Source organism: Lineus longissimus, chromosome 6 (genome assembly GCF_910592395.1).
Source record: "Lineus longissimus chromosome 6, tnLinLong1.2, whole genome shotgun sequence".
In the NCBI taxonomy this organism is placed as follows: domain Eukaryota; kingdom Metazoa; phylum Nemertea; class Pilidiophora; order Heteronemertea; family Lineidae; genus Lineus; species Lineus longissimus.
The window spans coordinates 11,905,742-11,970,552 of record NC_088313.1 but is presented as its reverse complement, the minus strand read 5'-3'; the positions used below and the strand labels follow the sequence as shown (position 1 = coordinate 11,970,552).

General features: G+C 43.0%; 4 protein-coding genes across 11 annotated transcripts; 2 read left to right on the top strand and 2 right to left on the bottom strand.

Moving 5' to 3' along the window:
- Positions 1 to 16,283: 16,283 nt before the first annotated feature.
- Positions 16,284 to 18,051, top strand: LOC135489389 (uncharacterized). The gene is made up of 4 exons (XM_064774732.1): positions 16,284 to 16,375; positions 16,578 to 16,806; positions 17,077 to 17,253; positions 17,521 to 18,051. Exons 1-4 carry the CDS (start codon positions 16,284 to 16,286, stop codon positions 18,049 to 18,051), a joined length of 1,029 nt encoding a protein of 342 aa, XP_064630802.1.
- Positions 18,052 to 20,042: 1,991 nt separating this feature from the next.
- LOC135489387 (uncharacterized) lies at positions 20,043 to 25,009 on the bottom strand. The gene is made up of 3 exons (XM_064774726.1): positions 24,968 to 25,009; positions 21,206 to 21,218; positions 20,043 to 20,893 (listed from the first exon to the last, which is right to left on the bottom strand). The coding sequence occupies exons 1-3, from the start codon at positions 25,007 to 25,009 to the stop codon at positions 20,043 to 20,045; spliced, it is 906 nt and encodes a 301-aa protein (XP_064630796.1).
- Positions 25,010 to 50,021: 25,012 nt separating this feature from the next.
- Positions 50,022 to 56,135, top strand: LOC135489364 (uncharacterized). Its single transcript, XM_064774702.1, has 7 exons — positions 50,022 to 50,148; positions 51,414 to 51,635; positions 53,070 to 53,159; positions 53,507 to 53,746; positions 54,184 to 54,342; positions 54,767 to 54,955; positions 55,270 to 56,135. Exons 1-4 carry the CDS (start codon positions 50,136 to 50,138, stop codon positions 53,665 to 53,667), a joined length of 486 nt encoding a protein of 161 aa, XP_064630772.1. The 5' UTR covers positions 50,022 to 50,135; the 3' UTR covers positions 53,668 to 53,746; positions 54,184 to 54,342; positions 54,767 to 54,955; positions 55,270 to 56,135.
- A 1,762-nt stretch (positions 56,136 to 57,897) lies between these two features.
- Positions 57,898 to 63,592, bottom strand: LOC135489636 (uncharacterized). Of its 8 annotated transcripts, XR_010447189.1 has the most exons (6): positions 63,160 to 63,498; positions 61,069 to 61,137; positions 60,176 to 60,280; positions 59,356 to 59,395; positions 58,793 to 58,945; positions 57,902 to 58,272 (listed from the first exon to the last, which is right to left on the bottom strand). XR_010447189.1 is itself a non-coding variant. In XM_064775071.1 (5 exons), exons 1-5 carry the CDS (start codon positions 63,235 to 63,237, stop codon positions 58,250 to 58,252), a joined length of 363 nt encoding a protein of 120 aa, XP_064631141.1. In that variant the 5' UTR covers positions 63,238 to 63,483; the 3' UTR covers positions 57,903 to 58,249. The 8 variants fall into 8 exon arrangements, 1 of the variants encoding a protein (XP_064631141.1); XR_010447186.1 differs by lacking the exon at positions 63,160 to 63,498 and having other exon boundaries at positions 57,898 to 58,272; positions 60,176 to 60,683; positions 61,069 to 62,719; XR_010447187.1 differs by lacking the exon at positions 63,160 to 63,498 and having other exon boundaries at positions 57,898 to 58,272; positions 61,069 to 62,719.
- Positions 63,593 to 64,811: the final 1,219 nt, after the last annotated feature.

Genomic DNA, 64,811 nt, shown 5'->3' with positions numbered 1-64,811 from the left:
AAGCTGCGATACCTGCAAGACTTTGAGATTGCCATTGGAAATGGCACTGTGCGAACGATGACAGAATTTGCCAACCACCACAACACACCTTTTGAGACGTTTCGCAGGTGGAACCGTCATGACCTGGAATTGAAGGAGGAGCAGAACCGGGGCAAAGACCGAAAGGTGAAGCAGAGGTTGATTGGTTACTGGCCTGAGGTCGAAGACCAACTAGAAATTTGGTTCCGGGATGTTCGGCGAAGACGTCTACCTGTTGTGATCCAGGATGTCCAGGAGAAGGCCGTGCAACTATTCCACACCTGGTGGGATGCCCTCCCAGAAGAGCGCCGACAACTCGCCACAGAAGCAAAACCACTAATGCATGATTTCCATGCATCCAACGGCTGGGTGGAACTTTTTATGAAGAGGAAGGACATCAGCCTGCGAAAAGTCACGAAGAACACTACCACCATTCCAGAAAACGCCGTTGTCCTGGTTCGAAACTTTCGCGATGAAATAACCAACACCATCGAAAATTTTGGTATACCAATGCGCCTGTTTTTCAACATGGACCAGACTTTCCTCCTTTTTGACCTCCGCCTAATGTACACCCTCAATGAGAAAGGCGGCAAGGCTGTTGATGTACCGACCTCCAGGAAGAATCCAAAGCTGGGATGTTCTGTTACACTTTGCGTGGCGGCGAATGGTGATAAGATGCGAGCCCACATCACCTTTCCGAGAAGATGATTTGTTCGCGCGCTTCGAGCTCTGGAAGAGGCCGAGTTGCCCGAAAACGTTGTGGTCACATCGTCCGCCACGGGATGGGTCAGACAGGAGACGATTCACCATTGGCTTGACGAAATCTTCATACCATACGTCCATGAGGCCCATGCTGAACAGTTCATACTTTTGGTGGATTAGTTCAGAGTACATCGAACGGAGAACTTCAGGAATCGTCTCACTGCAGAAGGGGGCAGACTCAACTTTTTACCGGCCGGATGCACATCTTTGGCACAACCCCTGGATGTGGCTGTCATGAGATCCTTCAAATGTCACGCCAGACAAGCATGGAAGTCATGGAAGACCGAAAACACCAACGAAGCAGGCCAGTGTGATCCAATTGGACTGAGAGATGTTGTCAACATCGTCAGCCTTGCCTTGGAAGCGATCAGCCCAGAGGTCGTCGAGCATGGATTTGAGAAAGCGTTACGCCCACAGAACATAGACGCAGGTCCACACCCAGTTCCAGATGACGACGATGACGACGAACAGGGGGTAGCATTCCTCAATCTGCCTGATGAGTTTGAGCCTGAGATAGCAGGGCAGTAAGCAATCGGGTCAACAGAGACAATCGGCAACCGGACCAGAATAAAAATCAAAAATAATGAATAAAAAAATTAAGAAAACAGAAATGAGAAATAAAAAATAAAAAATAAAAAAACAATGAATAAAGGCAAAAAAGATGAATAAAGATTGGCTGAAAGCCAATCTGAATAAACCTGAATGCATGAAGCGTCGCTGTCCTGAAGCGATGCTGGTAGAGCCCCCAAAAGGCCTGTGATGCTCACTCCAACGCGTTTTATGTGAGAAAGGGTTAACGTTGATCTATCAAACAGACCCAAACCGCAAAACTGCGCTGAAACCGCAAACTCAGACCGCAAACCACAATAAACGCGAGCGCTTTGCATATCCTATGTGTCTCGTTAGGCCAATCTGTCCTTCTACTTGTAACACACCTACTTCATTCAACTTTCGACCAATGAGTGAAATGGTATTGTGCCCTGTGCTCGCGGTAGGCGTATGCATTAAGCCTAATCAACCGGTCTTACATCGATGAAAAGACGGTATATAGCACAATGACGTTCATTGACAATCTGTTTTAAACTGGATTCAATTTTACGGGAAGTTACGAGACCGGGCATGATTGACATCGGACACTTCTTCCAAGTGTCTTTTTTTGTTCGATAAAACGTGTTTACACTTGATGATGCAGATTAACCATAGTGATGGTTTATCACTCATTTGCGTTTATTTTGGCGTCTCTTTGTGCATATAATCGAGAATGTCTGTCTGAAAAAAATTTGGAAATGCATATCATGATTTCCTTTTACCTAACTTTTAATTGAGCATCCCCTCGTAAAGTTCTAAAATGAATGTGAAATACTAGTAAAAAGGATCAGTTTTGTTGATAAGTAGACAACACGTGAACTAAATGTAGTTTAGAAATGATACCGAGTCGAATATTCTAAAACACCCGAGTGAGAATATTTCATTTTCATAATGGTTAATGTACATAGCCTCGTTCTCACTAAAGAGGTTTGGCGGAAACAACCATAACCGCTTGGGTTGGTTCAAAATGTGGAAGTATTTCAAAAGCATTTCAAACCACATTATTCGATATTTAATTTGAGATGTTTTAGAATAGAAATTGATACCTCATACACTGTCGGTATTGAATGTCTCACCCAAACCGCTCGTTGGAGCTAAAACATTGGACATAACCTCGGCTACGACAAAACCTCGGCTACGCCTCGGTTTTGGTTTACATTTCAGCTCCATCCTTGCGGTTTGGGTGTGACAACCAATACCTCCAGTTCGGTATCAATTCCTTAATTTCAAACGATTTAGTCAGTGAACTAATTCATCCAAGTGGCAGCCAAGTAATTAGTTTTAACAGTTTCATTCCGAGTCTCTATACCGAATCATGATGAAGCCAGCCAAAAATTCCATCCCTAATTTAAAAATTGGTCTGGTCAAGGGGTGAGATGAAAAAAATTGATTTTTCTCGAAAACTGTCCAATCTGCAGGGGTCTAGAACACTTGGATGTGATAGGCAGGTAGTGTAAGCATTAAGTCTTCGACACAACTTTTAGACAGTCCGTCAAACTCATCCCAAATTTGAAAATTAGTCTGGTCAAGGGGATGACATTAAAATATGGATTTTTCTCCAAAACAGTCCAGTCAGCAGGGGTCTAGGACACTTGGAGGTGATAGGCAGGTACGTAGTGTGAGCATACTAATCGATCATAAAATCTTTGACACAACCTTTAGACTGTGCGTCAAACCCATCCAAAATTGGAAAATTGGTCTCGTCGATGGGGAGTGACATTCAATAAAAAACGTGAAATTTTCGCGAGAACTGTCCAATTAGCAGGGGTCTAGGACGATTGGAGGTGACAGGCAGGTAGTGTAAGCATAATAATCCATCATAAAATCTTCGACACAACTTTTAAACTGTGCGTCAAACCCATCCCAAGTTTGAAGATGGGTGTGGCAATCGGGGGTGACATTTGAAGAAAGTGATTTTTTCTCAAAATCTCTCCAGTCAGCAGGGATATAGGACACGTATGTGATAGGTAGATAGTCTGAACATAATAATCGATCATAAAATATTTGACACAACCATTAGACAGTGCGTCAAACCGATCCAAACCCTAGGGCCTCTTGTTTTGTTACCAATATATCCCAACTGAATAGTTGGCCCTGGGACATTTTGTTATGTTAACAAATCAACCCCCGTTGAGTAATAGCCACTGGCACCTCTTGTTATGCCAACCAATGAATCCTTGTAAAGCACTAAGCCCTAGCGTCTCTTGTTACGCTACCAATGAATCCCAGTTGAGGAGTTGGCCCTGGGGTTTCTAGTTATGCCACCAATGAATTTCAGCTCAGTAATAAGCACTGGCACCTCTGGTTAACGCCAACAAATCAATCCCAGTTGAGTACTGAGACAATACCACCAATGAATATTCATAGGTTGGAGGGTCCAGGCCTATCAATTAGACGAGTGCATGTTTTTAACTCTCAAGTACATATTTGGAGAGGTATTGAAAAAATATTTGCTGTGGCAAGTATACAGATATAAAGAAATTATTTGATCAAAAAATTAATTTCGAATTTTGCTAATTTGGTAATAGGGGGCGTGTTTTGAGATTTTTCTGCCAGTTGGCTGAAGAGTGGAAATATCAATGTCTGTCTAATTTGTCGATTATCAAAAAATTTCCGTGGTCAACTACCAGTTTACTTTTCACCATTTACTTGCCCGACTGTCCGGAACATCATATCAAAATTTCAGATTCACAACCCCACGCAGTATTTGATGCGTCGCGGTCAAACATTGACAATTGAACTGCTAAAAGGCTTAAAGAATCCATGGTGGTCTTGCCTCTACTGGGCCCTGGCGCCTCCATTTTACTAATGAATTCCAGCAGTGCAGTGGACTTTTTAAGCCTCTTGTAATGCCATGAATAAATCTCGCGGAGTAACAGCCACTGCTACCTCTTGTTATGTCAACAAATAAATCCCAGCTGAGCACGAGGCTCCTAGTATCTCTTGTTATGCCACCAATGAATCGCAGCTGAGCAGACGTCACATGAACCTCTTGTTATGCCAACAATATATTTTAGTTGAGTAACGTTGGTTTGTCTTTGGCTACTGCGCAGATGAAAACGAATCTCCGCCCTTTATTGAACACAATAACTAGACCAGAGCCGCTGGAATGGGCGAACCCTGATTGGACAAAAGCGGAACAAACAAATAGGCCTAGCTATGGTAGTATGTAAACACTGAAACGTTTCAAAAGAAACAGGTCAAACGAAACAAGTCAAAAATAAAAATATAGCATAAAAATGAATATTACTGAATAATTATACTCATGATCTGTTATAATGATTACAATAATTCTGTTTGCGTACTTTGATAGTCTGGATAGATTTTTAGGTGATGAATTTGGTAAATTGTTTGCAACACGGCGACACGCCTTGGCATTCCACATTTTCAGCGCAATAAGTAAATCAGCCTCGTCCCCGTGCCAATCTCCAAAAGCAGAGTTAATATTCAAAATATTATCCCTGCCCGAATTGGCTTCCATGTTGGCGAAACACTGTACATTATGCATTGCGATCGCGCAGTGTAATTGAACTGAAAATGGCCGCGGCCACAGATTCGTACTCTATTTGGGGACGAAATAACAAAAGGTTATGGCGTTTAAAATTAAACAATCACCCTTATCATGTCTTAACGTTTCGCATCAATATATGCTTTGAACATCTTGTAATAATGAAATGAGTGGATCCAGCACATTCGGCAATAATGGCGGCCAATTAGGGCAGGGAAATGCCAGATGAAATGCGGAATAACATAAATAATGCTATGACCTCTGATCTGCTGATGCTCCGTGTCTCAGTGCTACGTTCGAAAGAGTTCAAGGCAAAATTGGACATGTTCGATTCAACGTGTTCCAATAAATCGTCGTTATTGTCGTTAAACTATACAATAGCGCTAAATATTTGGGCAGGGTACGAGGTTACGTGGGGAAATACCGGTTTATCTAAATTGTGAAAGAGCTGAACGGACTGTGGTAAATCTATTTATAATTACATGTAATCGCTTTCTGTTTGAATTTCTGTGGCTTTTATGCGGTAAAAATACAAAACAGAGCCTTGAAAAACGACACATCCACATAGTGCATTTTCAATTTCACGTTTTGGCCATTTATTTGCCTCGTTTCGTTTGACCTGTTTCATTTGAAACGTTTCAGTGTTTACATGCTACCCCAGCTATAAGTTGTATTACCTGAGCGAATGTGATGACTTCGTGCATGCGGATAAAGCGGTGTGAAAGGAGAATTAGTCTCGGAATCTATGACATTCCCCCCCCCCCCCCCCACACACACATTGGAGGATTGGCAATACTCAAATAAGCCTCCAAGAAAAAAACACAAAAAAATGTTACGGGGTACACCAACACCACACACGACCTAACACAATGAACGAGGTCAACACCAGATCCCAGCCTAGAAAATTGACCCGTCCTTTACCAAATTACAAATCGTTTACGTTCAGAATAAAAGTAAAACGAGTGAAAAAAAGGTTCTATCAAGCCAGAAAAAGGTTATAAATTAAAGTGCAGGATATTAGTGAGAATGCTATGCAGTTGGCATCTAAAAGTCAATGAGTTACGCCTGAGTACACATTTATTATACCATCTGCAAAGGTGCAGCCAGTCTCGCAGCAGATGAAGGTCACTCGTGGCTGGCAATGATCGAGTGGCGATAAAAAATTGACGAATGATCGGAGGGTCGTCATATTGTAGCATATGTTGGCTTTTAAGTTGGAAGGCTGTAGATGTGCAGAGTCTTGAAGTTTATGGACATCAGTCGTGATTGGCCATGGGGCGATGGACTGGCCAATGTGGCGAGATAGTGTATTCATTTGTACAGATAAGAGCTGTATTTCGGTGGAAGGCTTTGTGGAAGCTTGACTTTCACGTAGATTAAGGGCTTGGGATTCTTTCGTTCTCGTCTTTGATTAGCTAAGTTGAATTCAATGAAAATGCCCAAAATGGGAGCTGAATCTAAATGTTCCTTTTCCCAATATTCAAAGAGAATGAGCGAAGAGGGGTGACACTCAGGGTGCTATTAGAGCAACCCAATGCCCTTCCCATGGCAAAATCAAGCAATTGATGCATGAGAGATTCTGAGTGAAAGTCTATTGTTGGCCCTATCGTCAACATGTTCATCCTCAGAGTAACTGATCTGTGGCGGGCTTTTTAACAGGAAATACATGTAAGGTACATGTTTACCACTTGGGAAAAAGTAGTAGGCTGAATCGCTGGTCCTGCGAAAACTTGAATTGACGAAGGCTCTTTGATGAATCGCGCGTCCCCCGCTGCAAGTTTATTTCATTTCGTTATAACGACAAAAAGCACTTCAACAGAATGTTTAACAGCATAAAATCGATGTAGCTTGAAGAATCGAAACGTTAGGAACTGCTTAGATTTTATCAAGACCTGTCTTCATTGTAGTAATACAGCTAATCTGAACATAAGCTGTACAATGTGCGTAAAGTTATCGGAACAGCCACCGTTCCTAAAGTATTGTACTGCTTTTTTCTCATAGTTTTGTACACGACACAGGATTAAAAAGGCCTGATCTCAGGATGTGGACAGGTGATCTAATCTTGTACAACGACACCACAATCTTTTGGTAAACCATTCACCTAAGTTACGAAAAACACGTAGTTTGTATTCATCAGTTGCTCACTTATTTGGTAAAATCTTACTCACCATATTTAATTACAAGATGTTGCAACTGGTAGTACAATTCTAGTGCATTAACAAGTTACTTTCATTGGGAGATCGATAACGGCACATATCCTTTCCTAGACGCTCCGATAAAAGCAATAAGCTGAGGTTCATTACACCTATATCATTGTATGGTAGCTAGTTTCTCAAAACATGATGTCTTTTCTGTGGTTGACTGTGTTGATTTTAGGGTTATGGGGCTAATTTTGGACAATTTTAGACCCGTGGCTTAACTTGCTGTCCGTGACAGTGTTTCTAAAATTCAAAGTAATTTTTTTCAAACTTAGTCTAATTGCGCACTGAATAACGGGTGTGTATCTAACAGTCACTGTTTCAACAGTCTCTGTTTCACAGTGTGAGTCATCCTGGAGAATCAATTGCCAGCTTGCCGAGAATCATCTAAATCTTGTGTTGTCAACGCAGGCCCTCCGACTTACTGAGCAGTGGTGCCTGTAGAGTGGAAGAGGCTTAGGACATTTTCTACATCACAAAAAGGGGACATAACGTCACTTCCTCCCGGTTGTGTTCATCTGGTAATAATATTATAATATTATGATAAGGTTCTTTAAGTATGAATATCATCAAGTATCGGGGGGGGGGGGGGGGGGTAAGGCGCCCTAACACCCTCACATTGAAATTGAAAATTGAAAATGTTATCTCGTGCGTCGTATAACGCAAAATCCGAAATAATCTCGAATTATTGTAATTATTTGCATTAAGATGGCCTTTCTTTAAATACGAATACAAGACATTGTCGTTATCTTTCTAGGCATGTATCGAGGGGGGGGGGGTCGAAATCTATCCGAGTACCGGTTCTCACTCAAACGAACAATTACAAATGCTAATATTGGTAACTGACTGACTTGTATACACATCTCCCACTATAATCGAAAGTGGGACGCATAAAACGAAACACTGCAATAAAGACAGATGACACATGAATTATGAAACATTTGTGTAACATGTGATAACACCTGGCCACACGAGGCTAGTCAATGGACAATGTTAGCAAAGGAAGCATTTCATTCATAATGGTGCAAACATGACGCATATATGACGCATAACTTACGTGAAATTTACTGTAGAAAAATATATCTTAAACAGCTTCAAGGACTTGGTCCCCGGAAAAATAATCCTAGAAAAAGTTAGAATTCTTCCCCCAAGAAACAACCATTGAAGCTGATTTACCCAAATGAAATAGAATTTTATTTAGAGGACCAATGTTCCAGCATAGACACTCAATATTTTCATAAGACGCAATTTGAACTAATTTTATGTTGGCTCACTGTTCGAAGGCACAGAACAAACACAGCAAACCAGTCAACTAGTAGGCAACCGGAACTGGTGCAGTCCTTGTAGAAATTATGGCTCTACAAATATCGTTTCTGGAACTCCGAATGATGAAATGTAATTACATATGCACATGATACGATATAGAAAAGGGGCTCATAGCATAATCAAATAATTGAATCAGTATGCCGGATCCAGAAGTATTAAAAACACGAACTGCCAACCCAAGTCCGTCGGCGAATATTTTTTTCCCAAATGACATATCCAATTTAATTGTTATTCGTAGTTCATGTAGCCTTGTATTGTAGAGAGGGCGAGCGCGCGCACGTACATGTATAATCGAAAGTCAGGTTTTAGACGAGTTGTGAAGACAACTCCTTCCAGGCAACAATGTTACTCACCATAATGTAATGCAATTTCAGTCACTGATGAACTGTAATCCTAAATCTGCGAATTTTCAGAACTTGGCTAATCACATTTCAAAAGGTCTAAAGCTTTATAGAAAAAGTGTCCATCTGCGCTAGGTGTCTTACCGAAAGTACTGGTTTTCATGCTGCAAGGTGGGGGCTCGTGACCTAGCCACAGGGTGGATTGATGCACTTAATGTTTAAGCGTAGTGTGAAGCTTCATAACTCTCCTCGCTATCAGCTATTGCCGCTGGCTAGCCTTTTGGCGAAAAGGGGAGCAAAAGCTCGCCAGCCTGCCCCTGCCAGTACACAGCCTCTCCTTCATCAAGACTCAATCATTTCCTCTTCGTGGTGGATCCCAGTAACTGGATACCTTGCGGCTCCAGTCTGAATGACGGGGTCTTGGAGTAGATTGGAACTCCAGAGGTACAGTGTGCAGGCCCACCGGCGTGTGGAAATGCCCTGGCACTCACCAATCCAATCCCCAGCAATGGGTCAAATAGCACGCTGAAGACAGATGCACTTGGCCAGCATTCCTGGCTCCTAACCACGGCAATGCAACCAAACGCAAATATGACAGACACAAACGCTATGATGATACGAGATGGTGCTCGACCCGTGAAGCCCCGCCAGGCTGGAAGAGCATCGGGTCCCAAGCCTCGAAGGGGTCTAAACCATCCTACTGGTGGTCCCTTGACCTCGCCTCGAGGAGCCAGGAGACGTGTGTGGCAAGGAATACTACTGACCAACCCAAGGAAAAAAAAAAGATTCCTTAACATGCTTCAATGGAATGCAGAAGGCGTATACCACAAGAAAGTCGCTCTCACAGAACGCCTGCATACAGAACGAATCGATATCGCATGCATCCATGTGACTCACATTACTGAGAATCGCCGATTCACGGTGAGGGGGGGGGGGGTACCAAACCATTTGTATGGACCGCATTGAAAGTTCGAAGTCTGGTGTACTAGTCTTGGTACACAACTCCATCCCAGTACGAGACTTCGAAGTAAACACCAACAGGGGAGCAGAGATAAACGGAATCAGGACAAATATCCAAGATGAATACACCAAGATCTGTAACATCCAACTGTCCCACTGACGAAGAACTATCCCTAGAGAAGCTTGAAATGCCAGAATCCAACTGCCTGGTACTCGGAGACTTCAACAGTCAATCTGAAAGCTGGGGATATCCGGAATCAGACAAGAGAGGAGATGAAGTGGAAAACTGGCAGATCGATAACAACCTGCTGCTTCTGAACGATGCCGAGGATCCCCCAACCTTCTACTCGAGAAGGTGGCACACGACTTCAAACCCGGACCACGCATTTGCCACTAATGACCTGTATGGGTGAACCACAAGATCTGTTCTGAAACAACTAGGAAGAAGTGACCGCAGACCAATCAAACTCACTATCAACTTAGGCCACAGGCCGCAAGAAGCTAGCACTCTCCCTAGATGGAACTACAAGAAAGCCAACTGAGATCTCTTCACCTCTAAAACAGTTGAGAACACCAAACATCTGCAGAAAAGCCCTAAAATCAACAAAATGATGAAAGAGTTTAACCAGCCACTGTACACTGCTGCCAATGAAAGCATTCCAAAGAGGGGCAAGAAAAAACTACAAACCCTACTGAACAGAGGAGCTGCAAGGGTTAGATGATGCCGTGCAGAAAGCGAAGGAGAAAGTTGAAGTAACACTATCCACAGAAAACAACATCACCCTGAAAGAAGCAACTGCAAGGTACAAGAAGGCATGCATCCAAAGTTCAAGGAGGACGTGGATTGAGAAAACCGAGAGCCACAACCTGGACCGAGATGGCAACAAGTCATGGAAGCTCGCCCAGGCCCCAAATGATGAATGACCAATGGGACAGGCCCCGATTCTCGAGAACAAGCAGCAGCTCTTGACGGAAAAGAAAGCTACGAACCACTTCATCGACGAATACCAACAAATCAGTGACATAAAAATCCCACCAGAGAAGTCCTGCAGAGTGGGGATGAGATGATGACCAATAACTTCACCAAAAAGGAACCGAAAGAAGCCCTGTCCACGTTGAAATTGAAGAAAATCACCATCGAGATGGGTCTAGATCTGCATCTAGGACCGGTAGTCGAAGATAGGCTGCTAAACATCTATAATACTAGCTTTAAATCAGGAAATGTTCCACAAATTTGGAAGGAAGCAGTCATGATCCCAATACACAAGCCAGGCAAGGACAAAGCAAAAGCACAAAGCTACATACCAATTAGTCTCACAAGCAATGACAGAAAGGTTATAGAGCGGCTAATTAGCAACCGGCTGACATGGCACCTAGATGATAAACACGTCCTCCGACCAGAGCAAGCAGGCTTCGGAAGAAATCGATCTACAGAGTAACCTACATAGCCCAGGAGATCGAAGACACATTCCAGGACACTAGGGGTCACACTACCCGTCTTTGTCGACATGGGGAAGGCATTTGACAACGTCTGGAAGGCAGGACTTAAACTCAAACTACACCAGTGTAGGATCATATGGAACATGTACGCATGGATCTCGATCACAGCATCTAAAAAACAGAACGGCTAGAGTAAAGGTGCAAGGGCCATACAGAAGGAGGAAGCTGCTGACAAGGTGTACCGCAGGGAAGAGTATGACCTACACTCTTCTTGGTATTCATCAACGACATACTAGCCGGAATGCCCAAGAAAGTCAAGGGAGCTATATACGCTGATGACTTGGTTTTGTGGTGCTCATAGAAGAGTAACTTAATATGACAAGATCGCGCATCCAGGGAACTCTGAATACACTGCAGAGTGGGCCGAAACCTGACTTGTTACTGTGAACTCCACCAAGACAGCCTACACAGTCGTCTCTCTCTCTCAACCAAGCAGCAGCAAACACGCCTCACACTAAACGGGAAGCCTCTTCAACAAAAACCGTCCCCCAGGTACCTCGGGAGACCATTGACCGCCGAATGACATGGAGGAACCACAAAGAGCAATCCACTACAAGAGCAAAGCGACGACTCTCACCCATGAAGAAGCTTACATGTAGCCAGTGGGGAGCAGACGCGAAAGTCTTGAAGAAACTCTATGTCGGCAGAATAAGGCAAGGGATGGAGTACGGAACATCTGCAATGGCCAATGCAGCCAAGTCCAAGCTCACTGCGATATCAAGGGGATGAGAAGGCCGACCACCTAGCCAAGCTTAGGAACGAAGCAAGAAACGGCAAAGCGACATGTCCCTAACCTATAAGAAGGCAAAAACAAACATCAAAGCTGCATATTGGAACAAGTGTAAGGACGAGCACCATGCAGGGATATGATGCAAACGCCAGCTACAACAAACTGACAAGAAGGGAGCATGTGACCATTATTCAGATTACGTACCGGCCACAACAGGTTTATACGACATCACCTGTTTTAGGTTCCGAATTGGAGAGAGCGACGTATGCCCATGCGATATGGAGCCCAAGACCGTGGAGCACATCATGGGGAGATGTACCAGATTGGCAACCCTTAGGAATGACATCTGGCCTGAAGGAACTTGCCTACAAAACCAGCTTTACGGGGACAAAGAACAGCTCCAGAGCGAACCGCTGAGTTTATCATCGGACCGAAGTGGACTGTCTGGCGAACGAGAAGAAGAACAAGATGCTTTAAGGCGCTCTCCACCATTAAAGTCCACCTGTATAAAAACAAATTCATTATCATTTTTATTCTACTACATGTATCAGAGTAGCTGGGTAAAGTTTAAGTTTGTATTTAATAATTTTAAGTTAATTGTACATGTGTTACTGTTGAGTGTTTTATCATTTATGTTTGGTCGCCAAATCTATTAATATTAACCCGCATGTACCAATTTTGGTTGGAGGGTAATAATAGCCAAACGTCATTAGTCATCAATCATTCAGTCATCGATCCGTATAATGGACTAAATGCGCGCGCAGTGAGTTTGATTCATCCCCGAATTTCACCCTGGTCGACACTCTTTTCATGGTGGTCTCCCTACTTTGTAATCTTTTTAGTAGAAATTATTATAAGTTCAAATGTGGATATGTCGTCAGCAAGTGAGAATATGAATGCACTCAGAAAGTTATTTTCTATAGTTTTGGAAAGAAACAAAACGAAGTCGAAAGGAGTGAAAAGAGGATAGGAGCAATCTTCGAAGAAAGTAGGAGAAGGAACGGGAGCAAACGCCCTCCCGTCCTTCCAATCCACAGTTGTGTACACGAAAGGGACCAGTAAAGCGTAAACCAGTAAAGAGACAAACCTATGCACATACATAAGAAAAGACCCAAACCCAGTACAAAGGCCTTGTTGTCAACAAGTCTCAGACATGTCAGAGGTGTCCGCGAAAGGTCAGCAGTATTACAAAAACTAACACAACCATTGGATTCGAATTACACAAAATGGAACACATGTAGCATTAGCCGAGCTGACAAAGTTCAACTTCCAGGAGGAAAGAACTAGATCAGTGGAGAAGAATTAATCTTGATACATAATATTATAATGAAATGGCCAGGGCCATTGTGCTAACCTCTTGTGAAGGATTGATGGATGACATGGAAAGTGAATTGAATTGAGGTAACTACAGATATGACAAAGCAGAATAGGCTATTTTATTATCTGACCAGTAATTGTCTATTATATCAACCAAGTCGATTGTGGCAGATGGAGTAGGATTGGTGAATACGAGGTCCAATTTAGACTGATAGTTGGTGGTGTTTTTGGACATGTTTTGTCTGAAGTTATATGCTTGAAACATAAAGGTTTCCAACTTTGCATTGTAGTGTGACGTCTACCTCGGCCAATAATTACGCAATATACAACTGAATGATACTTTATTACGCACCTCCTATCTCCTGGTTACAACTTTAATAATAACATATAACGTAAGACGCTGTCAGTACGGAGAGCAGGTCTTGACTGCCACCAGGCCCACACCCGCTCACATTTATAAGGTCACCCGTGAGCAATCTCGTACCCAGGCGCCACATTACCCCCACCTCTATTAAGAGGTTGTACTCCTGTACAATGTACCCCAACACATAAACAACATAACAGTCCAAACACTAACTCGCAACACTAGAAAAACAAACTATTGGCGCAAATCCAGAATCCACTGCTCCAGTCCAAAGAATTCCTAAATATGTTCAATGCCAGTCCAAAAACGCATTATACATGGTATAGGAACATTAAAGTCCAACACAATCAAGAATGTCCACATATATACAAAAATTATATCCTGAGGGGTCTATTCCAGGTCGTAAGTGATTTCTTCGCGGGTCCCGTCCACATGACAAACTCTCTCGGTAACGGCCTACACCCGGTACCGTGCGGTGTCGAACAGCCGCCTTCCGACGAGACGTAGGGGCCTCTTCCCTTCTGTTTCCGGACGTGGTCCTTTTTCTCCAACGAGAACACGGAAGCTGGGCAAGGTAGGCCCTGAATTTAGAACATTTCTGCGTTTGGGTGCACTGCCACTGACCGTTTCCACGGCCTCCACATCGCCATCTTCCTGCCGGCTTTCGCGAACACAAGAGTCGGGTAAGGGGGGTCCTGTATTTACCACCTTTCTACGTTTCGGTGTACTAACATGACTAACAGTCTCCAAGGCCTCATCACCATCGCCCTCTACCTCCCCTAAACTTACATTGGGTGAGGTAAGGTCGGCCATCGGGCTACCCGTCACCTTTGAGTAGGAAGACCGATTTACAACCACCTCTGACGAGGCCACTTCCTTCCTTTTCGGGGGATGGCATCTGTCTGCATGACGCTCCAGGTTGGCCTTACGGTCGGTCGCATATTCGCACTGGTTGCACACGTATCTTTTGAAGGGCTGTTCTGCCATCATGAACGAGAAACGGATACCCCGTGTTACTAGAAGGATCTATAGGTTAGGTCTGACCACAGCCTTTCTTTTTCTGGTGCTACGCCGAGCTGGCTGCTGGTCAGGATTTGTAACATCCTTATTTGTATCAGTTGGGGTTGTTGGTTTGACAATTTCCCAATCTAACCCCTCTGGTGTCGGGCCTATGAATGGTTTCAAGCGATTAATATGGACGACCTTGGCCTTCGATTTTGGACCTTGCTGAATACGGTACAGCAAGTCGGATATTTTGCGTACCACCCGATAAGGCCCACGCCAAGGTTTTCCCAATTTCTTGCTTTTCCCTCTTCGGATTGGTTGATCGTGAAACCATACAATATCTCCCTCAGCAAAAGGTTCTAAGCTGGCCTTGCGGTCGTAGTACTCCTTTTGTCTGTTGCTTGACATCTGTAAGTGGTCTCTCGCAAGATTATGAACTTTGTCCATCTTGTCTAACAGGGTCTCTAGGTATTCAGAGGGATTGCACTCAGGTTGGCCAGGGTATTCAGTACCAAATAGCAAATCAGCAGGTAGCGCAAGCTCCCTGCCAAACATAAGCTGGGATGGACTAAACCCTGTGGTCTCATGTTTTGACGAATTGTACGCCATAATCAGGAGCGGCAGATGGATGTCCCAATCGAATCGATTTTCGTCACAGAACATTGATATGAGGTTTCCTAAAGTCTTCATAAAACGCTCTGCCATTCCATCAGACTCAGGATGCTGCGGGCTGGTCCTGGTTTTCATGCACCCTAGTCGCTTGCACACCCCTGTCCAAACCTTCGACTCAAAGTTGGTGCCTTGGTCAGAGTGCGCCAAATCTGGTACCCCAAATATCGCCATAAAACGATCGACAAGGCAGTCAGCTACAGTCGTTGCTTCTTGATCGTGTATTGGGAAAGCCTGCACCCATTTAGTGAAGTAGTCTTCAACTACAAGAACATAGGAGTTATGATGGTCCGACTCGGGGAATGGCCCACACACATCGTATGCTATGCGCTCCATTGGGATACCCACGTTGAACTGTTTCATGGGAGCTCGGCGTCTCCTGGGACCCTTCCTCTGCTGACATGGCAGGCATTGGCTGCACCAGATCTCCACATCTCGTCTCATTCCAGCCCAGTAAAACCTTTGTCGTACTCTCGCCAATGTTCGTTTGAAACCAAAGTGGCCTGCAGCCGGTGCCTCATGCAATTCTCGTCGTACCCTGGCACGAAACCTGGAAGGAACCACTAACAGCAACATACTTTCTCCACTGTCGGACTCCCAGCGTCGACATAGTATGCCATCTTTCAACACCAGGCACTGCCACTGATTCCAGTAGGATTTGAGTCTTATGCCCTGATGTGAAATGTCCTTCCAATCTGGTCTCTGTGTGCCAGACTCCAACCATTTCACTACCTCTGCTAATTCGGGGTCCTCCAACTGAGCCTTCCTCATTGATTGGCTATCCCAGGCCCAGTCAGTGTCTGTATCTACTGGCTCATCTGCCTGTACGGCTCTGATAATCTGAAATACCCGCTCTCTCATTGGTGTTGTCTTTGGTTCATTCGTCACTCTCATTTCGTTCTGTGTACATTTCCTCGGGTTGTCCTCCCTGGCCCACTTCGATTGCTTACTCTAGGGTAGAGTGCGAGTGCCCGAGCGTGACGTCACCGATGAGGTAATGCGTGCTCTGCGCATGTCGAGTGAGGGGAACAATCGAACGGCCCGCGAGAATGGAGTAGCGAATAATCGTGGCGGCGCCGAACTTAAATCGTGAGTTTGTGATAAGTTTTTTCCAATTTGACGAGTTACTCCACCCCCCAGACGGTCAATTCCTTGGCAAAACATCGTTCATGATCGCTGCTACTCCGACATTATGCATGCGAAGGTCTAAAGTCCCAAAGATCCAAGGATTATGCGAAGATGTTGTGCCCATGTTCAGCCTGCGTGACTTTTCAATGCATTTTCGATTCAGCAAGGGCATATTTGTCTCTGTTCTGAATGAAATTCAGGAAGACTTGGTTAGCAACCACTTTGGAGGCAGGGATCCCGTCAGCACCGAGAAGCAGTTACTTGTATTCATGTGGTACATAGTCAACCAAGAATCTATGAGGCAAAAAGCTCTCCAGTTTGACTTGTCCATATCGACCGTGTGCTTGAAATTCAAGAAAGTAGCCCGAGCCATCACCCGCAGATTTATTCAGGTGTGTGTACAGTGTAGTATTTGCCCTGTGTAGGTCCAGGTTTTTTCTCCCTTTACAACAACGACAAATTCATTGCTGAATAAAATTCGTTCGTTGGTTGCCGAGTGTTGCTCATGCTGCTGGCTGGCTGGCTGTGAAACGAATGAACACTGGCCAAAATCGTATGGAAAATCTTAAGAAAAATCAGCCTAGCCTAGCAACGACTAGCCAGGCCCAACAGAGACAGCTTTGAGCTTGGCTTATTCAAAACCTTGTCCTTTTTAATTTCAGGTAATCAATTGGCCGACCGTACAAGAACAGGCCCAGATATCAGCAGCGTTTGAGGCAACCAACCAGCTACAGGGTGTCATTGGGTTACTCGATGGGACGCACATTGAGCTGACTGGCTGTATTGGAAGGGATCAGGACTACATCAACAGATCCAGATATCCATCAATGCAGTTGCAGGTATAATGTCATAATCACTGATTTTATGTGTCAATCTTAAAGATGAAGATCCATGCAGTCACCCTTGCAGGTTAATTGTCTTCAGTTGGATAGAATGGCCCTGAAATCTACAATGATTTTTGAAGGTTGTGAGACATCAATTCAATTAATAGAGTAAAATGAATAAAAACTCACATCAAGTTAAGGCCACATTGAACTAGAATGTTGAATCCTACGTTTTATCTTTCCCACCATTTGTCTTCTCATGTTTTGATGGTTTGCTTTCAGCTTGTGGTAGACCACAAATTAATGATTAGAAATGCAACTACAGGTTGGCCTGGATGTGCCTATGACGCCAGGGTGCTTCGCAATAGTGCTCTGTTCGATCGTGCTGAGGCTGGTCAGGCAGTGGCAGATGGCAACATAATCTTGGCAGATTCTGCCTATCCGCTGAAGCGTTGGCTGATTACACCATTCCAGAACAATGGAAATTTGACAAGAGAGCAGCGAAATTTCAACCGAAGGATATCAGGGTGCCGACAAAGTGTTGAAAGGGCCATTGGTCATCTGAAGGGAGGGATGAGGAGGTTGAAAGAGGTCATGGGGCATGATGCTGATGAGGTCGAGGAACTCATCATGGCAGCATGCATTCTGCACAATCTTTGCATCATTGAGGATGATGACATTGATCATTATATTGATATGGACCTGCCACCTCATCCAAATCGTTTACCAAATATGATCCGAAATGCTCGTGACGGAGTGGTGCGTCGACAACAAGTGATGCACGAAATCAATCAGCTGAGAGATGCGGTCTAAACCATTTATTTTGCAAGGACTATGTAAAATGATCCAGACATTTGTGACTGCATATGTAATTCAAAATCTTTGCATTTCTTATACATTTGGTTTGTCTTTGACCCATTCTTTCTCCAAAGGGTGAACTTTAGGATGGTAATTCTTGCACCCACAAGTGACAATTGTACCCACATCCTGACATGAGTATATCTCATAGATATGGACAGTACTAGTATGTATTTTGTCCCAGTGTAATACCGGTAACCATTGTACTCAAATCTTACTAAGGTATGATTCTGTTCATTCAGTGAGTCTGTCCACATGGTAAAATGTGCTATGTTTGTAAAACGTACTTTGATAAATATGTTGAGCAAATTAGTTTCCTGTACATTCATTTCAGTCATTCTGGTCCATCAGAGGTTTTTAAATGAAGGCAACACCCCTTTTCTTTTCAAAACTCTGATACTGGATTGCAATTAGTCTGGCAAAAATTGAAGGATGTGATGCATGACCATGTACATGTATGTGCAAACAGGTAGCCTGTCTTCCTGGCTGCCACTTGGGATCCACCACTGGAGCACAAGATTTGTCCCTGCTCCCATGGTCCCTGGAGCAACTTCCCAGTGAATGTTTGAGTAAACCACAGATTCCCAAATCACTCTGCCCTCAATGATGTCCCTATCCATTGACTCCTTAGACAACAATGAGGTCTTGTTATCATGTCCTAGGAAGAAAGTGAGGACAATGTTCATTTCCCAGGATGGATGTTACCCAGTCCTCCAATATGTCCAAAGACGACCTGGTCCTACAAGAGATGTCTTTCCTAAAGTAGGAATTCCCACCATTGATACTCTCTACTCCCTACACGCAGAAGACAAAGACACAACAGCTGCAAGGGGTTTTACAGGGTAATTCGTCCCTGGAAAATTTGTCCCCAACTGTGGAAATATCCCATCTCATACAACTGTTAAAATCCTCTGTAATTGAAGGGGGGGGGGGGTCGGGCAAATCTCTTTGCACAATTTGTCCTGGGAGGATCTTGTGGGACAACCTGAGGACGGATTATTCAAGGGGATAACATATCCTGATGGGACTACTTTTCAGGGGACAAATTGTCCAACATCTAGGGGGATGATGTTTTTCAATCCGAAGAGGGGTGTCCAGCTCAGTGCACCTTTATTTTGCCGACCCCGCTTTCCAGGCAAAGGATGTAAGTTGGGTGTCCACTGGAGATTCCCTATCAGCCATACGACACACTTAATGGTCCTTGGATGCCTTTTCTTCAGGATGGAGTCATTCACTTTGAAAGGACCAGATGATGGGCACATCCTTGCATGCTTTGCTCACTAGTTCCTCTTCACAGACAGGAATTCAGGAGCTGAGCCAGAATGTCCAAGTCAGAGGATGTAATCAAGGTGAAGGGTGAGAAAAAGACAATGACAACAACACCAATTTTTATAAACATAAAAATCCAACAGCAAAAGTTTAATCAACAAATTACATCAACAAATCGTCAACAAATTACATTTCATTTTCAATCAAAATTCCCATAGGGACAAAAATATCCAAAATATGACTAAAAATATCCGTAACATGATCATTGGTACTCAGTACAGCATCTTGTTCCACTTGAACATATGACTGCACAAAATGATAGACAGCACAAAAATACAGTCTGACTCTGATCAAAAATAACATCTTCTATCAAAATTCCCATAGGAACAAAAATATCTAAAATACTGGTACTCGGTACAGCACTAGATGTATGATCCACAAGAACATATGATTGCACAAAATAATACACGATTATCAAATACTAACAAATATTTGTCAATCAAAAGGAAATCTTCCTTCAAAATTACGCACAATAACCATAACAATTGGAAGATTGAAGGCAATGGCTTTACAAATTACTGGCACACTGTAAACTTGTGATCATACATGTATTACCCATGCAGGCCTTTTCTTTGCCTGGCTCTACAATGTACATGGACTATGAGGCCTATAGTCTATTAAGTGTGATGGTTGACTGACTTTTCGAACAAATCCGAAAAGCGGTTCATACATGTCAACCTCTCACCATGATGCCTTTCCATCATATTTTCAACACGGATCTGACCTTCCTGCATCTCTTGGATTTGAATCACAACCTTGTCTTGCGGAGAGACCCGGTCTGAAAGTTTCTGCTTTTTCGGACGCGGTTCACCAACTTTAGCTACCCCAGGCCCAGCCCCATTATCAACATTACCCCCAACAACCTCAACTGCATCTACCATGTCTACAGCCTCTTTGGGCCGCATAGAGTCCATGAGATTTTTTGGACGGTTCACTGCCCGGGTTCCGTAAACCCTGTCCAATTGTTCAAAAAACATTGGAGCAGGTAACCGGGCATTCCCAGTGGAATTCTGGCCATCCAAATGCTTCGTATACTTAGACTTGATGTACTTCCATTTGTTCAGACACTGTGTTCCGCTAATTTCTGGGTTAATTTCCTTGGCGATACTCGTCCACAGCAGGTCATGCCTGTTGGCAGCACGAAACTTGTCTTCCTGTTCCAACCGTAATTCTACCAGCTTGGCCTGTTCATTTGGTAACCAAATAATATGGGCAACGGGCATGGGTGCCACAGGCTCAGCTTCAAGTGGTGGAGCATCATCAGCAGGATCATAATATGCTGGTGGGTCTTGTGGAGTATCTGCTGCTTGGTCTATTTGGTGGTGTGGAGCATCAGCTGCATGAGCGGGTGGAGCTCCAGCAGCTGCTGGGGCTGGTCTTGGTCTTGGAGGAGCTGCCTGTGATTGAGCACTTAGTCTTGCTTTCTGACTCAGTATCTGTTGTATGATGTCGCTTTTTAATGCTGGAGCTGAAATTGAAATGGATCCCATTAGACTTGTTGGTGAAACAGAGGGGTGGCACTGTAGGGCCTGACGAAGGATTCCCAAAAAACATCTTACTCCAAAAAAACATCTGGTCACCAACTCAGTCACAGTGACTGGTTTGATCATGAGTGATGGGTTGGAAAGATGGAATGTGGTGGCACGTGCTGTCGACAACTGAACAAACAAGGCATAGCCATCATATCACCTATTTGCCGAAATAGGTCTCGATTATTAGCTAGGCATGCTAGGTACTAGCCATCTGGCCTGGGCCAAGACAACTTTTAGTAAGAACATACCTGAATCCGGACTCTGCAGAAGAGACAAGACCACTAATGAATATTCATAGGTTGGAGGGTCCAGGCCTATCTATTAGACGAGTGCATGTTTTTTACTCTCAAGTACATATTTGGAGAGGTATTGAAAAAATATTTGCTGTGGCAAGTCCACAGATATAAATAAATTGTTTGGTAAAAAAAATAATTTTGAATTTTGACAACCTGGCCGTAGGGGGGGGGGGTGGTTCAAATTTGGAGTGAAAATGGCCGAAATGGGTAAAAATGTCCACTTGTGTCAAACTTGTCAATTTAAAAAAAAATTTCCGTGGTCAATCACCAATTTCCATCGCACCAGTTACTCGCAAGACTAACCCGTATATCATATCCGAATTTCAGTTTCACTACTTGACGCATTCTTTGATGGCGGGCATTTGAAATAACTGGAAATGGCTTGGAAAATCAATTGTGGTCTTGTCTCTATTTGGAGGGTTTTGGGTTACAGGTCAAAAATAGTAAATGAGCTCTGAAATCCACAAAAACCGTTTGAATTGGCTGAAATGTGTTGAGAATGTGTGGACATATCATGGAAATTGGAAAATGTGGAAAAAAAGAAAATTCTCAAATTTAACCCCCCCCCCCCCCCTGTCCTACAGGGCTTTTAAGTGAAAATGCCAAAAATTGAAATTTTCAAAAAATTTCAAATAATTTCAAATTTTTCTACTTTTTTGGGCTAGATATGTTTCATAACAATCATCAATTGTGAATAGTAATGATAGTGTTGATTGTTTTGCATGTTATTTTCATTTTGGGAGGTGTCGGGCACAGAGCACGCTAGGTGGCAGGGTACCAAGCTTTCACTAATTTTTTTATTTCAGCAGGTGAATTCAAGAGAAAAGTATCTGAATTACGAGCGAGAATATTAGCAAAGACTAAAAGTAATGGTTTTTGTTTGAATTGGGAGGGGGCTAAACAAAAAAAGAGGGGGGTAACATACGGGTTTGTTAAAGTAAGTTTTTTGGATAAGCCGGTCACAATGACGGCACATCGTGCGATGTTTTTGTGTGACCATGATGAATTGAAATTCAAAACTGGCGCAGGTTATCATATAAGTCATCTTTGTCATAATCCTCTGTGCGTGAAAGTCGAGCACTTGACAATAGAAAGAGGAAGGGTCAATCAAAGTAGAAAAAGGTGCAATGCCAAGAAAGTCTGTGCAGGCCATGGCAACCGCCCTAAATGCATTTTTCCTGGTAAGCTATATGTTGAAGTTGAAAGAAAATATCATTATATTGAATTGACATTTGAAAGTTTTCTTACCGCGATGGCAACCTCTTGGATGTCTTGGTGGCTGGTTGGATCTTGAAGGATCGCCGAAAGTAGGAGTGGTCGTAGTTTCTGCTGTTTGGGTCGAGACATTTCCACTCTGGTACGGGCGGTCTGTCTCGTCGTGCAACAGCCTTCTTGACAGCCTTCCTTCGCAAGTCCGGCATTGTTATCATCACATGTTTCTTGTAGTCACCACCCCTGGTTTTGTTTTTCTTTTTCGTGAAGTAATCTGTTGCCCTGATGTTTTTCAATACACCAGCTAACTTCTGGTGTCTAGCACTCCGTTGGTACCTGACTGTGTACTGCCTGTTCATTGCAATTCTGTCCAGCGCTTTCATTGGGGGCAGCATGGCCGAGTGGTTAGGGCTTCGGACTCACAATCCGAAGATCATGGGTTCGATTCCCGCACCGGTCTGTCTGCTTTCAACCCTGAGCAAGTTGATTTACCTCGATTGCTCCGTCCTTCGCATGAGACGTAAAACCGAGGTTCCTTGTATCTGGTGTCTATTCCAGAGCAAGTAAAAGACCCCATCCAAGTGGACTGTAGCTTGTGGTGGACTACCCCTCCTCAACTTGTGGTGTCTATGCCACGAAGCCGAAGTCGGAGTCACTAGGCCAATAAACCCAATTGGCGCTAAACCGTAGTGGCACGCATTACCGCTCATCCCGCCTTGGAGGGGAAATACTCCCAGGAGAATGACCCCTCCAGAGGCAGAGCGAACGCGAAGAAGAAGAAGAAGAATTGGGCGGCAACAAGTATCGACTTCGATGTTGAACCACTTTAGTTTCCGTCGCCCGCTCTCGGCTATGTTATGGTGAATGGATACGAGGGTTTTAGTTCCTGCTCCTGGTCACAATCTTAGGATCGCTGGCCGACAGACCTCGATTCTTGGACTCAACCCCCTGGGTTGTCACGCCAAGACTCAGCTGTCGCAACGCTCCTTTACTAAGGCATACCTCCAAAACGAGATGTACCAAGTTCTTGTCAATCACTGTCATTTTAAACTTGGGAATCTCACCGTAAGATGACCATCGTGTTGATTTGTGCCATCAAGAACCAGTTGTGCCTGAGCACAGTGAGAATTCGTTCTGTGGACAACCAGTGCAGTCACCACCATAACAGTTCACAACACAGGCAACAGTGTCATACAGGTATCCCATGATCCTGTCGAGGTCACCGTTGCAGCGCTTGAATAGAGATTGCAAAATCTTGGATGACCTTACCCTAAGATCATTCAGAAACGTTGTTTTTAACAGTGTTCTCTCCTCGGCAGTACGTCCCGGGAACATACCTTTACTGAATTCAGCTCTATGTCCTGCACGCGTCTGGGCTTGATGCAAATGTATAGAGTCAAGTTGATGCTTCACCGTGAATAAGCCGCCGAAGAGCTTTTTTGTTGCATCAGTTAACCCTTTGAATGAACTGGAATCACCATCTGTAGTCAAATGTTCTACATGTAGGCCCTGTTTCTCAAAAGTCTCGGCAAATGCAACCCCAAGATCATATTCTCTGAATGCATCTGCTTCAGGAAAGTTAGCCGTGCACTTCGAGTGTCGTTCGTCAACGTTTGTGCCAGTGGCACCACATTTAACTTCAAAACCTTTCGCCCGCATTGCAGCCCCTATCCAGCAGAGTTTTGTTTTAACCTCAATGTCAATGATTTTGTGTTCATCTGTCACATTTTCAACACATAATCCAGTCATTGTGCTCGCACAACGGCCCATCTTGTTCCTCGAAGTGAGGTGTAAACTGTTATAGCGTCCATCAGCTTGGACATTGATTCCTGTGTCGTCCTGATTTCTTAGGCGCAGTATCCTTTTCAAGTTCTCGCGTATGTCTGCCATATCGGCCACATTCATTTTAACTGTTTCATCACCAACCTTATTTGCCTGCTTTTGCATGATACTCCTACAGGGGGGCGGGATTCCCATCATGCTCAGTATGTAACTCATACTCTCGTTGCCAATCATTGTGTCCTGCAACGCAATCTGTAATGCAACATTTGGAAGAGCGGCTTTTCGTCCGCGCTTGCCAGTGTCTATGTCCTCAAAAAGTTTATACAATTTCGAATCAAAACCACAGTTTTTACACACCACAGTGACTGAACAACACACCCCCTGCTTACGTACCTCTCCATATTTGAATATTGGCTGACAGTTCACGTGATATTCGCTATGGGCCCTGTTAACGTCGTTGAGCACATCCATCAGTTTGGTTGTCTGAACAACGAAACTCTCGTGATCATGCTCCATGGTCTCATCTGGTATCTCCATCTCATCATCAGTGTCTTCTTTCATGTTCAGCCGTAGTAAGTTGACATTCTTGGCAGTACGGTTATTAATATCCGGTATGTGTCTTTTGCCGTCGTGTCCCATCGTTGTGACCTGTCCGTACTCCTGGGGCGTGAGTCGTCTCCATGCGGGTTGTAGGCCTACTTCTCGTTCGTCGTCGCTCACCACCTCGACACCTCCACTCCGCACGTGTCCGCTCTTGAACATTGTTCTCATTGCTGCATTCGATGCCCTAGGGCACCTCGGACCCCGTTTTCCTATCAATCTCCTCGCCTTTGTCCTCATCTTGTCTTGTCTTTTCGTAACTTGTCTCTCTTTGCTTAAAATCGTACTCCTAGGAGATGTCTATTTCGGGATGCTTCCTTCAACAGACTGAAAATACACAAGAAAGGACAAGAGATTACAAAAGGGTGGATGTTGATAGGACAATAGCGATGACAATGGTTGCTGTTGTGGAAGTGTCAGACTTGGATGTGACAGACAAGGTGATAACATATGGGTTAATCTTTTTCTCATTTCACACCTTACTAACAAGCTTTCCATGCTTATAATGCATCATATATTTGTTGTTTTTTAAATTTCAGACAAAGTCAATATTGTTCGATTTTAAATTTTGACATTTTCAGCATGATACCACTGTCACAACCTTGGAACATCCTTTAAAAAGACAACTTTTTTCCAAAAAATTGAAATTTTTGAATATTTGTCATGAATTAAAATTGTTTCAAATTCCTATTTCAGATTGACTGTAGACCACTGGTGATTTGTCGAAGATTTGGTACCAATCGATTAAGAATTCTACGAGTTAATGAGCTTAAATTGAAGACAGTCTGTAAACAATTAGAAGACGAAATATAAGGTAGGTTGTCCGTATCGGACAACATTTTAAAACGTTAATAGCTCGCTCAAATCAAGTTCATTTTTGATGAAACTTGGTTATGTTAGTCAAGACATCTCAAATGCTTGGGAAAAGGCATATTTCATTGATATCTCAAGATTATCCCTCTTCATTGAGACAAGACCACTAATGAATATTCATAGGTTGGAGGGTCCAGGCCTATCTATTAGACGAGTGCATGTGTTTTACTCTCAAGTACATATTTGGAGAGGTATTGAAAAAATATTTGCTGTGGCAAGTCTACAGATATAAATAAATTATTTGGTAAAAAAAATAATTTTGAATTTTGACAACCTGGCCATAGGGGAGGTGGTTCAAATTTGGAGTGAAAATGGCCGAAATGGGTAAAAATGTCCACTTGTGTCAAACTTGTCAATTTAAAAAAAAATTTCCGTGGTCAATCACCAATTTCCATCGCACCAGTTACTCGCAAGACTAACCCGTATATCATATCCGAATTTCAGTTTCACTACTTGACGCATTCTTTGATGGCGGGCATTTGAAATAACTGGAAATGGCTTGGAAAATCAATTGTGGTCTTGTCTCAGAATCTGCAAAATATCGGGCGATACCATAGCATCAACATCGCCCACTTTTATCTTCACCCTGAAAAGGTAAAGACAGAAAATGACTTAAAGAATACAGCATATTATCGATCCACGACGACACACTCAATGCCTCAAATCAGGCATATGGGGGGGGGGGGGGGGCGATGGACAGGCCACTTAAATAAAAGAAAGGCCTACAATTCAAAGAGGCCTGCTGCTGAACTGAACCCTGAACACAAACGCAACTGGCCCTAGCTAGCTAGCTACAGAATTGAATCAATGGATATCTGAATGACGTACTTTGTACTTTAGGCCCAGCTAGTCTACTGAGTCAATTACATGTATGAAGGCCCAGGCCAACATGATCATGATGCTGATGCAGTGCATGATGATGATGATGTACATAGGCTACATGTACTTCAGTGTTCAGTGTAGTAGGCTGATCATGTACATGGACGGTGCAGGCCTACTTTGTACAAACTGTGTTGTTTAGGCCCTTTCAGTGTCTGAGAACGCATTACAACCGATGTCAGCTAGCAATCCGATAACTATTGTTCTAGTTCTACTTCATTTAGGGATATTTGGTAACGAACAGAAGAAATACGGCCAAAAACAGGGGTTTTTTTTCATCAGAAAACGTGCTTACAAGTTGCTGGCAGCCATGATTAATCACGTGTTCTGCGGGTAATTCAAAACCCACTCCTGTGCGGTCCAGGGTAGTCCTCGAGGAACTAAGTAGGTCAAATATGACGTCACTCGGGTAGTCACCCGAGCAAAATTCTATGTTCGATTGCTCCCCGAGTCACTCGGGGAGAACTCGAGTAAGCAATCGAAGTCGGCCATGGCAGACACCGAACTCGTCGCATCGGTATGTCTGACTCCCAATAGGGAGTTTCCGCATCGCTTTCAAAGTCGTAATCGTAATACTCTCAAAACCGGCATGAACCAGAAATTTGGTTTCCGCATTCACACCAACGACTTGGTGTACTGTAGTATAGGCCCTATACTCTGCTCTCATGCTCTGGGTGCACTTTTCTCGGCGCTAAAACATGATCAAAATCGCCGTTGATCGCATTAAATGCAGTTCCTATGTTTGACAGATATGTTCTAAAGTATTCTTCAATGAACATTAATTCACTTTGAATTTGATATGTAGCGTGGAAAATAGGCTTTTCGCTAATCCATGTAATCGTTTTTCGACTTACGAAGATAAGCCGGAATCCTCGTAAGAACGAGACGAAAGTACCATATACGATTTCGCCGGGGATGACGTATCACCAAAAATCGATCACGTCAAACACAAATCGTAATCGTAATCGTAAGCGATGCGGAAACTCGCTACTAGTGAGGTTTCGCACCCTTACGAAATACGAAAACGAAGCACGAAATGCGTACCACGTCACCAATTTTTGCTGACTTCAATTCGTAAATAGTATTACGCAGTTCGCTACCGCAGTTATTTAAGGGTAATTTCCAGTGGCAAAATGGATCGGAGATTACGGGTCGGCTGAACAGCGCAGTGCGAATTACCAAATGTGTTTGACATAATCAATTCATGTGTGAATAGAAGTCGCGGTCCGTCTTTGGTATAAAAGAGGCACGAGGATTTTTTAAAATTTGTCGTGAATTTTCTGCAATTTCCGGGTTTCAGGGAGCCTTCTTGCCAAAACAAAACATGGCGCTAATCGAAACGCAATTCAACATACCGTTAGATGAAGTGATGCTCCGCGAAGTCGTCGCCAGGAAAGTCAACATAGCAAAAGGGATGTCAACAACGGCTGAGTGGCAAGGGGTGACAGACGCTGTAAACCTCCACCTTCGAAAGGATCGAAAGAAGGTGACCCTCAGACAAACAAAAGACCGGGCCAAACATCTCTTAAAGCAACACCGGCAGGCTGAGAACAAGTCCGAGAAAGCGTGAGTTCACTTAGTTTTCAATTAGTTTGAACTTAAAACATATGTGCATGCAAGGGCGTAGGCGGGGGGGGGGCTGCACTGGATGCACGTGCACCACCACCTCGCTGAGTCATGAGAGTAGTTCCGCCCCTGGCAAGCAAATAAATTGCACCCCTTTTTCTTCTTTCGAACTACAGCTTCGGGACATAGGACCTGGGAACGCATAAGGCTGAAGTTACATAGACCTCACGTTTCATCGACTCACGACTCATTTGTCACTTGTCATTCGTGACCTGATGAATGGACATTGGAAAACCTATTGACCTGTTCTCATTGAAGTGAATTTTGTAAGTTTTGCCCGTCGCCTCACGTCATTTTATGTCATTTCACGCGTGAGGCGATGAATGGACATGTTCATTCTTTGTGAAATGAGCTGGCAAAGAAAGTGGACGTCCATGTGCATTTGTAGTGATATCGCCTTCGAAACTGTGAGTATAGCTACTTTTCGGCATTTTCATTAGTTTACACATTAATACAATAGCTAATTTCGATTGGAAATGAGAAAATGCAAAATTGCAGCACTTTTATGTACCACATTGTTCTCGTCCGTCGCCTCCGCTTTTGTTTTCTATTCTCCATCAGGAGCAGCATGGCTGCCATCTCTTCTTCTTCTGAGTCCATGTGCGTCGCCGAGAAAATCCAAGTGACAAATGAACGAGCGAAAAATGATCTGTATGTAAACCGCCGCGGTCACTCGTGACAAATGAGGAGTGACACGTGAAAATGAGCCGTGAGTCGATGAAAAATGTGGCGTGAGTAGCTCATTCCTATGTAACATCAGCCTTAGGTCTTAACTAGACCAGCTGAAGACTGCTTCTGGTGTGGAATCTATGCTGATTTTCTAAATTTTAGTTCCACCACCCCAAGATGTGCACCTTCCCATGCCCAAACCAGCCTGCGCACTTGGCATGTACATGTACCTCTTTTCAAACACTATGAAATTGACTGGTCTAAATAAATAATTCAAATCTATGGTTTTTATAAGGATCGATGAACTATTTCTGATGAACGATATGTTACGTCTATCGACATCCTCTTGACTTTGTGGTTTGCATTCTATGGGACCACCGATGACGTTGTTATTTTTTTCAAATGCAGGAGTGGTGTCGAAGAGGAAGAAGAGGACGAAGTTAAAAAGCTACTGACCGATTGGATGTTTCTAATCGAACAAGGGGTTGACGAGAAACCCAGGACCAAGAAAAAGGATGCTGATGGCAAAAAACTGGAGGCCAAGGGGCTTCTCATTAGGGAAGCTGCTATGCGGGCTTTGAAAAAAGGTCAATACAGGTTGCGCCCTTTTTTCTGGAATTAAATATAGAACGCTGCAGGAAAAGCTTTGATTGGATATTTTTCTAATTTTCTTTCATAACATTTTAGAGAACACCGACCACAACCCTTTTGAAGGAGATGCCCCCGAAGAAGACGAGATCGCGACTGATCCAGAAGATAGTGCAGGACCACAGCAAACACCTACCATACGCAAGAGAAAAATGCGGTCAGACGTAATCGAGTACTTATCCGAAAAGAACGAAAAGGATGACCGTTTGCGCTTAGAGGAAATTCGATTCAAGGAAAGGAAGTTCGATAAGGAGGCAGAATTGCGTGAGAAAGAACTCAAACTCCAAAGAGAACGACTTGAAAAGGACAGTAAGTTGCATGAAGAGGAGCTAAGTTTTAAAAAAGCTCAGTTGGGCTTGCAGCGTGAGCAGCAGATGGAAATAACCAAGCTTATGATGGTCATACTTAAGAACCCTGCCAAAAACTAATGCTTTCTTCTATATCATCATGTACCGCAATTGAAGTGCTGGTAATCCTGTTAAGCATATGTTTGGGCAGTTACAGGGTTACCCAGGTAAGGTTTCATTGGCTAATTTTTCAACTATGCTTCTACTGGTTCTTTTTATAGGCAATTTTTAAAATAAACTTTCAAATGTTTCGAATGTCCACGATGCACATGCAACATCATTCAGTATTTAACATAAGTTGCAGTACCAATCTCGCTCGTTTGAAAAATTGGCAAGTGAAACATTTCCTTGGACACCCATGGAATGAATACTAACTGCTTCTTTAAAACAAGTGAATGTTGCATAAATTTCACTCTTAGAACTTCTTAAGGTTTCACCGAAGGGGGCGGCCATTTTGCTAGCATTTCAAATTTTAAACTAAGTGCAACTCCTTTAAATAGAAGTGAAGGCACATTTAAAGAATGGGAGTCTGTTTTCTGACATATAAACAACATCCTTGAAATGTGCATTCACTTCATTTTGAAGGAGTTCCACTTGTTTTACATTAGAAGTTAAAACAAATTAGCCCTGATCAACCCTTAAAATACACGAATATTTCTGATAGAAACAATTTTCCAATACAGGAAATACATGTATAACGTTCCTGATTGTGGCTGCTTTGTACTGTTGCTGCACTTACAAAATGTAATGAAATTACAGAGCGACCATGAAGTCCCATGTTGATGATGATATTTATCTTTGTTAATTATCAATAAATGTCATTACATGCACTTCACACAACAGTCCATTTTGTTTCTGTTCTGGTACGAGTGACCGAGAAAACGTTTTCCTAAAAAAACTGATTGCTCAAATACTAAGCAATAATTGGGCGGGAAAGGTTTGCTAGGTCACCCTGTATCCTTAGCTTGAACAATTCACCCAAGATAAACTTCGAGTTAGGGTGGTTGAACGTTGAAGAGGCTGGAGGTGACTGAGCCATACAGACATGTATGGCAGTTAACGAGTAAACCGCCGACAAGGTAAAGTTTAGCGACTGGCTGTAAGAAAACTTTGAGGTTTTTTTTAAAGTCCAGGAAGGCAAATGGCTGAATCAGTTTACCAAATTGCCATTAAACTGCCTCGCGCACTGATGACATGGCTTTGTTGAACTCCAGCTGGTTCCGATCATGCGCGTTCCTGTATGGGGGTATGAGAAAGTCCCTAGTAGGATAGGCTGGGTCCCCATATAATCAGAATGGGTCGTGGTTTCTGTCCTCCCATTGCCCTTGTTCAAGCTGTTGCAGAACACCACTCTGTGTCAGCAAGGAGCAGTCGTGTCTTCGACCTTCAATTGGGCCGAAGAGGTTGGCGATGATCCCATCTGGTGTCACTATGGACTGAAATTTTATCGCATGAACCCTCTTGTGGCCGTTGTAGCATATGCGCTGGAGGTGCGTCGGCCGGCAGATCGGTCTGACTCTCCCATCTATGAAGCCAATGCAGTTGCGTAGAGGGGCTCCTTTATAGTGTATCGCATCGGCGAATTCCTGAAATCTGTTGACAAGCCAGGGTTGATTAAGATTGGTGAGTTTACCAGAGAAACTGTCGTATATGAAGTTGAGTACAGGCGAAACGGTCATAGAGAGGGTAGATTTAGGGCAGTTGAAAAAGTTCTCAAGAGTCACGAATCGATTGGGATAGGCAAGTCTTGCCAGAAAGATGCATAGTGCAGATATCCTATCCATTACTGATCTATTACGTAGGACGAATCTCTCAGTCGAAGGGCATCAGCGACCCGGAATAGGTCCTGCTTCTCAAATCTGAAGAATGCCCAGCATTGTGCATTTGAAACGTCTGCTATGTTGAATTTGGTTTCGCTGGGTCATACGTACTCTTCTTCAGACCTGGCAAAAGGAAGAGAAGCACGTCATCGTCATCCTCGCCGGCTAACAAAACATTTTCAACCTCTTCTGCGACCGCCATCTTTATAAAAAGCGCCACCTACAACGGCTACTGCGCATGCCGGATAGATTCGTCCTTCATATTTCGTGTTTTATGCGAAACTCAAAATTGCATGAAGTACGAAGTACAAATACGAACTCTATTCTCCTGCTTCGTTTTCGTATTTCGTAACGGTGCGAAACCTCACTAATAGGGAGTTTCCGCATCGCTTACGATTACGATTACGATTACGATTTCAAAGTCGTAATCGTAATACTCTCAAAACCGGCATGAACCAGAAATTTTGTTTCCGCATTCACACCAACGACTTGGTGTACTGTAGTATAGGCCCTATACTCTGCTCCCATGCTCTGGGTGCACTTTTCTCGGCGCTAAAACATGATCAAAATCGCCGTTGATCAAATTAAATGCAGTTCCTATGTTTGACAGATATGTTCTAAAGTAGTCTTCAATGAATATTTCACCTTGAATTTGATATGTAGCGTGGAAAATAGGCTTTTCGCTAATCCATGTAATTTCGCTGGGGATGACGTGGCACCAAAAATCGATGACGTCAAACACAAATCGTAATCGTAATCGTAAGCGATGCGGAAACTCCCTATTATCATCATTCGGCGAAGACGAACCAGACGAATGCGGTTTTCTTGATTGCGTCATCTGCTGTTAGCTTAAACAACGGCGGGTATTAAAACAGTACAAGCACTTAAGTATAATCAACATGAATGAGATTTACATTTTGACTCAGAATCTTTGGACTATAGGACTGTAGCCTGTGTACCACGCAAAGGGAAGTGGCTCCGCGTGCGATTTGCTCTGTCCTCATTCTAATATAAACGACCAACATGGATTCATAAGTAGCCTAGTGCATGAATTGCAATCCAAATCACAGGGTTTACATCCAATTTTCTTGTATTGTCTTCCAAGCAAATAATATTAAACTGGATATTAATATTTTGTTCATTTATTTCTTGGGTAAACGTGTATTGAAATTGGTCGGGGCATATTTACCAACATTACCAATGTGAACCTTACCGGTGACGTCCAATTCAATAGCGATTTCGGCTATCTTTTTCCACTTTTCGTTCCTATCGTGGTACAGAGGGGACTTGACGTTGAAAAGACATTCTTGCACCCCCCCAAAGATCACAAAGTCTTGATGTTTTTCTAAATACCACGCAGCCATGTTCCTGTCCCTTGGGCAACAGGTCTCCAAAAATTGAACATATTCAATTCAGCTGTCCACATCTTTCCACAGGCTTTCCACAGGGGTAAACATGCCCACAAAAGTCACTGAGTGAGTACACACTGAATGACTTTTGTAAAAGATGACTCAAAAGTTTGAAGTGGGAGCGGCCACCTGCAACACGGTCACAATAGTCGTAATCATCTACACACGTATTGACTTTGTGGTTGACGTTATACAACTTTCAACAAGGCGGGACATATGGATACTTCGTAACAAAAGTTCCAATCGTATACACATTGCAACATTTTTTTGGAAACAAGCCACAAAATGACTTTTGTCATACAGTGTATGGAGGTCATATGGCCAGCAGTCAAGACTACATGATACAACTATTGAAATTCATGGCGTTCCTGAACATAATCTACGCAATGGACATGCCATATAGAAGCAGCCACACCACCTTTCAATAGAAAATTATTGCAAACGATCTAATGAGCATAATGAATGCTCAATGAAATGGTTATGGTTATCTCACTTACTTAGCAAGTTTTGTCACATTCGGGATATGCCGGTAACACCTCATTCACAAGAACATGGCTATTACGTCCTGCTCAATTCATCAGCATTCAAATGACGACACATACCCCCTACAGAATTCGGGAAAATTCGGACTCAGAAAATTTGGTTATGCGCATGAAACGATGTGGTAAGTGGGAGTTTCCCGTATTTGCGTAAGTCATAAAAAAGACAACTGCAGTGTCATACACAATATGGTAACGACTGGTAAGCATGTTGCTGCACATAGATATACGGCTGTACCAAGGATGATTGGATACGAACATTTGCGGTATAAGCATACTTTTGCGATCGGTGCATTTTGGCTTTGAAGGGCTCCAAGGCCCGCTGTACATCAACACTACTGCAGTGCACGCGAATATAGGAGTGTAAATCAAAGCATTCGAGCAGTGCAGACGTACATAACGCCAGTCATATGCAAATGAACGGGAAGATGAAGTGTGGAGGCACGACAAACGGACCATGTCCGCATTCTAAATCCGACTCGGACATTCGTTTGAGACAAGGGGACTTCGAAGTGCCATGCAGTGCGATTCCCGGAAAATGGCAACATGCTCAGAACTCTTCCCGTTGTACAAAGACGGAAAAGTTTTGAACAGGCGAGATAAGCAGAAGATTATTGCTGACATTGTACAGCTGGGCATAAGTGCTGTAAACGGTGAAGCGACGAGGAATCTTGATAAGTTCTTTAAAGACCCTCTTGATGATCAAGGGGATAAGGGAATGTCCCCACATGCTGATAATGCAGCTCCAGAATAGGACTTCAGGAGATCGTTCGCAGGGTTTTAGATCTCCAAAAGCGAGTTGGTGAGCTCGAAAAAGTTTCGAGTGAGCTAAGATTGGAAAATGTACGGCTCGAAACGGACATGTGTGCGCTGAAACTTGAAAACGAAAGTCTCAAAGAAAACCTGCTCATAGTGGATGGGGTAGGCGTTGCCTTCCCACCGACAGCTGAGTCGCAGCTGTGTGAAAAGTCTGCTCAAGGAACTTACTTCCAGTGTGAACAATGAATGCGCCTCCAAATCGGAGAGTGTTAGTGCTAGCGGCATTTCTTGGTCTTCCACCGTGGACACCGTGAGTGGACCCAGCCATAACTTTTCCTTTACCATCGTGGCAGAAACGAAGGTTGAACAAACGCACTTACCGTAAGAATGCTGCCTTAAATGATCATGAATATCCCACGCCCGATAATAGGAACTCTGTTAGTTTTGGTGAGAAGATGGATAAACGGCGGAGGCATGCTAATTTGCGGGCCGCATCTCCACAGAAGACACGCCCGGTGTATCTTAGTAGGGTCGATCCTTGAGTGACATCAGGCAACACCTCGATTCTCTAGGTGGTTGGACTAAAGACGTCCATGTGGTGGTGCTAGCATCTAAGCCGGAATACAAATCATTCCGCCTAAACACGCCTGCTGCTGTTTTCGAACGGGTGTTGGTGCAGAGCAATTGGCCTACGGGTGTTGTCGTTTGGCCAACCGGCCTGGTCCAGAGGCACGCCAGGGTAGGTCACACAAGACCAGACCCCAACTCAGGCAGCCAAACGTTGTCAGAGGTCGTACCCTGTCGAGGGGCAGCGTTAAGGTGAGGGATGGCGATCGTACGTCGACGACGTCTGGTATGGTAATACGAGCCACCAAGACTGGACAGCCGGCAAGGGCTTCAGTGACGAATGAGACGCGTGGGAAAGTTATAGGAAAGACAAGCTAGTCACGATGGAATCGTACAGGGACGTCTGGTAAATCCAGCCAGCCAACGCCTGGTGTCGGGGACAGCAACAGGCGAAGGAAAGCATCGTATAATAATTCTCATTTAGCTCTCTGCTATGGCATGCCAAAGCGGACAAGTTTTATACATCAGGACTGACTTTTTACGCCAGAATCACGCTACAAATTGCGAAATTGTACAATAATTTATCTCCGGACAAAGATTTTACAACACCAGGTAAAATGTTCCTATCCATGTTTTTTTTCCCTTCAGAATAATTTATTTTCACGTTTTAAAAAAAAATTGTCAGGACGAAAAATACGGCAGGACTTTTTTTCCTTCAGAATTTTTTCGACGTCAGGACTCACGTGACTCCTGGCAGAACGCACGTGACCACTTAAACCGATGACGACATATATCATATTTTTCGCAACTCACGAACTTTTCTGAATTTTGGCGATTTTGCTCTATGCAGCTATGGCGTCCAACTCCATGAATGCGGACGAATTGACTTATTACAGAGACAGGTACTTCACGTCATTTCACTCGTCATGAACTAGATTTAGCGCATACTCCAAGCATCGTGTAAATGTCCGGTCACGTGGTTTTTTAACTGATTTCGACAAAAGAGTTATCGTCATATTTCTCTTAACCGTAATGTGTAATCAAATCGGCATTAAACCCTAGTACTTACTTACTTTTAATGATAAAACACCACCAAACTCAGCCAAGCCACTGCAAATTGGATAGTACATATTGCATTGGAATTGGGGTTCCCCCGGTAACCTGGAGCCCAATGAAAAATCATTGATACCAGGGCGCCGAGTATCAGGTCTCACTAGCCGGTGCGGAGGCCAGGCCTACCTGCCTCCAAAAATGACGCGACGTCATTTCATGCATACCCCAGTTCCAGCGGCTGTAGACGTGGCAGTACCTTACTCTCACACAAACCTATACGTTTCTGAACAGTTTGTCACTTCTAGAATACATCTAGCCTGGTTTCAACGTCGTCTAGACATACAGTCGTGCATAGACTGATGCAACACAATGCATGAGATACCCTGTATGTTAACGCTAATTTGAAAAATTTCACCTTTGTGCCTTATGACTTCAAGATTATCAAGGATGGTAAAAAAAAATTTCATACATATCTACTCATCACCTTTAGAAAGCCAACTGTCAACTATTTCAATCTTTTCTGAAGGAAAAAAAATCCTGCCGTATTATTCGTCCTGACAATTTTTTTTTAAAACGTGAAAATAAATTATTCTGAAGGGAAAAAAATACATGGATAGGAATATTTTACCAGGTGTTGTAAAATCTTTGTCCTGAGATAAATTCTTGTAAAATTTCGCAATTTGTAGCCTGATTCTGGGGTAAAAATTCAGTCCTGATGTAAAAAATTTATCCTGTATAAATTCCGCTTTGGCATGCCATACTCTGCGTACTAAATACTCGTAGCTTAAAAACGGTCACCAGCACTAAAAACAAGTTGGCTGACTTTCAAACTTTGTCATTAGTGAGGAGCTTGACTTAGTCAGTGTCTCAGACTCCTGGTTGAATGATACTATAAACGATTGTGAAATTTTACCTCCAAACCTATTTATTTTGTACCGAAATGATAGGGGTAGAAGAGGTGGTGGCGTTATGTTCGCTGCAAAACGGTGCTATACTTCTCACAGGCGAGCAGACCCGGAAGTAAACAACGCTGAAATTGTAGTTTGCGAGTTGAACCTTGCTTCGTCACGTGCTATCAGCCTCCGGAGGAGGCGGACTTTGTCGATAAGATGCGTTCTGTGCTAAATCTTTGTGATGGCAACTTCACTCGTATATTCTCTTCCGGTGATTTCAATTTTCCAGAAATAGACTGGACACTATCTCAGCACCCGGGGCTGGGAGGCCCAAAATTTCTGTAACTTGATCAACGACTTGCTTTTGGTTCAAATGGAACATGGTGCAACCCATAAGAAAGGAAATACATTCGATCTGGTATTAACTAACTCTCCGGAATCTGGTGTTCTCACGGAGATTTGGATCGAATGTTCGACTCGGACTATTTCCCAATTGTGTTTGACATATCACTTAATCCTGTATGGAACCGCGGAGAGTCGCGTGTGGTATACGACTTTGTTTCAGCCGATGAATGGGTTACGTGCTTTTCTTGGCCAAAAGTCAGGCCGCGCTTTTTGTGAAAGGCAATCTGTGTCGGATATTGACAAAGTCTGGAACGAGTGGTGTATGTCTCTGAACGAGGGCATTGACCTTTTTATTCCGAAGCGTATGGTAAAGGACATTCACCATCCCCCCCCCCCCCCCCCATTAGATAGATGCTGAAGTTAAGCATCTATCCAATCAAGTAAGAACTGCACGCCAAACGCTACAATAGGCAATCGTCCTGGATAAAGTTCAAGGAACTTTGAACTAAATTAAGGAAATTGACTCGCGACATCGTCCTCACCAGACGCAGCCCAAGCAAAGATGTCAAGCGTTTCAACAAAGCGATACTAGAGGCAGCAAAGGTAGCAATACCAAGAGGAAGAAGGAAGGATTACCAGCCCTTCTGGACCCCGCATCTGGATGAGCTGCACACGAGACTCTCTGAAGCCAGAGAGAAAATGGAGCAGGAGCCAACAGATGGACATGTCATTGAACACAACAAGGCAAGGGCCGAGTACATCAGGGAAAAACCACGCATATCCGCAAATCATGGCAGGAAACGACATCATCTCTCAATATGGAAAAAGACACCACAAGACTCTGGAAACTGACAAAGGCCCTCAACGAAGAAAAGCAGGACAAAAGGCGAACTGTGCTCGATGTAGAGGGAGAACTTCAGTCAGGTTTACAAGCGGCAAACACTCTGGCGAAAACCTACCAGAAAAGAAGTACTGTCAGCATGTCCAAAGAGCGAGTTGATGAGGTGAGAAAGCAAACCAATATCGAGACCGAAAGAAACACTACAGCAGAAGACTACATTGAAGTTCCTTTCAAGATGACAGAACTCAACAGCGCCCTCAAGACACTGAAGAAAAAGAAGGCACCCGGGCCCGATGGAATCAGCAACGAGATGCTCCTTAACCTAGGACCAACAGCTGAGGACACTCTCCTACATATCTACAACAAATGCTGGAAGAAAGGGACTGTACCATCAGTATGGAAAGAGGCTCACATAACTCCAATCCACAAAAAGGGAAAAAACAGAGCACACCCAGAAAATTACAGACCCATAAGCCTTGTAAGTACCGAAGATCAGCTTTCACTCCTTGCCCAAGAAGTAGAAAATGGTTTCCAGGAGAAGAAGAGCACACTAGCTGTGTTCTTTGACCTCACACAAGACTTTGACCGTGTCTGGAAGAACGGCCTTCTCCTGAAACTACAAAAGAAAGGTGTAACCGGACGCCTCTACAGGTGGACGAAAAGTTTTCTACACCAAAGAACAACAAGAGTCAAACTAGACGACATCCTCAGCCACATGATTAAACTCATAGAAGGTGTACCACAGGGAAGCGTGATATCCCCCACCCTCTTCCTTGTCTATCATCATCATCATCATCTTCTTCGCATTTTAACCATGTTTGGTCTTTACGACTATGGAATACGCGTGCGGGCGCCTTAACTGGTAACAAACTTAAGTCATTTTGTGCTGAGCAAGTGTCTATGAAGAACCAAACGAAAACGAAAATTTCCTAACTGCCGGCGTGCGTGCAAATGAGATACATGTATGTACAATCCTTCGTCAGCTTATTCATATCTGGTGTCGTCTCCTTCCCAGTGCCTATCGAGATTACATTTGATGTTACCGGAAGTGACAACCGAATTTGGTAGCGCGTTCCAATCATCCACAGTCCTTAAGAAGAAAGAATATTTACGAATATTAGTCCTTGCTCTGGCTTTCTTTAATTTCCTTGTATGACCCCTGGTTCCCGCTAGTTGATTTTGTAAGTAACGTATGAGCAATTGGTGATCTTGTTCAAATAGTTTGTACAGGTTTATCATATCACCTCTCCGTCTCCTGTGGCGAAGCGAGAATAAATTTATTTCCTTTAACCTCTGCTTGTATGGCATGTCCCTGAGAGCTGGTATCATCTTGGTGAATCGTCTTTGAACTTTCTCCACACTCTCAATATCTTTCACTTTCCATGGGTTCCAACTAATAGCACCATACTCTATGATTAGTCTGACTAGACTGGAAAACAGAAGCTTACCCGTCTCTGGCGTCAAGTGAGCCATTGTCCTCTCAATGGTGAAGCAGACACGTGTAGCACTCCCAACAACTTCGGCTATGTGAGCAGATGGATCTAAGGACTTCGAAATAGTCACCCCCAAGTCTACATAGACGATCTCACTGAATGCGTACCCCCAAGCGTCTCCAACACCTTACATGCGGATGACTTCTCTGTCAGGAGTACAACTCTATACACAAGCACTGCCACAAAACGCATTCAAGAAACTGTGAATAACGTCGACACCTGGGCAGATGATTGGGGACAAGAAACAAGCAAGACGAAAACCTGTGCCACCCTTTTCAGCCTATCTACAAAAAATAAAAACATCACACTCAAGATAGGAGACCAGGTCATTCCCAAAGAAGACAACCCCACCTTCATTGGCATCAAACATGACTCCAGGATGACATGGAAGACACAAGTCGAGTCAGTCAGAGACAGAGCAATCAAACGATTAGCCCTGATGAAGAAGCTTGCGGGAACCGGCTGGGGCGCTAACGCCAGGATACTCAAGCAGGTCTACACAGGATCTGTTAGACCAGTTATGGAGTATGCTTCTCAAAGCTGGGCAACAACCGCCAAAACAAACAAAGCAAAACTCGACAAAGTACAGAACTTCGGCCTGAGGATAAACCTAGGAGCTATGAAGTCGACCTGGATTGCTGACATGGAAAGGACGGCTGGCATCGAACCCCTGGAACACAGGAGGAACCAGAAAATCCTCATCCATGGGGAGAAAATCAGACGCCTTCCAAGTCACCCTCTTCACCCCAAGCCTGAGGAAGCGCCCAAGAACCGTCTAAAACGCAAAAGTCAAAACCATCTGACTAAGAGTCTACAAGATTCGGCTTCTGAATTGCTTCAGCCAGGAAATCAAGTTGAAAACCTGCAGCCAACAGCGTGGTCCCAGCAAGAGCTCCGAGTGGAAATCCAACCTTCAGTACCAGACCTGAGAAGCAAGGGGATCCAACTACCGGATATCCAAAAAGCTCTCACCATGGAACATATTGACCGGCAATACCCACATGACAGATGGACACAGCCTACACGGACGGATCAGCTGAAAGCGCAGTGAAAAACGGAGGACGTGGAATCTACATAAGATACCCTTGTGGAGAAAGCTCAACCCTCTCCGTCCCTTGAGAAAAATACTGCAGCAACTTCAAAGCAGAGGTGCTAGTTATAACAACTGCCGCGAAACATCTAGCACAGTCTCAAATGACATCACCACTGATAGCCATTCTAACAGACTCACTGTCCACACTCCAAGCCCTAACATAAAAAAACATCGAGTCAGACATCAAATATCTGAAAGAACACCTCCAAGATCTCACCAGTAACCACCACGTGGTCTTGCAATGGATTCTCGTCCACTGTGGAATACCTGGAAATGAAAGGGCTGACCAACTAGCAAAAGAAGGAAGCCTACAGATCCAGCCAAATGGGAAGCAGTCATACAGAGAAATAACAACACTCCTGAAGCAGAAATGCAGAAATGACTGGAAGAAAATCCAGGGAAACCACCACCCCCAATCAGATCAGCTGTGGCTACTTGACCGAAAAGACGCTACTACTTTCTACCGTCTAAGAACAGGCCACTGTGGCCTACGTGGGCATCTTAAACGTATAGGAGTAAGAGACACAGCAGAATGGTAATGCCAGACAGCAGTGCAAACACCAACGCACATCCTACAGGACTGTCCCCTGTACCAGGATTTACGAGATAGATTCTGGTCTAAAGACACGAAGGTCGAAGAAAAGCTGTGGGGAACACAGCCGGACCTTCGGGTGACAAGCCGCTTCATCTCCGCCACATGACTGAGGTTATAGTTTTACTTAGGCAGGTTGAACGCTGAAGAAGAAGAAGAACTCGCGACAAATAAAAATTACATGTTTCTTCATTGGGTGAAGAAATTAGTTTCATACCTAAAAAGTTTTGGTCATTTTATCATGCAAAGGCTAAGTCTAACTCGGTTCCTCCTACTGTGAAGTTGGATGTGCAGTGCGCAACAGTGTGCAACTCTAAAGGCGACATTCCACGTGAGAGTTTTCTCTCAGAAGTTCACTCTCAGACACTCTCAGACACCAAGTCGCATGTGGACAAGACGCTGCGAGCAGCTGTCCGAGAGCGATCAATAAATGTCAGAAGTGTATAGCTGGGCGATCTTATGTCATGTGGACGGACCAAAGGTAGGTCATTTCGGACACTTTTTGTTAAGTCAGATAGTGCTCTCAGTGAATAGGACTGGTTCTATTTTGCAATAAACTTCCAGCAAGTATTCAATGCATTGGTCATTTGGCGCATATGCATAGCTACCAGCAACATGGAAGCAAGCAAAGAGGAACGACTCCAACTGATAGCTGTGTATGAGGGCAACCCGTGCCTATGGGATGTGCAATCTAATCTCTACAGAGACAGGGGAAAGAAGGCGTTGGCGTGGAAAGAAATTGGGGCAGTTCTGGATAGAGATGTTATAGAATACCAACGGAAGATACACAACCTCCGAAATCAGTACTCAGCTGAGATAAAGAAGATGGGGAAAAAAAGTCAGGGCAAGGCACTGATGAAAACTACGTGTCAAAATGGCCGTTCTTTCAAGTGCTCGTGTTCATTTAGGGAGGAATGCAAGGAAGAAATTCAACAACAAATTTGGTAAGCGCTGCATTTTTATTTCATATTTTTTCATACATTATGTTTGCATTTGCTTATGAAACTGTCATCTTTTAGCATCATTACATCAATCCATACTGCCAAGGAACTTCTCCTTGTGGAGATAGGAAGTAATCCCGTAATTCATCTCCGATTGCTGTAGCAGTGAGCGCATGGTGATTTCCAGCAGGTTATTTTTGGGCATACCCTCTTTTCGCCAAGAACCAGGTATGCGACGCGGAGCATACCTATGACGGGAGGCTTTCTTTGATATCATAAAGTTGTGTAATCCGCACGACGCCAACACTATTGTTTCCGTTTTTTCCGGCCCTACTGGTATTGGCTTTCGAAAGACTCGAAAAACACTGGACAGCAGTCCGAAAGCATTTTCGACAATTCGTCTTGCTCTTGACAACCTGTAGTTGAAAATAAGCATCGCTCTCGGGATATTACGTAACGGGTACGGTTTCATTATGTTCTCACGAAGTGGAAATGCATCATCGGCTACTATAACGTACGGTACCTTGCGGTTTCGTCGTGGGAGAACTTCCGGGGGCGGTAAATGAAGCGTTTTGTTCTCGAGACCCACAGCCAATGAGCATTTCGCGAAAACTCCTCCGTCTGCAACCCTGCCATTACATCCAACATCAATGAACGAAAATTCGGATCTTCAAGGAGTAATTCCTGCTGAAGAGCATGATAAGCCCCATAGGTTTCTCTTCTCATCAGTCACTTGTGAGCCCAGATCTTGTGCTTCCTCTTTTTTTGTAGAATAATGTACACCGCAGCCGCGGCTGCTCCCTCCGCTCTCTTCGAAGGCATCATACTAAATACCTTTCCCAATAGGCCTAACTCGCACGTGGAGGGATCAATGACCGTCCGATGGCTGTTTTCTGACAGTTTTACTCTCACGTGGAAGAAGCTACGGAAACATTCTCCCGAGAGAAACTCGCGATAGCTAGAAATCATCTCTCCGATAGTAACTGTCAGTACGATTTTCTCGCACGTGAATGGATTAAATATATTTATGTCGACAGTCACTGAGAGAAAATGTCGACACTTTCTCTCACGTGGAATGTCACCTTTAGGCTAAGTTATTTTACCAATACTTCTACTCCTCGTTCGCGCACTCCGTGCCGGTTGTGTATCCTGATATAAAACAGTTCGAGAGTCAACATCTGGGTTGTATGCAATTTTCATGCAGGATGTTGAAACGGTAGGTAAACTAGATGCCACAAAAGCTTGTGGCCCTGATAACATTTCACCTCGCGTCTTGAAGTCTTGCTCTGATGTTTTGAGCGAATCACTTTGTTTTGTTTTGAATATGTCTTTACAACTTGGTGTCGTACCATCCGAGTGGAAAACTGCTAATGTTATTCCGGTTTTTAAGAAAAAGGACAGAGAGTCGGTTACGAACTGTCGTGGAATCACTCTCCTCTCTGCTGTGTCTAAGGTGATGGAGAGGTGTCTCTAATAGTATATACCCTTTTAATAAGCCTTTGTTGAATCCAGCCCAGCATGGTTTTTGTAAGGGCTGTTCAAATGGTATACAGCTGACTGAAGTACTTCACAAAATAGGTAGTGTTCTGAACGGTGGTGGACAGGTTGACGTCCTGTTCCTAGACTTCTCCAAGGCGTTTGATTCCGTGCTGCACAACCTTTTATGTAATAAGTTACGTTCATTCGGTTTTCACGGTCAACTTTTAGAGTGGTTCAGGTCCTATTTGGAGGGCCGACAGCAAAGAGTGATCATCGATGGAGCAGAATCTTCTCTTTTGCCTGTTATTTCTGGGGTGCCCATGTGTTCCATTTTGGGCCCACTGTTAGTTATCTTGTTTATAAATGACTTGCCGTCTGTTGTAAACAGTCGGACTGAGTCTGCTCTGTTCGCCAATGATGCGAAATGTTATAGAACAATTACCAGTTTGACCGATTGTATGGACTTGCAAGGTGATCTCGACAGTCTAATGAGCTGGAGCTGAATTTCAACATCGCCACATGTCATGTGATTTCTTTAATACGTAAGGTTAACCCTATCATTTTTCAATAAAACTTTCGTGGCTCTCTCCTTAAGAGGGTTATTCATGTAAAAGACCTTGGCCGCAAGTAGTACGTTTAGGGCATGGTATGCGGTAAGAAGAATCACAGGCAATTGCTCAAATATTGTTTATGTATAATAGTGTAGTACGCAGTAAACTTGAATTCTGCTCGGTTGAATGGGACAACTCCTCAAGGCGGAACCTGTGTCGTCTCGAAGTGGTCCAACCTCGTGCCAGTTGGCATATGTTAGGTAACGAAAAGGATTACCTCGCCAGGCTTCTAGAATTAAAATTTCACCTTTCGTTCAGACGCGAGATTTTAGACCAGTATTTTGTACACAACTGCCTAACCGGTAAATTTAGTGTTAAATTTAGTTGAGTCTTGTGTTACTTTTTATACTAGAAGAGGTGATCACATACTTCAAAAAAGTCCGTTGTGTCGCACCGAAACGTTTTATGCTTTTTTTTTAATCGTACTGTAAAGCCCTGGAACTAGTTGCCATTTAAAGCTAAAAGTAGTTCAAACATGAATGTTTCAAACGCATGGTCGTGGATGGACCTTTACAAATCTAAGCAAGTTTCTTCTTTTAATGTACAGAACACATGCACTTGGACAAGCTTTTGTCGCTGTGCTCTGTGTCCTCCAACTTAACTTATTGTGCTTTATCAACGCTATTGTTGTCTTTTAAGGGCAGTAAATTAAAGGCTTTAGCCTATTTACTGTCCTACTGTGCCATGCTGTATTTTTGTAAATATATGTTTTATGTTCATGAACATTTTTGTATGGCAAAGTGAATTTGCATAAATAACAAAATTTTTATCTTTAATTAACAACAATATCGCATAATCTTTCAATTCTGCGCCGAATGATTCGCTCGAGGTAGCGAAATCATCACTCGTTTTTACGTGTAATCTTTTTCATCTTTTAAAGTTGCATAACTGAGACATGGACGCACAGAAAGTATCTAATATGAATAATATATTGTGCGTAAATTTCAGCACGTTGGCTAATGTACGTTTTGCACGACCATGAATCTTGTAAGACGTGTCAAAAATGTCTGTACCAAAATTCTCATTTTCAACCAGAATTGAAGTCACGAGCAGGCATGCGCAATATCAATAATTGATCATGAGACATGACACAATATTATGCTACCAAATGTTCTTGGCCAATAGCGTAACTCGATTCACATCATGTGATTTCAAGTCATCCCATCGTATCGGATCCAAAAAAGCAATAACGGATCCAAAAAAATGTCGTAACGGATTCTAAAAGGTTTTAATCCAATTTCATTAAAAACAAATTGTTTCATTATTTTCCTTTGGATTGATTTCTTTGCCAAGACATTTGGTTGCATAATATAGCAAATAGTGGATGTTTAAGGTCGTCCAATATGGAATTTTGCTGGACTCAGAAATGTCATGGCGGACTCGCAAAGCCTCGTCCGCCATGACATTTCTTCGTCCATCAAAATTCCATATCGGACTCCCAAACATCCACTATTTGTATAATGTTCATTCCGAAACATTTTTCAATGTTAATAACTCAACGAGACGTTATTGATGAATTACTAGGGGCTTATGACCCATATTATTGCTAACGTCTGATTGGTTATTACTGTAATGACGGAATAGTAGAAGTAAAACTGGATACCGTCACTGTAGTTCACAACAATGTCCATCGGTCCCTATTGTTGGGCTGTTGTGTTGCTCCACCGACGCGCGTTTCTGCCCCTCTAGGCTTCATCAGGGTGGCTGGGGTTGACTTGCATCTGTCTTGTTCGAAGTTCACAGTGACATCATGACTCAGGGGTGGTTTCTCAATGACGTTGTGACGTTATAGACTTTGTTGCGACTCTGTTGTTGAAACATTCTGTTGTAGTCAAGCAGGTGGGCTGTCCAAATGGCACATGTTGAGGAGTACAGGATCAACCGATGATACACACGGACCAGACAATAAAATCGGAATAGTAGAAGTAAAACTGGATACCGTCACTGTAGTTTACAACAATGTCCATCGGTCCCTATTGTTGGGCTGTTGTGTTGCTCCACCGACGCGCGTTTCTGCCCCTCTAGGCTTCATCAGGGTGGCTGGGGTTAACTTGCATCTGTCTTGTTCGAAGTTCACAGTTTGAATGACATCAGGGGCAGAAACGCGCGTCGGTGGAGCAACACAACAGCCCAACAATAGGGACCGATGGACATTGTTGTAAACTACAGTGACGGTATCCAGTTTTACTTCTATTATTACTGTAATGACGTCATCATACCCAAATATCGACTAATGGCGGTTGTAACGGTCTCCATCCACGTTCTTGATCAATGAACCAATAACCAGTGTGGTTCCGAATATGCTGAACGCTTTATTGACCTCAAAATTGAACGTAAACTGAAATGAAATGACACGAACATTGTCAGACAAAGTTAAACTGGTACTAGTCTCCAAAGTGGAGAAGACAGGTTGTGACTGTCTTCCAAGACGTCTTCAGCAGGTGCTGCCACCTGGCGTTACATGATTAAACTACCAAACCGACCCAAATCACCTTACAAATCATCACGACTGGTCCATAAAAATCTGATAGATTGAGACAGATAGTCTTACATAATGTTGGTGACCTGACAACGTTGAAATCATGCCTTAGATAGCAAGAATGGTGGGCGCAACCACACCCCCAAATAGCAACGCACATGGTCTGCATTTACACTACACAATGGCCGCAGCAAATATTGAATTACTTCTACAAACATTAACTTTACATTACACAAACGCACTGTGATTCTGCCACAGGCGACTCCTTTGACACTCATCTCAAGAAGAGGGACCTTAACTTATACAAATAACTGTTATAATATGTGAACAAAAGCAAGAAATCTCTGCAAGTTGTCCCATTCCAAATCTAACGAAAATAACTAAAAATCGATTCCTCGCGGGCCGCGGTAAGCGCCGAAGACATGAGCCACACCCAACACAGCGGTGTTTGCTACACAACAGTGGTCCCAGTCAGTGCGAAGTATATATTACGAAATGTTTGGATATTATTCTAGGCTAGATAGTTTAATATAACATTCATCAAAAGTGTAATAATAATGAATACAGAACAGATGGCTTATTTTCTATGTTAAAATATTTACACGTAACTCATTTGTGAAACCTACGCACTCAAACATAGTGATGACGTCACATCAACGGGAGCTAATTAAGTATCTGACCACACTACTAGCCAAATCTGCTAACAAAACAATCATGCAGATGTGGGATGATATTCCTGAATCGAACTGTCGATGTTGTTTTGTTCTTGGTCCCGGGCTTTTAATCCAAAATTCATAAGTGGCAAATTTAAAACAAAATTACGGTAAAACAATGATGCTGTTATTTTTGAGGCGTCCTACAATTAAATACTTTAATTATTCTGAGGTATTCAAAACACAATAATCTGTGATTGAAGGTAAAAATTTTAGTTATTAGATTAAGTGTTTACAAAAGTATTGATATAACAATAAGATGTATCAATAAAGGATAATATACTTCTGGGATTCATTGATTATGTCCATCTCACAGACTTTTCTACTAAACCAGAACCGTAGTATGCTTCGTAAAATCGCATATACGTCTTTGTACCTTGTGAATAGGCATTGAACAGGTTGCAACACCTGTGAAGTATTACAATACATGGACAACATACTGGAAGCAGGTGGTGTTATTACTGTAACTGGTATTAGGAAAATTTCGAAATGCAATGCAGCAATTAAAGGATGGTATCGATTAAACCGGTGTGCTGTGTGAGAGCTCCCTGGATAAATGCATATATAGGACTAGAAATTGAATCATTTGGGTAAGTTCTCGCTAAAGAACTAAATAGTGATAGGGTATTCCTTACACAAACCACACGAGTGGGATTTCTGAGGTGTTAGACGGAACCTAAGTGATGAAAATCAACGATCCGTGCCAAAAACTATCTCAACGAAATTGTCCTATTTCATTGCCAACAATGTCTCAACAATGCAATTCTGGTTTCGCATATCTAAAATCATCACGGCGGAATGGCCGTGTTTTGAGGCGAATTTTCCCCGTTAAGTTATTATCTTTGCACATGTAATCAATAGCGCTATTACTATCAATAATCATATATGTTTATGAAATCATTTGTGGGCTGCATCCACGCCAAACTTTATACAATTTTTGATGAGAAATTTGATTTTGAGTCGGCGGAAACATTTCACAATTTATAGGGAGATCTTGAGCGAGCTTAATGGTTAGAGAGTGCGTGTATACCGTCAACGAAAAAAACTTGACCCGGAACCAGAAAACCTCCACGCCCAGGTGAAATATTTGCACGCGAATCTTATACGCCAATGCACAGCAATTTACCTGGGGAGAGATTTTCTTTTTCCAAAACAATTCAGCGGGACGCGATGATGTTTACGCAGACTAGCCGCTGTTCCGTTGGAGATTTCGTCAAAACAGGGCCGAATCAAAGTGCGACGATACCCTGAGGCGAATCGAAATGCATTAAACAACAATCTGCATCGCTGCCAGAGATTATTTTTCTCTTTCCGCGAAGAAATCGTGCTTTGAACTCCGCAAAAGATTTTCCGTCTGCTAACTTTTCCGTAGTACGCATGCGCACCAACATGATCGGTCCGGGGCTGCCCGTTTCGACGACGATTTCGTCAATATCATGGGGTGTAGGAAGCTGTCGACGGTCTGGTCCCATTTATAATGCAATAATCTTGAAAGTACATTGGTCTCAATGTCTAATTTCCCGTTTCCATGACAAAATCCTACCGTGAAACCTGAAACCACTCGTCCACAACACAGGCCATTTCTATTTTCCGTAGAAAGCGCATGCGCACTAACTCAAACGCACGCGCTACAGGTCTCACTAGCCGGTGCGGAGGCCAGGCCTACCTGCCTCCAAAAATGACGCGACGTCATTTCATGCATACCCCTGTTCCAGCGGCTGTAGACTTGGCAGAACCTTACTCTCACACAAACCTTTACATTTCTGAATAGCTTGTCCCTTGTCAGTGCATTCTCCGCAAACAATAGTGGTATATCTACGATTGGTATTAGTGGCTTATAACGTACATATCCCACGATCCAAATCAGGCTGCCCCACCTTTCAGCTAGGGGTGGAACTAAACAGACATTGCGCTACAGTGGGATAATGATGAACTATAGCAACGAAGTATCTTTTAAGTTATGCGTGACGTCAGAGTGACATCATTTTGTAAACAAAGGTATCCATCTATTCGCAAAACCAGCCCGTATGAATGTTTTAGATTTGCATTAGGTTTGTAGTAATCATATAGTTTCATGACTCTTCAATTATTCTGATAAATCTTCACGCAAGTTTTCGACAGTTTTAAAGTTGTCAATATTTGCGGCAACCCATTTTACTGGAGAACTATATCAGCTCATCCTCGTTTCTCGTGCTACTTTTTTAGCCACTGCCTCTGCCGCTACTAAAACAGCAGCACAGGCACGTGAAACTCCCCCCCCCCCCCCCCGTTCGGTTGCCCCCTTGACTGACAAACAAACCCCGACTACACCGACAGCAAATCTAAAAACGATATCATTTTACATTTGGGGGGGGGGTGGAGGTAGTTAGTCGAGGGGGCCTGAGCTGAATTGAAGGGGTAGGGGGCAATTGAGCTATTATATAATTTCTCGCGCCTGTGCGCAGTAGTTTCGAGATCTCGCGGGATACAGAACGTGCGACATTCGATTTATCGGATGGTGTTCATGGTGTTGTAGTGTTTCAGTTTTGCTCAATTCCATTGCTATTTACGGTTTGAAGTACCGGTAGGCTATGAAACGTAGACCATGTCATAGTTAGGACCGCATCAAATATCCTGACCATGGAATTTGGTGGTAAGTATAGCCAGATGGTCGCCAAGGTGTTGTTTTTTTGTCACCTAGGCTAATTGTCCTAAATCGATCTGAGAAAAAAGCATGGCCGTCGCCCAGCCCCGGCCCAGGCCCAGCAGGGCACGTGCTTAGCTAGGCCTACCACCTGATAAATGAGATGCATCCCCATGCTGCTGCCGTAAATGTATGTAAATGCTCGATGCGTGGACATCTTCATCATTATTTGTCATCATTGACATACACATTGATGATGATTCATGATTGATGTAATGGTAGGGATAGTCCCCCCCCCCCACCATGCCCACCCCCTAGGCCTAGCCTACCCTGTGTGGCCACGCTTGCCGGGCGGGCAGGCCGCCCCCCTGGCCCTAACCATAAATTCAAAATTTCACATTCATTGACTTAGACCGGCGTGCCTGCCATTCTGCCAAAAGAGGTAATTCATGAATTGTGGCCTCAAATATTGTGGCGTTTCAATATTTCCCAGGCCGATTACCCTGTCATCGCATTAATTATTTCCATGTGATGTCTTGTCACAAGTCACCTCATGCACAGTGATTGACCAATTCGAAAATAACATAGAACATGTATCACATGAACGTTCAGGGGCGTAGCCTGATATCGCAGGGGGGGGGGGGGGGGTTCTTTGCCTATTTCTTGAGCAACGAAGGCGCTAAGCCCGTGAACATGAGACCGAAATCTGGCAGGTCAGCACTCCCAGTTACGAAGGACTGTATAAGGTCACTCAGGCCTCTCAATTACATGATTCCTACACCGTACAGGATGTCCCCAAATTAGGTCTTTTTTTTTCTTTTTTTTTTAAATATGACCCCCTGAAGCGTTTTTTGACCCCTAACATAACCAAATCTCATCCAAATGGCCTCATTTTAAAGTTTTCCCCTAAAATTATGATTTTTCAGGTGTATGTGGTGATATCAGTCACTAACTTTGATTTATGACATCGCTGTTCAGGCAAATTGGCGTGATGAAATGTCCCCAAATTAAGCCAAAAAGCAAAAAAACATGTCCCCCAAAATAGGCTAAAAAAATACAGGGTGTAGAGGTCTCCACGTAATTAAAAGGCCTGTCACTCTAGCGCACAATGGCCCATTTGGATAGAATCATGGTGTTACAAAACTCAGTAGAAAAGTATTTCGTGTTTGTTAAAATCATAAATCGAGTGTTGCCTGCATGGAGGCTGTATTTTGTCTAGGCTAAGTCATAGTTTTGACTATTAGTATTTGTCACTTTATGTGTTTGTTTTTCAGCATCATCCAATGGTAATGGTGATAATCCTTCTTGCGAGAATGCAGGGCATTATGCACGAATCAAAGAGTTGGCTGCCTCCTATCGCAGGGAAAAGAGGAAAACCTATCCTAAAAAGAACTTAAAGCCATATGTGAAGGCTCCATCCAGGGACATCAATGGTGCTATAGATGGTCCATCAGTTCCCAGAAGAGAAAGAAAAGGGAAGAAAACCTCAACGACAGGTAGATTGTTTTTGGTTGACAAATGCCTTCACCTCGTCTGAGCCATCAATATTCAATTAGGCTTTATACATGGAAAAATATTGCTGCTAGACTAGTCTTACATTTGTGCAATTAACTGATAATTATATGTTCTGGACAAATGATTTATGCCTACAAATCCAACCCTATCACTGCTATACCTCGTTAAAATTTCTCACCAATCTTTAAAATAAAACCAGAAAAATTAGTCTTTTCCACCCTTTTTAGCTCACCTCTTAGCAGAGGTGAGCTTATCCCATACCGTGGCGTCCGTCGTCCGTCGTCGTCGTCCGTCGTCCGTTAGCAGGGCACGTTTCGTAACTGTTAGAGCTATTGAGTTGAAACTTGGTACACATGTACCCTTATGTAATGACACCTTGGAGACCAAGTTTCGGTCCGATTCGTTTCATGGTTTGGCCACCAGGGGGCCAAACGTTAAAAGTGAAAATATGCAATATCTCCCTTAATAGTAGTCGGGAAATTTTGAAAAAAATATGGTAGGTACTTCTAGCAAAGGTGCATCATATATCCTCCGGGTTTTTGATTTGACCTCCTTTTCAAGGTCACAGAGGTCAAATGGTGTAAATTGGCCATTAGGATGTAACGATGGCACGTTTCTAAACTGCAATGACTATTGATACCAAATTTGGTACACATTTACCCCTTTGTCAGGTGATCTCAGGGACCGAAGTTTGGTCCAATATGATTCACCACTTGACCACCAGGTGGCAAAATCCAAAAACCTTAAAAATGTGATTATTCCTTAACTTCTTGCCCGATTGCCACCAATTTGATATCATGGGTACATCTAACCACCATACAGTATATGTCACACAGGTTTTTAATTTGACCTTCTTGTCAAGGTCACAGAGGTCAAATGGCGTAAATTCGCCGTCAGGCCGTAACTATGGCACGTTTCTTAACTGCAATGACTATTGATCACAAATTAAGTACACATGTACCCCTTGGCCAGGTGATCGCAGGTACTGAAGTTTGGTGCGATCTGATTTGCCGTTTGGCCTCCAGGGAGGAGGCCAAATCCTAAATTCTTCAAAATGCCATTATTTCTAGTAATGACTTGCCCGATTGGCACCAATTTTATATCATAGGTACATCTAATTCTAACAACCATTCAATGTGTCACCCGGGTCTTCTTTGATTTGACCTACTTTTCAAGGTCACATAGGTCGAATGTACTGTAAATTGGCCATTTTGGGGAAATTGTAATTGCTTGGACCTACATCAAACCTAACACTACATGACACAATACCATGCTCTTTATCCATCTTTCCTCCACATGAGGTGAGCACAATGGCCCTGGCCATTTCATTATGTAAGAAATTCCATGGAAGAAATTGCATCTTTTCTGGTGTAATCTGCATTTGGCCTTAATTTCAAAATTGCTTGTTTTTCCAGAGAAACTAAAGGACTTTCCTGAGGAATTGCTACCAAGTAATCATGAAGTAGAAATCGATGCACCTTTCGATTTTCAAGTGTTCCAGCAAGGTTTGTGATTTGTCTTTTAACTTTAAGGTCTTTTTATTCATCAGCTAGTTGGCTCTATTCCAAGACACAAATCAAGTTGTGTATTTTATAAGGAGTAAGTTTCCGATTTGACCTACCATACTTTTTACGGCTGCAGAGGTCAAACGACGTTAACTGATTCATCTAAATTTTGAATTTTGTGTTGATCACAAGTCAGGTTATAGTTTGCAAATGATTTATTCTTTTTTAAAGGTTAATTGGGCAACACTGGCTGCTGATTAAGGCAAATAATGGTATTTTCGAATCAACACTTAAGAACTTTTTTTTTCTTTCTCGGTAGTATTTATCAATGCACTTTTAATTTACAGTGAGAGCTGAACTTATGGAGCTTCTGAATGGGATTCGGGCTTCCAATAGTACTGAAGTGCCAGGCACTGAATCTGAATGGAAGAAAGGCATTTTGTTGCGCATGCTGACCGGAAGCAAAGACAAGAGGAGAGTTGGGAGGAGGTGCGGGAGCCAGTATTGAGGTCAATACTTAGGAAAATGGGAAAACATAGTTCATCATGTGCAATTTGTGTCTCATGTGCGTCGTCAGCTGTTATCAGGTATGATATATTTATAGGAGATAAATTTGTTTTCAAAGTGTACATGTAACAGGCACTAAAAATAACTGAAGGAACACAGCTCTTTAATCAAAACACAACTTGTTCTCTAGAATGTGATTCAGAGTCTGGAGCTGAAGATAGAAGCTGCAAGAACACCACGGTTTTCCTTGTGCCATGGTCAACCCAGTTTGTTGACCAGGTTTTCCAGCCTCTGCCCTATCTTCGGGAGTTTTTCAATTTGATTATATACACACTTTCATTCTTTTCAGATTCTTATAAAGTTCATTGGTTTAAATAACATGACATGATTTGAAAGATAGCAATTAACACGACAGTATTAAAGGGGCTTTCTTCATATTAGCAGTTTGTGCAGTTACGATGCATGTCGAGTTCACTGCTATATAGATCAGTTTAAAAGTTTATCATTTTCATTTCAGATGCTTCAAAGAGTTGGGCTTCTCTACGAAAGCGTCTTGAAAAGGAGAGAAAGCAACTTCAGCATTGTGTTACACTGTACAATTCAAAAGCAGACTGTCATGTTTCTGTGGACGAAGTCACGCAAGAGGACTATTTGTTGCCTTGGCATAATCCTGCAGGTTGGCATTCACTTCATATTCATTTACCCACAAACTTCACTTAGGACATGTAACACAAAGTCCAGGACACAAATAACTCCAAGTGGTAATGTCCTGCAGTCATTTTCGATTGTTCAGAGAAATTGATCCAGCTGTTGTTTATCAAGCAATTTGAGGTTTAAAGCCTGGGTCGGCATTTTGCTCTAGGCTTACTGGTACATTGGTCTTCAAGTGATGTAAAGTACATTCTACCTTGTACATTTAACACAGTTTGGTTGCAATGTAGCATTGGTTGCAAGTGAAATGTTAAGTTGCGCCTCAATCTTATAGTCACATTTCTGACATATCCAGCATGTATTTTTACCAGCGTTTCGTATGTACATGTAGGAGGGATGGAGCAAGAAACTTTTAGCCTGTAGTCCTAATATTTGTTTCTTCAATTCAGGGAACAAGGGAGAAACATTTGCTTTGAAGAAGAAAATAGTTGATATACATGAACACATGACCAGGTACATCGAGGAATTGCCTGTGCTCATTCAAGAGATGGTATCAACTGCTCTTTTCTTCAAGAAAAAAATCAACACCTTGGAAGACGGAATCAACACCGTGAACAATGAGGCCATCAAAAACCAAGGTAGTGGCCATGCAATTATTTTTACCCAACATTTGTGGAGGTTGATGCATACATGTACTTGTCTTGCTGTGGCACTACCTCTGAATTAATCTGGGCTGTGGATGCTGATCTGGATCTGATTGCAACTTCGTTCTTTCCCAGCTCAGGTTCAGTTTACTAATACAAATGTACTACGCCCTACTTTGAATTAATTCAAACTGAATGCCTTTCATTAATCTAACTGGACAGACATAAACTATTGGTTTGCAGATGTATGTGCATTGCCTTTGTTGATGACTTCAGAATTTTAATGTCCAGCTCTCCTTCTATTTAAGAAAACCATGGATTGGTGAAGTTGCTGCTGGAATCAAAGGAATTCTACACAGACCTTCTCCTAGAAGCAACAGATGTATTTGAATGTATAGACACTGACATAGAGATCGTGGTGGATTTTGAGGAAGGGGAGGTGCAACCTGGTGGTGAAGAATCAAATTCGGAGGAGGATGCGTCTAGCTCTGAGGAGGAGGATTGTGATGACATTGGCATTGAGTACGTGTAATTAACCCTTTGAAGCCGGATTTATTTCAGAAATCCCGATCTTTTTCGACTTGATTTGATCTAAGTTTGCCTAAAAGGGTATAGTGTCCCCAAATGTCACTCGAAGCTAACAAAGTATGCCACGAGATGCTAACGTTTTCGGAACTCTGTGGCATCTCTTAAGGCCCTTGCAGAGGTTCTCAAGAAGCATGTTTGTGAATAAGGTGACTTTTTGTAGTGAAAGTTCGAACTTCCAATGCAGTTTATTGGGAAACTACGCCACAAATCAGGTGTTGTGACGACCCTAAAATGACGTCGTATGGCAAAAAGTGTCAACTGAGGCAAAACTGTTCAGTGAGAGTTTTTTTGCTCGTCTGGCGCTCAGGAATCTGCCAACTGTTCGACGATACAGCGATGTTCCGGCCCTCGGGACGAACTTAATCATGAGGGGGGTACCTGCTGCTGGTTAATTTTTTTATCTGACCGCAGGGGGCTAGGCTGATGTCCTGCAACTCCCAAAACGACTTAGAATTATTGCCGGACCACTAGGGACCTTGGAAAATGCCTTTTGTGTAATCTGATATATTGTGAATCCACCAATTATGTATAAGCAGATTTGTATTACTGGCTGAATGTGAATTTCAGCAGCAATTAAATGATTCTTGCATCAAAATACATGCACTTGTTTTCATTGTTGCTCACCTTGGGTGAACACAGCTGATACTATCAGGCTGCCTACATGTATAAAGAACCATTAATTTTTGCCGGAAATGAGCAGACAGGTGTCAAAGATGTGTATGGTCAAGTAGCATCTGCCTCATCTTGACTGAGAAAGGTTGTGTATTCAAGTTGCCCTTGTCCTTGTGCCATCCCCTGAAGGCCACGCTTTGAAGTGACTGACCATTGTATTGTCCTGCATGTACACGTATACATGTAGCGGGCTGTTGGATTACTGAGAAAAATCAAACTACTCTGAATGACATCTTCAAAGACTGTGCTTCAGTATGCGGTAGGTGTATTCTGGTTGGATGTGACATTGTCTCAAGTAAGCCATCATTCTGAATTACATACCATATGCAGCTGCAGTATTTTGGTTGGAAGTGACATTATATCATACGTAGGTAAACCCAACTCTTCTGAATGACATTATCAGAGTCATTATTTCCATACGATCAGGCGTATTCAGGTTGGATGTGACATTGTGTCAAAAGTAATCCGACCATTCTGGATGACGTCTTCAGAGACCGTATTTCCATTCGATCAGGCGTATTCAGGTTGAATGTGACATTGTGTCGAAAGTAAACCGACCATTCTGGATGACGTCTTCAGAGACGGTATTTCCATACGATCAGGCGTATTCAGGTTGGATGTGACATTGTGTCGAAAGTAAACCGACCATGCCGGATAATGTCTTCAGAGACGGTATTTCCATACGATCAGGCGTATTCAGGTTGAATGTGATATTGTGTCGAAAGTAAACCGACCATGCTGGATAATGTCTTCAGACGGTATTTCCATATGATCAGGCATATTCAGGTTGGATGTGACATTGTGTCGAAAGTAAACCGACCATGCCGGATAATGTCTTCAGAGACGGTATTTCCATACGATCAGGCGTATTCAGGTTGAATGTGATATTGTGTCGAAAGTAAACCGACCATGCTGGATAATGTCTTCAGACGGTATTTCCATATGATCAGGCATATTCAGGTTGGATGTGACATTGTGTCGAAAGTAAACCGACCATGCTGGATAATGTCTTCAGAGACGGTATTTCCATACGTTCGGCGTATTCAGGTTGGATGTGACATTTTTTTAAGCATTTTCAATGACATCTTGTGTATATTCTGGGTGGGTGTGACAAATCCTTAAGTAACCCAAACATTCTGAATGACGTCTTCAAAGGCAGTATTTCCGTATGTGGCAGGTGTATTCTTGTTGGACGTGACGTTGTCTAAGTAAAGTGTTACCTTGCTGTTAGGACACTCCAATATCGTCTGCAATTGAAAGGCGTCCTGGTTGTGGAATTCCACCCAAACCAATTCAGCACCAGTGTCCTTATTAGAGAGGTATCCACCGAGGGAGGCTCCAAGTCCAATGTACATGTTAAGTACGCTGTAATTTGCAATCCTAGCACATGTAGCCAGACTTCTCTATGGATGCCAATTCAAGAGAAACTCAGTATTAAGTGCCGGTCTGGATATTGTCTCAAGGTATGAATTCAGGGACCATCTCACAGGTACATGTTTTTTGAAGCAAAAATGACTCAAGTCACTTAGTCTTGGGTGTGACCACACTCAAAAAGACTAAATGACTTACCCGTAGTCTTTTAGGCTTCAAAATACTTTTGAGATGGTCCCTTATAATACATGTAGTCAAGTCGCTGGGAGGTAGCAAAGATAAAGGCAAGACTATATATGTATCTAATAATATGAAAAATGCCACGTTTATTGAATGATACATGTATACAACAGCCACAGATTGTCTGAAAAAACAATAATTCCACAGTACATGTACATGTAACTTACATTTACTTTTAATGAGACCTTTGAAAGATATGATAAGTTTACATTGTACAATATTTGCACGAATTCAATATTATCCATTATGTAATCTTTCATCAAAAGTGATCATGTGAGTTTATGTCAGAATGAATAATGCGTGGAGGTGAAGAAGGAATACCGAAATACGTGAATTCCACTGAACAAAAAAACACAGGCAGGAGGATTTGCACAAATTCACATAAATTTGTTCAACAATCGAAAGACATGAGGTGCATCACTTCTTGTGCGTTCCGAAACCTAAAATAGAGGAAATTAAAAGAACCACTATTATGCAGATATTAGTATCACACGACATCATATCATTTTCTTCAAGGGTACACTACCAAAATATATGGAATTAAGGCGAAGAAAACAAGCAAATCTCAATTACACTGCATTCATGCTGCAACCTCATACTGGTTTGAGATGCCTTTGAACCAAAGACTTCCACTGCTTTGAAGTGTTCCCAACAATTTTCTCACCAGCGAAGTGTTTTTATTGAATAGAAACCGTTCTGTAATTGCAATACAAAAGCCTTTTGAATGGACAGGTGAGTTTTATGACATCTTTTAATGTATCATCTGAAGGAATTTCAATAAATTGATTGTCAATCCTTCCTTTTGACTCCACAATTCTGATAAACGATAATTATGTGATAAGCTACAGTTGTTTGAATTGGGCACTACCTCTAAGAAACTGCTGCATCAGCCTGACTCACAACCACTACAACATCAACTGCATAGAGCACACAGCCATAATCCTTTCAATCATGATTTACCTAATTTTTCTTTGTAAGAAGAGATGAGAGGAGAAGTTACGTCTTCCGCTTTTACCCATGAGTTGTGGGACGCATCATATCCTTGCCACTTTATGTAATACGTGTTGTTTTTGGGGTCGTAGTTGTCTATTCTCTCAGCTGCGCAATAGTCTCCTGCAAAATAAGTCAATTACATTTCATTCTGATGGCCATGCGACCAAATTGTCCCCCCCCCCGATTGGATATGAGGATACAGGGGTCAGTTCCTCATTAAACCTTTCAACAACTGAACATTTGGCTGAATGTTTCTTTGTAATCTCATTGCATCATGCACTCCGAGGAGTCCATTATTTCAATGGAAATATCACATAACTGTTTGTTTTTGCTCCGCAAATTAAATTTCTAAATCAGCTTATGGTTCCAAATTTCTAAATCAGCTTATGGTTGCAAATTTCTATCAAAAATCCTATCCTCCTGATGATGTGATGCAATGATGCCATGAAGACAAGTGCTACATTTTCTATATATCTTATGACCACTGTTATTTCCAACACGGCAACTTGAATCTAATAAAAATTTCTTACCCTTCGCCTTGCTTGCTTTTCCCTTGCTGGCTTTTCTTTTCTGAAAAAAGTGGTACGTGTTTCCATTGATAGTGCTTCTTACATTACATGTACAATAAGAAAACCGCACGAGTGTCTGATCCGAGTATCCAGATTGCACGAGATGATTTTCTACGGCTTGAAAAGCTCTCGACCTGCGTAGAAATTCATCGAGTGCAATCTGGATACTCGGATCAGACACTCGTGCAGTTTTCTATTTATCATATACGTCTGCCAGATCACTGCACTTAGGGTATATGATAAAATCGCTTAACGACAGACAAAGTCAAAGCCAACAATGCTGGACAAGATGAAATCGTAAGGATATAAGCTCACCCATGTGAGCCAAGAATAGAAAATGCCCACAACATTACCATGACAAAAAAGGGAACTATTGACTTTTACACTAGAATTAGAAATTACAATTAGAAAATTAGACAACCAAACCATTGGGTACATGCGTACTGGTTATCAAATTGGATATTGGTGGTGCAATAATAACACACACTCAGGTTTGGTAAGAAAGAATTTGAAAATACACTATTATTTCTGGAGGCCAAGGCAAAAATTAGAGAGTACAGTCGTGCTCGAAAGTTTACATACAATTCAAAGGATGATATAACCCTGTCTTTTTCTCTGCAACTACAGAACGCAGGAAGAGTATATAGTTTACAAGAAGTCTATCATCACATCTCGTCATCAACTAAAAAACATACTTCTGTTTCATTAATTTCATTGTTTTTATGAGCTCTATTTGAAAACAATGCATATTTCAGAGTGTCATAAGTTTACATACACCTACCTTATCTACTAGTTGTTTGGCCTTGAGGTGGGCAATGCAATGGCTTTTATCTTGTCTCCACTACCTGTTGACCATCATGATTATGTCATAGCTCAGGTGGCGCCACTGTAGCAGTATAAAATGGACTGGGTTTCTGCTCAGGTCATTTGCCAGCTTAGACTAGAGCCATCATGGGGTCAAAGGAGTACTCTCAAGATCTGATAGAGTCGCCTGTCCACTTGAACCAGTCTGGTACTTCACTAAGAGCCATTTTCAAGCAGCTTGATATGCCACGGGCGTCAGTTCAGACAATAAAGCGGAAGTACAGGGACCCAGGGACAACAGCAACCTTACCAAGGTCAGGAAGAAAGCGCAAGCTGACAGCCAAAGATGAGCCCACATTGGTTAGAAAGGTGCACATTAACCCCGAGACGACCAAGAAACACCTCTGCCAGGAATTAGAAGCTACAGAGACAAATGTGTCACTGTCCACTGTCCAGAAGGTCTTGCATCGTAGTGGACTACGAGGCTGCAGGGCAAGAAAGAAGCCTTTACTTCAAAAACGCTACCGGGAAGCAAGGCTGAACTTTGCGAGAGAACATGTGGGCAAATACAGAGCCTTCTGGAGGAGTGTTCTTTGGTCTGATGAGACTAAAAGCGAAGTCTTCGGCCACAACTACCAGCAGTACGTTGGCAAAATGGGGGGGGGGGGGTTATCCAAAGAACACCGTACCGACTGTGAAGCACGGAGGTGGCAGCATTATGCTATGGGGATGTTTTGCTGCGGAACCTTGACAAACATGCCACAGGTTTTCCCATAAAGTCATGATGACAGATTGGACATGACAAGTTAAGTCCGAACAATCTCAAGGTCTAAAAAGAATTCGGTGATGGAAACTTGGTCACACACATACCTTAGCTTTGACTGACTTCCTATTGTTCACAGGTTGAGAAGTTGCCTCAGGCCTACTTGCTGGTGCAGCCTGTAAAAGAGAAGGCAAACAAATCTGGGTCAGACGGTCTAGCAAAGAGGTCACATGCCACAATCTGAAGATTATTGTCAGTCACTTTTAGTGGCAGTGTATCTGCTCCTGAATCTTTTGGGTATTATTTGTACCTCTGCATACAACCATTGGCAATGAAATCAGAAAAAAGATTTAAAAGATGGCTGCTATGCAGCCCGAATTTTCGCAAAGATGAAGAAGTTAAAATTTAGAATGGCAATTCCCAATGATGCTAACATTGCACGATAATATATCGCCAGGTCTGCTTTGTATCCCCATTTTACTATTTCTGTCATGCAGACATGGCGCTAATTTAATTACCCTTTAAAAAGTGGCAGTACTGTACTGTCATCATAATCATTGTGGGTCCACTTTTAATAAGCATTCCTGGTCCTCAGTGGTTCAGTTACAATAACAGCGTGCGTGAGGAAGTCACTCATAATTCATTAACTAAATCAATGTACCGGTAGGCCTACATGAAGGCCGGGTGGGCTGCTAAGCTTCTGTAAATGCAGTGCTAGATACCATGGCTATCTACATTTGTACCATACCATCATCTTCTCACGATGTGGCAGTACAATAGACAGTTTCGAGAAAGACCCTGACCAAACTCCTCGCATGCGTGGAGAGTGTCCAGAACAATACGAGAAGGATTAAAACTTTATTCTCTCCATTGTTTGGTTGCAGAGAGAGGGAAACGGGAAAGAGTCACAGTTGCATCCTTTTTTTTCACAATCCAAATGCCAATTTTGTTTGAAAAGTTTGAAGGGAACCTTTTCAGAGTAAGCCTATGACTGTAATGTATTTGCAATGTAATGTAGTAAAAGTCCAGATTTCCAAGTTTACATAACAACTTGGCCGAGGATACGGGTACGGCAGCCGTATCTGAACATTTTTTGGCTATTCGTACGGCAGTGATCTGAGCATGCGCAAAAGCATTCACCTCCGGTTACGTCACTGCCACTGCCGTTTAGGTTTTTATAGTACGGCAGCCGTATCTGAACATTTTTTGGCTATTCGTACGGCAGGTCGCCAAACTGCAGTTGTGGATTAAAGTGCCGCTTCGGCGTCCGTTTCAGGCACTTCTCGATCGTTCGAGACCTCCGAGTATACATCTTGCAAAAGTTTACATCTTCATATATTCTTTTTGCCTTTTCAAGTTCAGTAAACGATGAAAATTCGGCATTTAATTCAATTTCATATTGGGGATACGGCTGCCGTACCCGTAGTCAGTTCGTAACAAACTTGGACAAAACTATAGCCTCGCTATACGATACTCGCATTTCATGATTTTGGCATCGACATTATTCAATTGTGATTGTCGTCACACTGTGGGCTTATAATATAAACCGTGAGATGCACTTAATGATTACCTACCCATATCACGATATCACAAGTTTGCATCTCACAGTTTATGTGATATATAATAGCCCACACTGTCACTGCGTCTGCATGGCCATGGCCATGATGGCCCGTGAGTGTGAGTGTCACTGTCAGTGAGTGTGCTCACCTAACATAACATTAACAATAATACCAATAATAGTAATAGGCCTACCCATCTCCTATAGGTGAAACAAGCAAACAAATCAAGATTCCGCTTATTATTAAATGTCAAGGGTCCATAAATAACTTTATACGGAACGAGTTTAGAATCCCCGATCACACCCCAAAAAAAGGTCATCGGTTGACCAACCAAGCACCACTGTTCAATGGATTTATAGTTGAATGCGATCAAACTACGTCATTTCCGATCGGGGATTCTAAAGTTTAGCCCTTTATACCTCTGTCAGTCTGCACAGCAGCTGCCCTGCTGTTCATGCATTTCATTTCAGTTACATTCGATGCATCATGTGCATAGGCCTATGTTATTGACATTGTATGCAGGCTGTACCGAAAGGGGCTGGCTGGTTTGGTTGGCCAAACGCCGCCAATGTCGATTATGTAAAGAAAACTTCACAATAATATTGATACCTGCTAAATCTTCATTAACCATGCTATTACCTGTATCATTATTGTTACTGGTAGAATCCATTTCGTCCCGATGGTAAGCGATATATTACGACAAATGAATTGGAGCATTTCGCAATCTTGAGACTAGAGGCGCTGATTTCGTCACTTTCGCAATGCATTCGAAGAACCTCCGTTGGCGTCGTGATTACGTTCGGTTGACTCATCACCCAGCGGAATAGGAAAAAGTAGGCCTATCATCCTGAGCTTGGGGGCATTTCCAATCAAACGTGAGGCGGAGAGAGTAAAAAAATCAATGTGCAGCCAAAGGCGTGGTGGTGGTTGGGGTCCGTGGGCGGGCACGTTTATGGGTGGGGATCAGGGGAGGGTACTCTTCCACTATTTTCCTTGTGCTGGCAAGCTGACTCGGGCTGATATCTTCAGAGGACTACAATAACGATCACACTGGACCGGTGTAGAAGTTTAAAATGTCCTAGGATAGAATGTCCGGGAAACAAAGGATTCTATTATGCGCTTCAATCTCTGAGCTATTGCATTGTCAGTCATGGTCTCGATAGACCCGATAATAGGACCATAAAAATATTATTATTATAGCAGAATACAATAGGGCCGGACACTTTTTCCAGGGGACATTTTCTACTTTTACACCGGCGGTTCGTACTGGTCGGGGCGCACGGTCGGAGCGCATAACGGGGACGTCAAAGGCAGATGTTCGGTAATTCAAAGCATTGCCTGCACTAAAAAGGGTAGGGCCTAAATGCAGGGTCTATATGGTAGGGTGGAATCGGAGGGGGGGGGGCGGGCGGGCGGGCGCCCGGGGAGCGGGGACAAGCGGGCAGTGACCATATATTAAAACAAAAGATCAACAACCTAACCTCCTTCACTATAACGGACTCCTGATTGGCTGTTCATTAATCGTAGAATGCCCACGATATAAAGGCCAGATGTCAATCGTACATATGCCACGTTTGTTTGGAGGAGACTACGTTGCCCTTGTAGAATACATCTGACCAAGTTTCAACGTCGTCTAGACATACACAGTCATGCATAGACTGATGTAGCACAATGCATGAGACACCCAAACTATTCAGGACAGGGGGTCGGCTAAAAATGCTTATCTCCGGGCAAAAATACCTATCCTTCTCCTGTTGTGTTTAGTTTTCCACATTCTCCCCACCTATTTTCTATACTGCGACAGCGTCTATTGGGTCAACTGCCATGATGGCATCATCCTAACTATATCCCCCCTCTCCCAACCACGGACTACTCGCCATCATCGACATTGTGTGCTATCCAACTGCTTCTTCGGTCAACTGCCATGATGGCATCATCCTAACTATATACCCCCCCCCCCCCCACCACCACCACCACCCGAGTCTTCTTGCCCACCAGCCCTATTAACGAAGAGCTCCCTATCAAGGCCTGAGCCTTCCTCATATTAGGCATGCGAGCTTTGACATTGTAGTCAAGGGCAAAATGGAATCCCGTGGGAATTTTGGTATAAAATTTGCCGACCGGTCTAGATCGATAGAGAATTGTTTTGGGAACACGAAAAAGACAGTCGGCAATGCAGCAATTACTTTTGACACGACACGACAACATAAAATTCACTATTTCGTCGAAAGAAACTATCCAAAATGAACGCTCCTAACAAACTCTTTGAATCCTCATCTTACACTCTGTCG

Coding starts and splice junctions, on each gene's coding strand:
- LOC135489364 (XM_064774702.1), top strand. Junction 51,636..53,069: donor GAAGAAAACCTCAACGACAG/GTAGATTGTTTT, acceptor TTGTTTTTCCAG/AGAAACTAAAGGACTTTCCT. Junction 53,160..53,506: donor TTTTCAAGTGTTCCAGCAAG/GTTTGTGATTTG, acceptor TTTAATTTACAG/TGAGAGCTGAACTTATGGAG.
- LOC135489387 (XM_064774726.1), bottom strand. CDS start 25,009: ATGTTCAAGAGCGGACACGTGCGGAGTGGAGGTGTCGAGGTG.
- LOC135489389 (XM_064774732.1), top strand. CDS start 16,284: ATGCGTGCTCTGCGCATGTCGAGTGAGGGGAACAATCGAACGGCCCGC. Junction 16,376..16,577: donor GGCGGCGCCGAACTTAAATC/GTGAGTTTGTGA, acceptor TTTTCGATTCAG/CAAGGGCATATTTGTCTCTG. Junction 16,807..17,076: donor TCACCCGCAGATTTATTCAG/GTGTGTGTACAG, acceptor TTTTAATTTCAG/GTAATCAATTGGCCGACCGT.
- LOC135489636 (XM_064775071.1), bottom strand. CDS start 63,237: ATGCTCCAATTCATTTGTCGTAATATATCGCTTACCATCGGGACGAAA. Junction 61,138..63,159: donor CAGTAACAATAATGATACAG/GTAATAGCATGG, acceptor TCTCTTTTACAG/GCTGCACCAGCAAGTAGGCC. Junction 58,273..58,792: donor TTCTTACAAAGAAAAATTAG/GTAAATCATGAT, acceptor CCTCTATTTTAG/GTTTCGGAACGCACAAGAAG.